Below are 72089 nucleotides of genomic sequence, written 5' to 3'. Positions count from 1 at the left end.
ATTTATACCTGCAGGATGTACATTGTGTCCCTAGCATTGGTCCATTGCCCCCCAGTTTGCAGCCTATGTCCAGATCTCTTGCACTTAGGGGTAGGGAGATATGGTGCTGGGTATAACTGCAGTACATGTTATATTTATATATATATATATATATATATATATATATATATATATCTATATATATATATATATATATATATATATATATATATATATATATGTGTGTGGGTGTGTGTGTGTGGGTGTGTGTGTGTGTGTGTGTGTATTCATATATATGTATTTCTGTATATGTATGTATGTGTGTATGTATATATATATATATATATATATATATATATATATATGTACCTAGATATATATATATATTAATATATATGTATATATTATGTTCATATATATATTTATCCCTGTATAGATATTTTCTATATATTTTTTTATATATGAATACTGATATATCAGTATATTTCTTGTTTAATATCTTCACATTATATTATTTTATGATAAATATGTGCATATTCTATATGTGTAATTTTGTGTACAGCTACATATATCTGATGTATACACTTTTCATATGCATCTATCACCATACACATCAATATTTGTATATTTATATATTATAAACATGCTGGTTCCACAGTGTTTGTTCCATAGAATTCTATACCTGTATTGAATATTTAAAAAAAAAATGTCATAGTGCAGTTCTGATAGAGTAGTGGTGCATTCCTCTGACTATGGTGTACAGGGTCCTGGGCTCAAGACTGGCAGGACTGATTATTTTATTGCTGGTCAGAACAAGGGCTGTTAGATACAGAGTGATTAAGGTACTTTTAAGTAAGTGTAAGCAGGTTTACCCAGGTTTGTGTGGCGGTAAGCAGTGCTAACTTCCAGTTTCATTTGCTTACAGTCAGTTACCCTGAAAAGTATTTAATCTGTGTAGGCATTGCTTAGCACTTCGCAGACTGGCTTAATCCAGCTTACTATTGCTTAAAAGTGCTTACTCCCGGTTAACCCTGCACTAATTTCTTTAAAAGAAAAGAAAAAAGCGGTTATAGGAAAGTGGTGAAAAAGGGAGCACAAAGATTAAAGACAATAAGAAAAGTAGCTAGGAATGTGCAGGATGGGTGTAGGGAAGGTCTATAGCTGTCCATTTCTTCTACAGCAACATCTATGCATATATACTGAATTTGGAGGTATATTTGGACACTCAAATCCCTGAGAGGTGGGTGAGGACAACAATAATGTGTTGTGAAGCCAATTAGACCAGATTACATGTGTCCATTGGACACATGTGCAAAATGGACAGCTATGTATGGGGCAATTTGTTTTGAGAACAGATTGTCCTTTTGTTTTTTTTAAGGTGACAGTGAAATGTTGGGGAAGGATAGTAGATATATTTGGAGAGGTAGGTTGAGTGGGAAGACAGACAAGACAGCATACAGGGGCTGTATATGACACATGTGGGAGGTAAACACCTTGGAGGGGGTGGGGGTGTTTGGAAATCGAAAGCCCATGAGCCCACAAATGGAAACAGTGAGACTGAGGTCCCCACCCATGGGCAGTCACCACTGCACCTTCACGGCCCCAAAGGTAGCTGTGGTGGGAGTTGAGCAGGAGGGGCAGGATGACCTCCTAATTGTGCTATGCAGTCCTCAAGCTGGCATAGCAGATATACAAGCTCCTTTCAGAGCTAGCGATGCACCAAACCTCAGACCTGGCTTCGGGTGACAGGATCCTGTCTGTGCCCACTCCTGGAGGGGACAAGCCCCATCCCCTGAGGCATTTCCACCCAAAGGCGGTGCAGGACCAGTGAACAAGGAGGTCCCGGGGTGGGTCCCAGATGTGCTGGGGCCCGGTGCCACATCCAGATGAGGTGGCACAGGTGGGTCCACTGAGACCGGCCTTCCCAAACGTGCTATGATGTTACAGTTTTAAAACATATGTGGGTTAGTAATAGTCAACACAATCCAGGATTAGTTATAACAGCATGCATAGATACTTTCATTAACACAAAACAACAGATTTGGAACAGTTGCATAGCAAACAGAACACATGCATATATGGAACCACAGTGGCCATTACAATTGCATGCTGGTTACACTGATAGCAACAGGCCACCAATGATAGTATTTCAACATGGAACATTAATAGAAACACATTTCAATATTTGTTGAACAATAGGACATATGTCCCAACAGTAGGTTTGGTGTAAACATACCAATTGATTTGTGTATTTAGGTTATTATTGGAGATATGGTGGGGGGTGTCAATTAACAACTTGTATATCCTTGCAGTACTTGCAACTTTAATGATCATTGCTCTAATCATTACTCTACAGGTATTATTACAATACCCTTATGGCCTTGGTTTGGGCAGTGGTATGTTTGTACAGATTGTATACTTAAACTGTCTTATAGCTAAGTCTAACTCTCTTACCAGGTAGACCTGTGGAGGGAATGTTTGTTAACACTACCTGACTGTTTCTACACATATTCCCAGATTCCTTGTTAAAATTATGCACATACCTCTCAATCTCTTAATGCACAACATGTGGACAAAGCTTGACAATGTGGGGGTACAAATATGGAAATATTTTGAATATTGCTCTATAAAACTTTTAGACAATTGCTAGAGTAACAATATTTGTTTTAATAAACATTTTCTGAAGGATTCGAAGTCTGACACTCAAATGTATGTCACTATTTGGTGACTACAATCCTGAGATCATCCCAGTGATTTGCCAGAAAAAAAGAGGAACAGGGCAAAAATATGGGCCAAATATCTGGACATTCTGGGACAATCTGTACAGTTGTGAGGCATGATTATGCATGCAACTTACTACCACTCCCAGGATTCAAACCATGGCTGTTTCTGTTAAAAATACAACAATTTCTGTTTTATCAAAGTGAGGTATTTAGAAACCTGTTTGCTCCTTTAGTGTTTTCTATCTAAGTCTCTCTTGGTTATACAATCTGACCTTGTAATTACAACAGTCTTATACAAACATTCCTAGATATATTTTTATGTAACACAGTATGAGAAATAGTGGTAGACACAACAGTACTATTCTGATATCAGATATTGGTGAATATTGCATGTCAGGCCATACAATACAAGAGTAAATACAACCAGTCCAGGATTTAAAAATTTATTTCCAGGCAGTTATAGTTTTCTTATCTGAAAGACCTATGGGGGGAATGTTTGTTAACACTACCTGACTGTTTCTACACATACTCCCATATTCCTAGTTAAAATTATGCACATACCGCTCAATCTCTTAATGCACAAACTCTGGACATAGCTTGATAACATGGGGGGTACAAATAGGGGCATATTTTGAATATTGCTCTTATAAACCTAAAGAGTTGCCAGAGTAACAGGATTTGTTTAAATATACATTTTCTGAAGGATTAAAAGTCTGAAACTCAAATGTATGTCATTATTTAGTGACTACAATTCTGAGATCATCCCAGCAGTTTGCCAGGGAGAAAGAGGAACAGGCCAAACATATGAGCCAATTATTTGGACATTCTGTATTGTTGAGAGATATGATTATTCATTCAGCTTGCTACCACTCCCAGGATTCAAACCATGGCTGTGTCTGTTAGAAATACAGCAATTTCTGTTTCATCAGAGTGAGCTATTTAGAAACTGCTGTCTGTTTCTTTAGTGTTTTCTGTCTAAGTCTCTCTTGGTTGTACAGTCTGACCTCGTACTTATAACAGTCTTATACAGTCATTCCTAGACATATTTTTTATGTAGCACAGTGTGGGTAACAGTGGTTAACACAACATTACTATTCAGAGAATGCAATACTAAATGCCATACAATACCAGAGTAAACACAACCAGTCCAGGATTTAGAACTTTATTGCCAAGCAGCTGCAGTTTTATTTAAATATCACCTATATGGGACTATGCCTGGTTTATTCAGTACAACCATACACAGTTTTTATACTGCCAGGTTACTTTCCACTACTTTATATTTATTTGGTATGACTACTGCAAGCAGGATTGTTACTCATCAGCCTCACAACACCGCCTTTGCAACCTACTGGCATGGGCTTTCTGATTCACAGCCCACTCAGCTGCAGCTATAAAGGGAATAAAGAAATATTAAGGCATACCTATCCATCTCATACACAGGCTGGACTTTGGTAAACAGTTATTGATATGAATACTTACACACTACTGGGACATCACCCCTCTGCCTTGCTTCTTGGACCCACTTGTCCAAGAGCTCCCTCTTCTTCTTCAAGTCAGTATAGTGGTGCTGGACTTGCTCACCAGTCAGAGGGATGCCAGTGGCACTGGTGAGATCACAGGTGAGATGGTACCAGGCTTCCACTTTATATTGGGAGCCCTGATACTGGCCCTGCAGCAGTCTCTCATCATGGGTTTTTACCAGGAGTCCTACCATGACCTTGGACTCCTCCATGCCCCAGTGCTGCTCCAGGAAGGGCATGCCCTCACCAACACCTGCCATACTGCTTACAGTGGAAAGCTGCAACAAGTTATGAGCTGTATTCCCACCTGTAGGGTTTAAATATGGCCGATTTCCCACTCTTTGCTATGATTGGACAGTTTTGAATATGCTAAGCCAAGCTAAGGGAAAACCTGCTTAGCTAAGGTTGGCAGCGCTTAAAGGGGCAGGTTCAGCACTGCATATCAATGGGCGAATCCACTTAGCTGGGCTACTCATTGCTTACCAGTCATATTTACACAATGCTTACACGTGGTAAGCAGAGCTGTGCAATGTTTAGCATTGCTTATTTTTTAGTTTATAGGCCCTCTGCTGTATGGGATTGATTCATCATTCATTACATATCATAAATTTGTTTACTGACCATAACATCCCCAAATGTGCTTTCATTACATTTATTCATGTGTGACTATACTGTATGAGGCACTTGTGTTTATATGGAGGTTTCACAACTTTATTAAACTGACATCTCACATCTGGACCTACTACAGTACACTGGTTAACAAATATATGTTATTTAGTAGCTAATTATAAAAAGAAATGTTTATGTACTGCTTTCACATTGTGGGGATATAGTGGGGATCAAACCAGGATTGGCTGATTGCAAAGCAGATGCTCTAACCACTACACTATCGCAATACTGCTCATATTGGATGTCTCTTGCTATTTAACTTCTTGTGCTGTTTAAGCTGGACTAAGCGTAGCTAAGCAACGGGCACACCCGCGCAGCTACGCTTAAACTTTATTGCATGTATAAAAAAATATATTTCTTGTGTTTTTTTATTTGTACCCTTCAGAATATCCATGCTAATGCTGAACCTGTTATTCTATCAACTTTCTGCTTTGTTGGATGATTATCCCTTATGGCTTTGACAAGATTTCTGACCCTGATGGGTTGGGGGTATTACAAGCTTTCTCGCTCATTTTATATTGCCGAACGGCAATTCTGTTGTGCAGGGGGCATGTGTATTGTGAGAGCACTGCTCTCAGACACACCCCCTGCACTTGTACACAAATTTGTGTCTGTTTAATAGCACGGCAGCGCGCCTTCATGAATATGCATGGCACACTGCCGTGCTGTACAGGAATGGACCTTCCGTACAGGAATAAGCTATTCCTGCACGGAAGTTTGCTGAATCCCAGGGCATATTTTATATGGTGTTCTTTTAATTGTTAAATATAGTAATTTACAATGGTTTGCACTTGAGATGCGAGCATTGTATTTAATAGATGTATGTATCAGTTAGTAGTATCGTCTGATGAAGCAGTCTATGTAACTGAAAGCGCTTACGTCTTATTCTTTTTGGATTGCATTAAATACGTTTTAAACTTTATGAACCGGTGGTCATCATTTTATCCTGCTTCATTTTATGCTTGCCATATTGATTGTTTTATGGAGCAGGATATTCATTTGGTATATCTTGTTACTGCTGTTCTGTGGATATATAGATATATGATTCTACTGTACTCCATCTCCAGTTCACTTTATTGACAAGAAAAAAACAGTGCTTCATTTTTATCTAAAATGCATTTCATTGACACTACATTTCATCAAACCACATTTCACTGAAAATATACTAAATATACCTCCAAAAGCCTTTTTTTGCAGGGGACAAGCCCTATGCCAAAGCCCTCAAACACCTTAATATAAATATAAATATACTAACTCCATAGCCACAACTGCGGAGAAAAAAGAATACTCTTCACAAACTGAGTCACTGCTGGCTGATGTACATAAACTTGTAGAGATGGTGGCATCATATTCCAGAGGACATTACCATGGCAAAAGTAGTGATAAATATTAATTTGCATTGTAATCCCTATCCTCCAAAACCACACCAACATTTTCTATACCATCGCACAGTTTTCAATGAAATGTGTTTTGATAAAATATTTCATCAAAATGAGTTTAAGATAAAATTAACCATTTTTCTTTGTTGATAAAGTGAACTGTTGACCAAATGAAGATATATAATTCAACAATAAGCAAGAAAATAAATTCATTATATCCTTGCTGATCCCATACTTTTTTGCAAATGTTATTCAACTAACAACACAATGTAATCAACAAACAATATAACAATGTGATACACACTGCAAATTGAAAACATTATAAAGATAAAAAACAATTTGGTATAGGAAATAATAAGATCTATAACATTATAATCTTGAAACACAGAAAAAAAATCAGAATTGCTACCCATAATACTTGCATTCGATCCCAGAACATCTTCTTTCTCCTTTTCAAGAAAAACAACATATTAAACTGATTCCAGGACTAATGATATCTAAATCATCAAATGGTTTGATGAAAACTGAGAATACAGGCTGTTACATATGAAGCAGAACTTGTGGTTTAATTCTGCTTAATGATTGCATATTTTGCAGGTATCTTAATATTTATGGAAATTAGATTTTTAGTTCTGCGTTTATAAATACTAACCGAACAATCCACTTATGCTGTGCTTGATGAGATCTCTAAAAAGGCCAAAACACGCATGTTCACAGCTATTAGGTGCTGGCTTTATTGGCCTGAATGCACTCAAAAAGACTTTAAAATTAAAAAGTAATATGTCATGAGCATTCAGAAGCCATATAACTGAAACACTGTATGTCCTTAACTATAATTGAAACACTGTATGTCCTTAACAGGTTATTTGATAATATATCCCATGGGCTATCATTGCAGGAGGTTTAAGGTATTATACAATTAAAACTTTAGCTTGTCTGGGGCTTTTGTGTAGTTTTTACTATTTTATTTTTGTATGACCTTTTTATACCATTTGGTTTTGCTCTTATAGGTTCTGTAACAAATATTATCACTTGATGCAAACTCTACTGTACTGCTGAACTCTCTTGTTTATTATATTTTTTGAAATGGTGCATCAATCTAGAACCTACTTATTTGATCATAAGATCATAGGACCATAGGAGGTTATTAGGATAATGACCCTAGTGCCCTTACAAGCCTAGCCAAGTTTTACTCTTATTTCCATGATTAGCACCAATGACCCCTGTCCAAGAGGGACATAGGTGGAACCCCTGGGGTAAACTTATGGTTACCCATCCAATTGTCCAGACTGCATTTGAAGACGGCCAATGAGGTGCTCTGCTTGAAATGAAGCAGAAGTCTGTTCCAAAGGTGTGGTAACCTCTGGGAGACACATCTGTTCCGCCAGCAGGTTCTATTAATGTCACATACCAGGTTAAGGCTATTAAAGTGAGTAACCCATGTACCATTTGACTTAGGAATATGCAGCATTTCCAATAAAGCAGGGTCAAAGATTAGCTTATATGCAAAACATAGATCACCTCTGAGCAGTCTGTATGAAACAGAATAAAGTGACAGTGAATTCAGAAGGTCCTCATATGACAGATGCTGAAGACCTTGAATTTTCCTTGTGAGGAACCTTTGTGGTTTCTCCAATTGCTACAGGTACTTGCAAGGGTACATACCAAAAGGGGCATTGTACTAAATTATTGGCCTGATGAGGCAAGAGTACAGGGAGGTTATAACTTCTGTTTTTTCTGGAAGCAATGCCTTTACTTATGAGATGAGCAATATGGAATGCCCTTCTTACCACTGTGAAGACATGGTGATCAAAGATAAGGTTGCTGTCAACTTATGTGCCCAGGTGGCTCACCACTGAGTGCATACTTAGGGTGTTGTTATTGATGTGGTTGTTAGCAGGAACATCACTCTTACTGAAAGGGATGATCATACATTTTTTGTGCTGAGTTTAAGGCCATGACATGGGCACCAGTCATTTGCTTGTGAAAGACCCTCTTGCAGGATGTTGACATCATTTAGAGATTCTATGACCACTCCCAGTTTGCAGTCATCAGCAAACTTTGTTAGCCACAGCCTTTTAGTTTTAGCTTGCACTTTGGACAAGTAGATTACAAACAGTAGAGGTCCCAGGACTGATCCCTGTGGAACACCACTGATTACAGGGCCACTGTTGGAGGTGGATTCCCCTATTTTGACTATATGGGTTCTATCAGTGAGACAGTTAACAAACCATATAATGATATACAGGTTGATACCTAGATGGGTGAGTTTGTCAATTATGCCTGAGTGGGGAATAGTGTCAAAAGCCTTGGCTAAGTGTAGATAGGCTGTGTGTACAGATTTCTCATCATCAAGGGACATAGTGACTGTCAGTGATAACCCATGCTATTTCTAATTTCCCAAATGTCTTTCACTGTGGAATGGAGGAGGCCACACAACCTCATCAACATCAACATCTCTGTCGTCTGATCTTTCTGCTGATGTCATATACGTTTAAGCTTTTTAAGGATTTAGAATTTTAACATCAGAAATTAAACCAGTAACGTGGACATCACTGCTATCGCTAGAGAAAACGCATGTAAACTAATAGCCTTTGTGGAATCCCTTACTTGACATCAAAGATCAGAGTACATTTCACAGAGAATTACATGGAGGCAGAGTATCACACAATGAAAAATAGCAAAAAAAGTGAAAAGGAGTTCAAGCTATGAAACAGTTATGTGAAATCACAGAAGGAGGGTAGGTAATAGATTTTACTTAACTCCAAATTGACTGCAAGCCAAATGAGATCTTTGTTGTCTGTAACAGTATATTATTAAGCAAATATTAAAGTACACTTAACTAAAATAAAATAGGATATGTTGAGCACAGATTAACCTTATCATTATGCTTTTATAAACACCGTTTTAACTTAAATTGTTGTGGCCATAACAGAACTGTAAGCAAAGTAAAAAAAAGAAAGTACAGGATACTGAACAGTGTAACATTTATATTTTATTACTTATGTAATTATGGTAAATAATGGGCAAAGCTTGTTTACAGCCCCCCCCCCAAAAAAAAAAAAGAAAAAATTATCATTAAAGACAAAATGTGTCAGTGCTAGCAGAGGTAGCATAGAAAATAATAAAATGTTCTTTATTTTTATCAAATCATGTATGAACAAATGATACATTTGAATGAGCAGGGTTCATTTAAATAAAGGTCCCATAGTACAACAGAACACAATACACCCTTTCAAAAAATATAATTAACAAGAGAGTTCAGTGGTACAGTACACTCAGCCCTTTCAAAAACAATTATTTAAGAAAGAAAATAACTGCAGATAGACCAGTGATTTGACTTAATAAATTATTGCTCTGGTGGCATTAGTTCATTCATGTCTTTTGAAACAAATAAAGTAACCCAAAGGGATATTAGAATATTATATCTGCATTTAGTTTAGGGCCAAGAGTTAAAAAGTGCCAAGGGTATTTCAGAGACTTTGGTTACAGAATGCCAATTGTAGATGATGCACATTTTATGAGTCATTTTCTTCCTGGCATTAATTGTCATTAGATAGAATTAACATAGTGCAATATGCTAAAAGATTATTATATTTTTTTTAATAAATTTATTTTCATTTGTATCCAGCACAATTATTTTTATGCACTATGGAGATCAATAGCAAGAATTGTAATTTACTTAACAAAAAGTTTACTTATCCTTGCTAAGAAAAATATTATTTTTCACTCTGTCTATTGTTTCTTACCACTGATTTCATAATAACAGAAACTTTGTCATAGATCCCTGATAATGGAAACAAAATGAGCTGCTTTCAGATTCCGAACTGTATCTGCACCCTTCAGACTCCAGATGTGTTACTGAAATTATGTTAGACTTTGTGTTTCATTATATAGTCCCTGGGTGTACAAAGTAAAGAAGTGGTAGAAGGGAAGGTAAAGAAAAGTAAATCTATTTTACAAGGCACATTTCTTCAGTTCTGCAACTTAGTATTGTAACTCAGTGACTTCATATCTGTGTTGTGGTAGGCTATTGTATTTTCTGCACCATTGTCACTGTTTCACCAAGTATCGGTAGCGGAGAAAACTCCTGGTCAGCAATTATTTTACATATATTCTTCTATTTAGTCATTACAAAATGGCTATATTGACTGTAGTCCACACACACACACACACACACACACACACACACACACACACACACACACACACAAGTGGTTCACTTGCATCACTAATATGCAAATTTATGATGACTCAGTTGACCAAGTTCAGCTGATTTGGAACTCAACCAATGATAAATTCAAAACTAAACATTCTTCATGGGATGATCCCTCTGCACCTTCTTGTAGGTGTTAAGACTCCCATACCCAGTACCCCCAAATTATAATAACTATCTCCTTGTTTTCAAACCAATTAAAGAAAGAGAAATTCAGAAAACAGAGAATCACTGCTGGTGCATGCTTACAAACTGTAACAGCAGTAACTTCGTATGGAACAGAGCAATCAGGGAGTGCATCATCTGAGAGCTAAACTCACTGAACGGTGTCCTCATTGTGTTGGGACTTAAGGAGGATCAGGGAGTGCACCATCTGAAAGTTAAACTCATGGAGTAGAGTCCTCATTATGTTGGACTTAAAGAGGTGTAGAGAAGCCCACACTCACATGTACATGATTATAAACATGGGCACGTGCATTGACACACACACATAAACTCACATACATTGACTGAGCAGGCAAATTAAAAGAACAATATTTGTAGGTGAAATAATAACATTAATAAATAAAATACATTACTACACCTAAGAATTACTTCCCTCGTGATGTATAAATTGACTTTTCTAAACAAATGGCATTTCAGGGACTTCCTGAAAGAGACCTTTGAGTCACTTCCTAAAATTGGGAATGATAGCTGATTCCTAGGGGCACTAGCAAAGCAATTAAAAGGTGATATTAAATAGTTTCTAGTTGGGTCTCATAAATAGCCAGCAACCCCTTAGCATTGCATTATTTATTTTATTTATTTTTATTTTATTTTACATTTGTTGACCAGGATAGTCTGACTGGATACATGTCCATTTTCGGCAGAGGCCCGGGGAGAAAAGCTCCAAACTTACAAACAGATAAAGACAAGCAAGTTATAGTATATGCACAAACATATTGTATTAACATACAAGTTACAGTCTCACATTTCAAGCCAATGAAGAATACAGTTTATATTCAGAAATATATACAAATATGTTACAGTTTCTCTTATCAAACCTATAGGTGCAGCTATATACAGAGTATCTGCAAAGATGTTGTGGTTTCTCTTTTCAAACCTTTTAGTGTAAGAGGTAAATCACTGTGATTAAAAATTGCAGGGATATGGAAGTAGATGAGGCTTTAGTCAGGGTTAGAGCATTACGTATGACTGATGGCAGAAGGTGAGAATAACCTTATCTATTCTGCTCATTTAGGTGAATTTAATGTTATAAGTCCTGCCAGTCCTCACTTTACCTTACCTTTCTATTGTTATACCTTTCCCATACCCATTGAATGCTTCTGTAGGTTCTTTGCTTTTCAGTAGGTCCAGTAGTCCATTTAGGATTCTATTACATTCTCTGTGAAAAACTGTTTTGGATGATCTATTGGAAGGGAAACAGTTTTGTATACAATTGTAAAATGTTTTAAAATCATGCCCCTCCTGACTCTTCTGGACTCAAATGAGAAGAACTCTAGTATCTCTCGTCTCTACCTCCATCTCATAGATCTTTATGGTAACTTTTCCCTGGATTCTTTCCAGCATCCTGATGTCAGTATCCTTATATGGTCCCCAAAGCTGCACACAGCTTTTAAAGTGTGGTCTGACCAGGACTCTGCAGTGAAATAATTATCTATTTGTAGACCTCTCAACTTTTTTTGCTGCAAAGTCAGGAACAAACCCAAAAGTACTGGGGAGACAATGGTATAAAATCAGGGACAGTTATTAAATATTACTCTCTTTCACTTAGCAAACTAAAAGAATAACAGTCTTTATATCACCATGCATGTTCTGAAGAATACAAAGCATGAAGCTATTGACTGCAATCCTCCATGATTATAGGTTCATAGGTGTTTACTATGCTAATGATGACAAAGGCCTTTTTAAGCCTAGCCATGTATCCCAAATCTCTGACAAGTTCTGATACCCTTGATAAGTTTAAGCATGGGCCTGGAAGATGAACCATTTCCAGGTTATCTGAGTCCATTGGAGACATAAGTGCCAAACCATGGATGAAATTTCAGTTTCTCATCCAATTGTCCAAGTTGCACTCGAATTGGGTTAGAGAGGAACTCAGCTTCACATGGATGGGGAGCCTGTTCCATAATTGGGGTAGTCTCTGGAATACATACCAAATGATTTACCAGAAAATTAAAAAATAAAATGAGGGCATTTTGAAGCAAATTTAAGGATGTTCTACAAAATCAAGGACAGTTGAAGGTCTATTCCTCCTTGCTTCTGGAATCATCTCTTCTGAAGATACATCCCAGCATTCTTTCTGCTTCTGCCACTGCTGCTTAACTCTACTCTCAGTCATCCATTCCAGGTGTGATCAACTTCCTCAGATTTGTTTCCTGACCTACTGGTATCACTTCTACTTACATCCTCAGCTGATACTTCACAGCACTGTTGTTGTCCCCTATGTTCAGTTCTTTACATGTGTTTGTATTGTACAAAAAGTGTCACATTTTGGCTTATATGTTTAGCTTTTCCAAATCATTTTCTATAGTCTTCATCATGTTCTTGTGCTGCACCAATCTTTGTGTCCTCAACAACGACTCTGTCCCAACTCTACTCCAATATATGTGTCTGCAACAAATCCACCACTGAATGCAAGACAAACCCATATTGTTATCCACTAGTCTTATTTCCTGAAATTATTCTTAAGAGTACAAATCTCTGTCCTTCAATTCAGCCATACAACTTTTTCATTGTGTCAGTATTGGTCCTAGTTACATCTGCTATAGTTTTCCAATTTGTTCTTCTATGGGATATAGTCAAGGCCTTGATGAAGTTATGGAAGACAATGTCTTTTGCACTCCACTGGCATGCATGGTAATTGGAGACTTGTATAATACATGTTCCTTCTCTCAGTGATCTATATCTGGATTGGCTTATTATACTTTGAATATTTCCATCACTCTCCTGTGTCACTTCTGTACAGCATTATACTTTTTAAATTTCATTCATTTTTCCCATGTCACTTTTCTACAGCATACATTCAATTGGCTTTTCCCCACATCTTTTAAGTATTCATGGCCGCTTGGTACTTGAGAATCTACAGTCTTTGAGTCATTACCTTTACTTAACACTTTCTAAATATTTCTGAATCGGGTGCAGTAAGTTTTAACAAAGTTAGAATAAATAAAGTCATATATGCATAAATAAAATATAATAAAATAAAAATAAAGGAATGGAGGAGTAAACCAGATCACAACTTCCAAAATGGTAGCAAATAAGATAAGTAGAATATATGGGATATTGGGGTTAGATATGACTTTAATTTGAACTATGAGAAGGGATTATTTGCATATTCAACACATACATAGCAAACTTTACAACCCCTTGGAGTACAAATAAATATCAAATATCATATCCAGCATGTAGACTATCATGTAACTGTCTGAATGCCTATCTATCTTTCTATCTATCTATCTATCTATCTATCTATCTATCTATCTATCTATCTATCTATCTATCTATCTAATCTATTTTTTCTGACAAAATCTGACCAGGACACTTCAGGGCATCTTTTGCCAGCAGTATCCACCTCAGAAGATATCATATAACAATGGAAAAATCTATAATGGTCTAATGTTTATACAAGCTGAATTTCAAATTTTCATCTATAATGACTCCTAATAGCTTTATATGCAAGACAATTTCTTTTTTTGTGTGTTATGTACAGAGGTGACAGTGAAGGCTGCCCATTCATGTTGTGTGTTTTGGGAAGGAATAGAAGCAACTTTGTTTTCTTAGTACTTACTAGGAACTTGGAGTCATTAAGCCAGGATTCAGTGGAGGTAAAAGATTGTTGGGTTATATGTTGAAGATAGGCAAAGTTTTAGCAGAACGTATGAGGATCAAGTCATTGGCATATTGGATTAAAGTAGCATGTTTTAATGCAATATGGAAGTTGTTAATGAAAATATTTAAAAGTATAGGACCTAAATTAGATCCTTGGGAGAACCAGACATGGACTGGAAAGAAAACTCAATAGGCACTTTGCCATTTGTCTGACTGCTGTCATTTTGATAGGTAGCTATGGAATCATAATAGGGATGGGAGTAAGAAACCAAGAGAAGATAGCTGTAGTAATAGTTTGGGATGAGAGATGGTATCATACACTTTTGATAAGTCGAGAAATAAGGCAGAAATGGGCTACCCTTGCTTCTTGCTATGTTAATGATATTGACAAAGTTTAGAAGGACAGTGATAGTACTGAGTCCAGGGTTAAAGCCATGCTGAGTAGTGATGAGATGCATTAGAGAAGTTGTCTGTGGTCATATTTTCTATGATTTTTGGACAAAGGATACAGTTTTGCAATTGGCTTAATGTTTGATAAATCAGAGGAGTTTCTACTCTTATGCAGTGGAAGAATGTATGAGTGAGGCAATAGACTCACTCTTGAAACTCTTTATTAATATGGACACAGGGCTGGCTATAGAGTCAGCAGAAAATTTGAGATACTCTGTGGGAAGGTTATCTGGAGCAAGAGTTGCTGGTTTTAGTTTTTGTAGTTTTTTTTTAAGTAGTTTAATCAACTTGTGGTATGAGGATGGCAGGTAGTTGAGTTAGTGGATTAGTTATTTTTACTAAAGTAGTTACAGTATCAATAAAGTATGAATTTAACTTTGAGGCAATCTCTGATGTGAGCTATTAGGTGATGGATTGAGCTGATCTTTCTTTCCTGGTGATACCAAATGCTGAATGGAGTATTTTGTCACACACGCACACACGCACACACGCACACACGCACACACACACACACACACACACACACACACACACACACACACACACACGTATCTCTCTCTCTCTCTGTATACATATATATATATATATATATATATATATATATATATATATATATATATATTTTTTTTTTTTTTGGCTATAATATTGGTTTTGTTAAGGTTATGGAGGTATTTATCAGCTTCAGGTTTTGATGCATTTCTCTTTTCCAAGCTTTGTCCCTAGTGTGTATGAGTTCTTGGCTGACTTGTTTAGCCATAGGGCTGAGTTAGATTTGATTCTTATTTTCTAACAGGGACCTGTTTTTTAAGTATGCTGAGAAGCACAGTCCCCTGGATTCAATAAACTCCAAGTAGGCTCTGTGTAGAGTCTACACAGAGTGTAACTATCTAGATGGCCACAATGTGTTTTTGGTAGCATGTACTGCATATTTATGATGTGCATCAGGCCTAAGTAAGGTTGCGTGGTGCATACCAGTAGCATTGGCCATGAAACTCTGCATAACAGCACAGATAATGAATCTGTGTAAGCCTCGATGGTCTGCCCACATCACAGACCACCAGAAGATTATGCAGTCAATCCAGCCATCCTGAATGACAATCTGAAATGCACAAATCTTATCCCGTCTTGTGTCCTTTTATATATTTTTTTTATTCATCCCACATGTTTGTGCTGTATGCCGCAGCACATTCAGATGCTTATCAGGTTTGTGCACAGTGACCACCCAGTTAACAGACATGACCCAGACATCTAAATATAGAAAGATGATGCTTTCACTAAATATGGCTGTACAGTGTTGTGTGACATGCAAATCCACTAAGTGCAGCTGTGTTATGCTGATACATTGGAAAGAATAACACCTAGTAAAACAATGCTGATATTGTTACTAGTCTGATCGTGACATGGGTTAAATTTTGGACTAAAGTACAGATGGTCCTGGGTTCTAATCCAGGGAATGCATACTTGTTCAATATAGTTTGAAATTGCAGTATATCCAAATAACCTGGTAATGGAAGGGAATGACCATGAATTTCTCTTGGAGATGTTTTTGGCATTTTTTTAAAAAGGTGAGTGGCACTTAATATCGTGGAAGTATGAAGTTGTTTGTATACATATGCATATACTGTGCAGCTTGTGCGATAGTAAGTGGTGTACACCTTTTTCAAATGTATCAAATTGTATATAGTGCACACTCTCAGTAAGCACAAGTGTCAGGGAAAGCATGATATTTAAAGGGGAAATACTGGGACTTGAACTTTATACATTGAGGTTTGACTTGTGCAGCAATGGCTGGAGAGGTGAAGGTGTGCATTTTAGAGCACAGAGATGGGGTGTCCAGGACACCAAGGTTTTTATTGGGCTCCTAATTAAGAATTATGGTCCACACCTGTTGCAGAAAGACTATACCTGCACCCAATACAAAGCAGAAGCTTGGGATAGTTTGGCAAGGGCACTTACCAGTTCAATTGGTATCCCCAGCACCAATGAACAGTCTGTCACTGCTATGACAACCTCTACAGGAGAAAGAGGGATACACTTGATCAGTGGATCATGGATTGCTAGGCGGGGAACACCCCGGTGATGTGTAAGTATGATGTAACTGTATTACCTGAAAATTCTCAAGCTGGCTATGGTAAACCCTTGCATTAGCAGGGATATTCTGTAGGGTACAAATAATTGCTTTTTCTTTTCCCTTTTTCCACAGCTGCAGAAGAGAGGGCTTCAAATTTCAGATCTCACACTAGATGACTAGAGAGGAAGGGACAAGCATGTGGTAAGTAATAGTATTTACATAAAGCACTCTTATTGCAGCCTTAACAGTTATGGATGGATTATTAGCTATATCATACTTTATGATTTTGGAAATGCATATCTGTGCAGTACCTTTCAATACTTCTTATATATGCTGAAAATTCAGATGTAAGAATCATAGTTTTTCTCTGTTAATTATAGGGTTTATGGTTGTCTGGCAAGTACTTTATGAAGATGCCAATAAATGAGTGTTGATAAGTCATGTTAACACAAATTCTACGCAACTATCTATGTATGTAATAGCAACATTTGCAATATGTTCCTAATTAAGGTTCCTTGTAGACTCAAATATGTAATGATATGTCCAGATATCCTGCTCTTAAAGGTGGAGAGGTGTGGTCTAAAACACAAAGCAACAGTTGTACACTGACAGATAGTAGTGCCCATGAGTATAAATGTAAAATGAAAAAGAGTTTGCATTATGTTGTATTCAAAAGTAAAAATACAGTATTACAGTAGACACTGCTTGTGACTTGTAATACCACACTTCCAAATATAACAATCATCAGTTGCATTACTGTGTTAGCTTTACATCAATAGAAATGTAGTATTGTTATGTAATGATCATTATAGCATTTCAAGTGCAGACTACCAGACCTGGCCTGCTGTCACATGTAAGCACTGTACATGTAGTCCAAGTAATACAGGGATTTATTAGCAGTTGTAATTGTTTATAGTATGAGACAGGAAAGTAGGAATGTGGACGGGTGTAGGGAAGAACTATAGCTATTCATTTCTTCAACAGTAACAAATGGGCACATGTACACATTTAAAGATGTATTTGGACTGTCCCCTCCAGAGAGAGGGGTGAAAACAACATACTTGTGTTTTGAAGCCAATTGGACCTCATTAGGTGTGTCAAGAAGACGAATATGTGAAATGGAGACCAATGTATAGGATGATATTTTTTGGGGGGGACAGATGCCCTTTTTTTTCTTTTTAAAGGAGAGAGTGGATTGTTGGGGAGCAATATAGGCAGGTTTTGGGCAGGGAAGTTGGGAAGGTGAAAAAGCATTTGCAGACAAAGTCCTTACATTTGTTGAGTGTGTTATCTGAAATGCAACTAGCACATGGACAGGGTCAACGAAGGACACAAGACGGGTGTGAACACCTTCGTTGGGGTGGGGGAATCATGAGCCTATGGACATCAAGTTTGGTGACAGTGGGAATCAAGTTCCTACTCAATGGACTGTCATCACTGTCACCTCACTGTGACAATGGCTACTGTGTCTGATGTCTGCATCTCCTTGTGTTATTCATTATGACCATAGAGAACAGTGTCTCTACTTGGTGTAGCCATGCACCAAGTGTGTGGTGCACAATTGTACACCAAACCAGGCAGTTCAGCTCAGGTGACAAGATCAACCCCTGTCTCTGCCTCCAAAGGGAACCACAGGCCTATCATCTAGGGCAGAACTACCTGAGGGTGCAGGTAGGGCAGAGGCTGCAGGGGGATTCTGCCAGGCTGCAGCCCAGAAGTGCTGGGCCTCAGTGCTGTAGCCAGTGGAGGTTGTGTAGACATTCCAGGGGTGAACTGTCCTACCCTGCTGTGCTGCAATAATATGAAATGATATAAAAATCAAATAATTAAATACACATAAGAAAGAATAATGTACAAAGTTACATTAAAAATATTATGATGGTAAATATGATAACAAATATAATACAGTACAGATATAATAAAACAAAATGATTAAAAAAGAGAAGGGGTGGGGTGAGGGGAAAAAAGAAGAGAACATTAGTAACTGCACAGATAATATACAAAGCTTTCTACAAGTAATTTACTATATTATATTACATTTCAAATATAACAAGACCAAATGCTAATCAATCCCTTTATTACACTGAATACTACCCTATTGCTAACACAGACACACTATACTACAGATCAGATAGTACCCAGCAATCATTCATTTTACATATCTTGAACATGTGCATGTTGCATGTACAATGTTTACATTTGACAGCAAGCCATCTAGCAGGCAGGTAGGAAGGCCTGCACCACCACTGGTATCATTATGAATATGTAACAGTACTCAGTGTTACTGTAGACAACCTAAAACATTATTGCAAAGAGCTGTCCTTACATTTCTGGAGTGTGTTATCTGAAACACATCCAGTGACAATGTAATAATAGTACTGTAGTTTCTAATTGGAATACACAAAAATGGCAACACTCTTTCCTATTATACTGCTATAAGTACAGGTTCACTGTTATAATGATAATAATTTGCAGCAAGTGCTTGGTGTCCCTAGTTTACATCTAATGATTTACATTGTGAAATGTATGTCAACTGAAACTTGTCCTGTATAGTTTGGAAGTGCAGTTTAATAAATTCAACCCTTATCTACTCTGTACTACAGGTCTGTTTTCATAAATATACTAATGTGTGTCCACTAGGGGATGCTGTGTTGCAGCAGTTCGTGTTGTCACCTCACAGCAAGAGGTTCTTCCATTCATTTCTCGGCTGGAGCACCTTCTGTGTGGAGTTTGCATGTCCTCCCCACGGTCAAGTGACATCTAAAGACATGCAGGTAGGTGTGTGTGTCTGAATGGGTGTGCCTTCTTTGAAGGTTGGGCATTGGGCTGACAACTTGGCATAGTAAAAATTCACTGCAAATCATTTAGCAGACCGGAGTTCTGCTATGGTGACCCCTAACCAGGAAAAGTCAAAAGACTAATGCATGTCCACTATTGCATTACAGTAGAGAAATGCATACTCACAGTGATACAAGTGTTTAGCACAATAAGCTGGAGTTGCTCCTAATGGTAAAATACCAGTAATTTTTGAAGCATACATACCACTTGTATCTCGTATTCTTCTTAGTGTTCGCTCATAGGCTTGCCCATTTTGTATTCTTCCCACACTAGCTGCTCATTAGCTGTGGGGAACATATAAACACATTAAGGTCAGCAATCAGAAACAGATGCAGCTGCTTAATCATTCAAGCAGTGCCTTTGGTACTCACACATCTGTGGAGTGCCATCCATCCTACATTCATCCATCCAACATTTGAAGGTATCTCTCTTCCTCATCTTGAGGTCTTGATAGTAATTTCTACACTGTTCGCCTGTGTGGAGGATGCCAGTAACAGTGAACAAATCTCAGGCCAAACTATTACATGCATCCAATTTGTAATCTGATCCATAATAGTGCTCCTGCAACAGCCGAGTACAATAATCATTTACCAGGGGTCCAACAAACACTTTGGACTCCTGCGTACCCCATCTTTGAGAACGAAATCTCAATCCTTTACCATGAACGCAAGACATCTTTAATGCAGATGAACACCAATGTACAATGTGATTTCCAGCCAATTACAGTTATAACAGATACTGAGAATGCAGAACATTGTGACTTGCAACATTTATAAATAGTGCACATCCATCGTGCAAACACAGGCAATGTGTTTGCTCACAGTTAGTAATGCAGAATATTTGAGATAATACAGATATTATTATGAAAACTGCCTCAGCCATCACGACAATAAGTATTATATAGGAAATGCTAGCACAACTACTAACATTTATCATGAGAAATGGGACACCATTAAAAAGGACAGGATTCTCTAGTATCACAACCCTGCACCTTAGCTATGACACCCTTACAATCATAAATGTTCCCAATACAAGACTGTAGATATACACATGTAGGATTCATTGCATTAGTAGCTATTACAAGGACTCATTACAAAACAACAAGGCTGCATTACTTGTATTCAAACCCAGGACCCTCAGAACTTGTAAGTGACAATTAACTCCTCGCAGCACAGGAGAAGTTACATAGCCTGTGGCTACATTTGTATACAATGTATGGTTCATACAGGCTCAGTATAAGAAAATGAAGTGATAACACGCAGAAAGTTAAATTAATAAATGAAGTGATAACATGCAGAAAATTAAATTAATGTATGATGTATACAGTCCAGTTGGTTAATACACAGGGGATATGCCTACATACGTGTTCAACCCAGATCAACATGCAGTGTAGATTCAGAGGGATGCATGGTTGCTTCAAAGCTGTTGTTCTCACATACACCACTGAAGCAAGCCATAACAGTCATTCAGCACACAAGCACCTTCAGCAGGGAATGTACATTTATTTGAAGTAGTTCATGTTAGATGTACACGTAGTGAAACATTCAACATGCAACGTAATCCATGTACTCCTTACACAAGCTGTTATGAACCCTGCTTTCAAATATACAACACTGTCCTAACATGCTTTGTTCCTCGGTCAATCAGCAGTCATCTGACCAGTACTGTTGTACCAGGTGTGTGCTCAAACAATTCTATACTACTGCCTTTGCAATGTTTAAGGATATTACTTGAGAATATGTTATTCAATCACCAAAAAGTAAAGCCATGTTGGCTAGCATGAACAAGCATTGACTATTATTTTGTGGGTGTGGTTCCAATCCAAGGCATCCACCCTTATGTCATCCTGTGAGATATCCTCAGAGAACAAATCTTGAGCATTTGGGAGGGGGCACATATGGGATTCATCTTAACTGGCAGGTTTGCCCTCACACGTGTGGCAGATGATACACATGCTGTTCAACATGCCTTGGTAGTTACAGTTGTGCACCTCATGGTTATTGTAGACCCTATAATGTTCACCACTTCTTGCTGTCATGTATACATGACTCCAATGTAAGGCACACATTAATTTAGGATACTGCAGTACAAGATACAATTGTAGTATTCCTCTGAATATATACTCAGAAATGATGTTCACATTTGTCACATTGTAGGATACCATGCAGTGATGTTGTAAAGACTGTAGATGGTGATGCCAGTAACTCACCAAGCATGCCTCTGTAAAATGTCCCTGCAACTACAAATAACATTTAAACACATGCCATACTTTCCAATGGGAGGGTTTCCTGCACTTGTCTCTGTCTGTGAGTCAACACTGAGAGAGTTTGCTCAGTTCCCGCAGGGTCTATAGGGTCTATATTATAACATCGAAGTCTTACAACTTCAAATGTTATAATATTGAACCCAGTAGAGTGAACACTGGAAATAGCAAAGCTGCAGAACACCGAATACTTTCCTAGGGAAAGTAGTCGGTGGGCCGTTTCTGCAGCTTTGCTATCTCCTCGACTGTGGAGTGAAGGTGAGTGTGCAATTGGGCATGGGTTAGGTGAGTTAGGATTAGGGCGCGGGTCAGGTAAGTGTGCAATTGTGTGAATGTGAGGGTTAGGGTGGGGTAGGTGAGTTAGGGTTAGGGAGCAGATAAGGTGAGTGTGCGATAATGACGGACCTTAGGGTTAGGATTGGGTTAAGGTAAGTGGACAGTTAGTGGTGTATGTATGGCCTTGTGTAGGGTTTTATGAAGTGTGTGGATTATTTATTTTGGTGTGCTTGTGTTGTGTGTATGTTTGTCGGAACAGCAATTTTTTTCCCTGGGAAAAAAATTGCTATTCTGACTGCTCGGTTTTCTTGTGTTTCGCTCTACTGGGTTCGATATTATAACATTCGAAGTTGTAAGACTTCGATGTTATAATATAGACCCAGTCTATATGCCCTAGAAAAATTTCCATATTCTCTGAGTATGGCTATTGCCAGCAGCAGCAGTGTCTTCAGCCTGTATTACAGACAGATGTATTCAAAAAGCAGCAGGTAATGAAAATCTTTGCCTGCTTTGTGTCTGTACTCCAGTATGATTTCAACCCACAAAAATAAAAAACACAAAAAACATAAAAAAAGGAAAGCATGAATGCTTTTATATCTTGTGGAGTAGATCTGCAGGATTAGCTGATCACCATACAATTCAGCTGTGTATGTCGTAATTAGCATCTCTGAAGCACAGAGTAGGACACATGTAATCAATTAATAATATACTCCATTATAAAAAGGCAAATGAGTATCTGGGTAAACTGATGTTGGTGAGAGTTAGTACATGCTTGCAAATGAGATACACATTTCTTTGGCTTTACTTTATTTCAACAGAGGAGAATTGCACTCCATCAAGTATGTATTCATCTTGTTACCTAAATGATGCCAATGCTGGAATGCAGATAAGAATACATGTGAAGCAACTCTGTATGCATTTGTTAGAAATATACTCATTACATGACCTTCTTTATCAGACATGTGAGAAATACAAAGGCTGTAGGATAGGCATACAGTTTAATTCTGTAAGCTAACTATGTACTATGTAAACATGCTTCTTAGCAGGATGCTTTGATAGTACCTTTAACATTTCCCCATTGTTTGCTTAACTTTGTTCCTGACCCTGATATGTGTTATGTTATGGGGCTGTGGGGAGGGATGAAGTCCTCCTATGGAACAAACTAGAGCAGAATATTATTTTTGTTGGGGGACATAGTCCTGTATCTTTTAGGGCACAATAAATAATAGAATGCTCTTGTCACTCCCTTACCTTTGAAACAACCCTTGCTATTTACTGCACAATGTTAATTCTCTGCAGTGTAATCCCCTTTTGAGTATTGGGAGCCTTCCTTTACTGCATAATCTGTATAACAATTTGTACTTATGTGATCAATATATGTGGTATCATTATTTTGTCTTTCAGTAAACAATATGCCCCGAGATGGAGACCCCCCCCCATTCTCTGAGGCTGCAAATGAGTTGATCATAGATGCACTCAGGCAACACCATGAGGTCCTGCTGTCAAGAGGAAGGGAAAGAATGGCTGAGCATACACAACTGTGGGAAGATCTTGTCATAAATCTCAACAGGATGAGCAGACAGAGTCACACATATGAGCAGGTGCGTAACAGAGCTGCAGACATGGAACATGCAACAAGAAGGCATTCAGCTGACATGGCATGCAATCATGAGGTCAACGGTGTTGTACCCACAGCAGAAGAACCCCTCAGTGTCACCAAAGAATTCTTGGCAAATACTGCCACTCATGGAAGCTCCTAGCAGAGGGCTGCCACGGTGGTGCAGCAGTTAGTGTTGCTGCCTCATTGCAAGAGGTTCTCTGGTTCAATCCTCAGCTTGGGTGCCTTCTGTGTAGAGTCTGCATGTCCTCCCTGTGGTCGCATGGGTTCCCTCTGGGTGCACCGGTTTCCTCCCACAACCCAAAGACATGCTGTAGGAGGAGTGGACACTCTAAATTGGCCCTAGGTGTGAGTGCATGTGTGTGACTTCTGTGGAAGGTTGGGTGCCAGGCTGGCAACTTGACACCATATAACTCTACTGCCAATCATGAGTGGACAGGTAATCTGCTGTGGCAACCCCTAACCGGGAAAAGAAGAAGAAGATGGAAGCTCCCAGCAGTCTGGCAGCCAATATGTCCTTGATGTGGGTGTTACTCATGCTACTCAAGAGGAGTGTCCAGGTAGGCTGTGTTAGACCATCAGTTGAATACATTTGCAGTTGGTCTGTAATACTTTATATACTTTTAATGTGTGGCAGGTTGCTTTACTGGTGAGGTGCAAGTGTGGTAGGTGCAGTGTTCAAGTCTTTTAACTGCCACAGAGGGATTCCTGGCACACATCTACACACAGGACAGCTTCCTGTCATCCTTGTGCCGATATGTTCTGGATATGCGTGGCACTTCTACATCACATGTGGGGCTGCCAGGAATGCTTTGTTACATCAACATTAAAATATTTATGCATTCTGTCATAAATGTATATGGCTGTGTCAAGCTATAGGTGTGTTGTTTTGGGGTATATCAGATAGCTGCAGTGCTATCATGTAAAGTATGTTAGCCACATTCCTGATAAAAAGTATATGAGCACACGTACAGATGAGTAAAAGTATTAACCCCTGTTGTACAGTTAAATGTGTGGTGCTGTTGCCATTATGTCTTCCTCTACTTTTCCTAGGACCATCAGGATTCAACGTGCAAGGGCTGCAGTAATAGGTAAGTGGAACTACGTTTTTTTTCTGTACTATATATACAGCTTTACAAACATATCTGCTATACTGTCCTCTCAGGCCTGCTGTATGTATTTCAGTGCTGTTTGTATACATGTTCACTCCACAGGTGTTTTCTGAATGTCACCGTTTGATGATCATGTCAATGTCACCGTTTGTATTTCAGATCATGGTAATTGAATGTCAGATTAATGTGAAATCGATAATGATAGCAAACATTGAATTATCAGACACAGACTCTGTATTAAAACTGCATACCCTTCAGATATGTCATGGTGAAGCAAAACCAGTTATTCCATTAGTTGTATGTTTGTAGGAGCATATTATGTAACATTTGTCCATATTCTTCAGCCTTTGCACAAGCACTATTTATGACTTTGTCCACACTTCTTACTGTAAGTGGTTGACAGGTTTAAATGTCTGTAATAGCAACAGTTTGTTAAGTGCAGTATACTACAGCAGTTATTAACGTCACCCTTTTTTTTAATCACAGGGGAACATGGCAGTAGTTCTCTGTCCCCTGCATCACCTGATGACAGTGTTTCCTCAGAGTCTGATGATAATTGTGGCCACAGTCGGAGGTTGCAGATTCTGAATCTGACACAGAAGTTGATATCCAGCACCCACACTTAGCATCCCCAGACACAGCTAGTATGCCTATGCATACCCACAGTCCACTGAGGCCACACATATTGGACATTTGGAGGGAGATGACATAGACCAGGGAAGTGTGGCTACCATGGCTTCAGTGCCTATTGACACTGTCTGTATCCAAACTGTTGTCGAGTTGCCACACAGGCGGATTGACTGGAGTGCTCTTTAGAGGCCTGCTGTCCCTCCACCACCTGGTGCAGGTGTGTCTTCACATGTCACTCAACATGTGTTTAGAGCCATAATGGAGGCACAGGCATGTACAGAATATCACTCAAGGAGAATGCTCAGGATTTTAGATGCGGCACAGTCTGACATCCATGACTGCCTCCACCATGTTGTTGTTCCACTGGATTGGTTCAAGGACATGTATCAATGGGATGTGGCTATGAAGGAGTGCAGAGGTTCTGTCATGGAACACACATTGTGCTAGAATGTCTGGTGGGAGGGGAACATTGACCTCATAGGCGTAGGTCAGCAATTACATCTGCTGAGAGCCAACAGGGCTGTGCCCGATAAACCTCCCTTACTGGCAGTACCTCCACTGCTCCATCATAGTGTGTGGTGTCCACATCCAAATGTAGCAGGCTATGGGGTCATGTTCTTGGCCATTCCTGTGAAGGGAGAACATCCAGCAGACATCAGTCACCCTCAGGTAGTAGCACACCATCTGACCTTGGCCATGGAGGTGTCAGTGCAACTCCTAGCAGAGCCAGTTCTTATGGTGGGAGAGGGAACAATGAACTGTCAGCTCTACCATGCATGGCTCACGGCTGTCTGAGATACAGACACATAGGGGTAGCAATGAGCTTGGCTGTGTTCATGCAGACCCTCACACAACAATGTCACATTGAGGGCACCTACTGACACACACACCACATCTACATGTTCCCTGTTGGCTGCTGCCATTACTGACTCACACACACACACATACTCACTAACCTTTTGTATCAGCTTAGGCCTGCTGCACCCACACAAACTACTCTGTCCAAATGATGACTGTGCCACACCCTTGATGTCTGTCTTTTGCCTTCAGGGATAGTAAAGATATGTGTCTGATGAACTGAGTGACTGCCTACATTTATTATGTATTTCATATGTCCATTTGTGCTGTTGTCCTGATTATTGTAACTGTCAGTTATATTGTAGTTATCCAGTTAGACAATTGTTAGCATAATAATTCCTCTACTTTCTAGTTGATGCTTTTTTAAGGCTTGCGAATTCTGTCAGTGACATGTGTCATTAATATATCTAACCCTCTTTTACAGGATTGTTTAGTGCTAACATATGTGCGCACATCCAAAATTAACCCATCAGATTCTGAGCTCTGGATTGTATGTCAGCACTGTAGACAGAGCTCACATCAGTAATACAGTATAATGTTCTGCTTTTTTCATGCACATCACCATATGTTCCGAGGTTAACAGGTTGTGACAGGGGTATTGTCCTGATGGTGTTTATAACTGTACATGGGTGCCGGAACCATAGACCCAGGGGGAGGGGGAGTCCCCCCACTTTTACAGCTGAAAGACCTGTTGGAAGAAATTAATGAAGTGGAGTTTTCACGCTAATGTGGATTCACACCCAGAAGTTAAACTAGCTGTTCTTGTTCTCTTATTGCTCTGTGTTATAGGAGTTAAGCTGCTGCTGTTCTGCTCATGCTGCCAGAGCCATTCTGGGAAGGAGGGATTTGTTCTTTTATTTGCAGGTGTGTGTGTGTGTGTGTGTGTGTGTGTGTGTGTGTGTGTGTGTGTGTGTGTGTGTGTGTGTGTGTGTGTGTAAAATGCTCCAGTTAGGTATACCTGGTGGTTAGTGTTACTCATGCTCGAACAAGAACCTTAATTCTCTACCCATACCACCACTTGTGATTCAGGGAGTTGAGTCCGTAGCTCTCAACTGTCCAGATTTTCACAGAATATTTGGCTCATACTTTTGTTCTGTTCCTCTTAAAATTTGTGGTTTTCTGGCAAATCTGTGAGAAATGAATTCACTAAATAATGATAGCCCTTTAAGTTTCAGTTTTCCTATCTTTCAGAAAACACATGGTAACACAAAGCACTTTATTTTAGCAACTTTCTAAGATTATACAAGCAATATTTAAAATGTGTCCCTGGTTTTGGGCCTTTGCCCCCCCCAATAAACTTTGGCTTTTTCCAGATTTCTTGTGCTATGAAGTTGAGAGATTTAGTTGAGTGTCAAGTGGATTTTCAAGTAGCTGGAAGCTTCAGGGGAAGAGAAGTTTAGTGTCACTTATGCTAAGTCACTTGCATTGTTAGTAACATAACAGGCAGTATACTTGTGTTTTGATGCAGGAAGCTGTGGGTTCTACTCCCACAGTATGCAAATGGATCGCTGATACTGTACTGTGTTGTACTTTAAAGGGAGTGGATGCTGCAGTCCTAAGAATGTCCTCCTTTGGAGGAGTTGCCTAGTAACTATGTTTTTGTTATCAATTTCTCATCCATTCCCCATTGCAAAATTATTAGCTTAGCATTTTTTATTAATGTAGCATAGGCAATGTATTCTTCAAGGGCAACTAGCACTTTATTTGTAGATGAAACAATGAAATATAAAGTTGTTTGCTAGCAGCAACCTCTTCATTAGTTACAGATCCCTTTAATGTGGAATTATTTTGATGACTTCTGCAGAGATTTTGCATATTTACTGATATTGGTGGATTGTAATGACAGAAATTTGAGTGGCCTTTTATGGTTGAAATTTTCTGAAATGGGTAGTTTTGTCATTATTGGTTCATACATTTTTGTTTCATTGCTTACTAGAAGACTGTTTCAAACTACACATTTAAAACACATTCTAACAAGTGGTGCTGTATTATACAAGGAATATTATTTAATACAATCAGGAAGGTGAATCAAAGAATGCAAACATGTATGTTTGCTCACAGGATGCAGGAAATCAAAACAGGGGAAGAGATCAGTCACCAATAGAGTCCCTCAGGCTTTAGTGCTGAGGCTTTTTCTGTTTAGCATATACACCTCAAAAGTAGAAGGAAATACCAAAGGGCTTTGGCCAACTAAATTTGAGATGACTGCAGGCTAGTAGCAGTCATTGAATCCCCAAAGGACTTAGCCATCATGCAGGGAGATTTTTCCTAAACAATAACTGGTTCCAGAGTCAGAAATACAGTATCATATCCTTTGGGAAGTCATCTACTTCAATGAACTGACAAATTGACAATGCCCCCTGAGAACTGAACCAGTTGTTTGGCATTTGGGAACTTGTGTGTACAGTGACCTAACTTTTCACCAACATGTGGTCAGAGTCATAAGAAAGTCTTTCTATATTGCACAGCTTATAAACAAGTTGATTTTGACTAGATCTAGAGATGTTATTGTTCCCCTTTACAAAGCCCTCATTAGGTCAGTCATTTTGTATAATGTCCAATTAGCATGCATCTGTCCAGACCCGTGCAGCAATTGGAATACCCACAGAGATACCTTACTAAAAGGATACAAGTCCTAAACAATAGGGCTTGCATGGACAATCTCAAAGATTTATTACTATACTCAGTATCCTACAGACTGCTTAGAGGTGACATGTCTGGCATTTATTTTATTTATTTATTTTTATTTATTTTATTTTACATTTGTTGACCGGGCTAGTCTAGCTGGATATATGTCCATTTTCAGTAGAGGCCCGGGGAGAAAAGCTCCAAATCAGAGGAATTAAAACAGAGACATAAGAAGGGCACTAATTATTATAACATACAAAGATATAGTCAGAGGAAGTTTAACAGTAACATAAGAAGATTAATTGGTTGTTATTACAAACAAGAATAAAGCAATCAAACAGGTTAAACATGTTGGTTAGAAAAGTTGCAGACTAGGAAAAGGTGATCAAGCTTAGCTTCATTATGGGTAGAGGATTGGGTGGGTATAGGGCGATTGCTATTAGTCTGGATTAGAGCAGGGCATAGCCATTGGGACTTTAGGAAATCTTTGAGGTGTTTTTTAAATTGGTGAGGAGAGGTCATATGCCTTAGGTTGTTTGGGAGGGCATTCCAGGATTTGCCAATGGAATTAGCATAGAGTGCTTCGCCTCCCGAGTTGTTGGATTTAATGGTCTGAACAAGTAGGCTATTTGATGACCGCAGGGATATAAGGTTGGAATAGGGGTGAATATTTTATTCAGTGAGGGGATTCTTTCTGGGTGGTTGATCGTTTTGAAAACCTCAGTAAGTTGGTTTAGTTTGAAAATGTTGGGCAGCTCTAGCCATTCCAATGTCCTTAGATTTTGGCAGTGATGGGTGCGATAGGGCATACCTGTAATGAATCTGGCTATATGGTTGTAGGTTGTAGATAGTTTGTTGAGTTCTCTCTTGTTAAGGAAGGAGAATACTGGGGATGCATAAAGGAGTGTGGAGAGAAGATGGGTCCTGGCAATAGTTAGTTTGGTGTGCGGAGTTAGGAAGTTCTTTATTCTATACATAGACCCAAGTTTCTTGTTGACTGACTTGATGGTCAAACTAACATGGGTATCAAATTTAAGCTTGTTATCAATGGTCACCCTAATAGTTTAGTGTGGGAGACAGGTTCGATTATGGTCCCATTGTAAGAAGATACGTGGAAGGGTGGGCTGTTGGAACTAGGTGGTTCTTTTCCTTGGGAGGGAATTGATGTGGGGAAAATTAGAAGTAATTTGGTTTTGGTTGGGTTAAGTAAAAGCTTTAGTTCTGAGAACCACTGTTCAACTATGGAGAAGCAATTTTGGGTAGCAATTTGTAGTTTCGGGAGGGAAACATCCGAGCAGATTAGGGTGGAATCGTCTGCGTATTGAATACAGGTGGCTTTGGGAATGATCGAGTGTAGACCATTTATAAATAGGGAAAAGAGGAGGGGACCAAGGATAGATCCTTGGGGAACACCAATGTTAGTTGGGAGTAGGTCTGATAGAGTGTTTTGCCACTGGACTGCCTGTTGTCTACAAGAGAGGTAGTCATTAAACCAGTTTATGGTTGGTTTGCTAAGTTGAAAGTTTTCCAGCGTGTGAATCAACTGCTTGTGATTGACCATATCGAAAGCTTTTGATAGATCTAGAAATAGCGCAGAGGTTATAAGTTTATTGTTGCGGTTTTGGTTGACTGAGTCAACAAAGGAGAGAAGGGCAGAGGTTGTACTGTGATGGGGGCGAAAGCCATGCTGGGTGTTGGAGAGAAGGTTGTTACGAGAAAGATGGGAAATAAGTTGTTTGTGAACGCAGCATTCCAAGATCTTGGCTAGCGGAGATAGTATAGCTATTGGTCTGTAGTTAGATGTGTCAGTAGAGGACCCACCTTTATGCAGAGGGATAATATAGGAGATTTTCCAGATTGAAGGAATAGAAGCTTCAGAAATGGACCGGTTGATCAATATTGAAACAGGGTAGGCAATGGCGTCAGATGCCAATTGCAAGTAATTGGCTGGGAGTAAGTCAGCCGCTAAGGTGGTTGGTTTTAGTTTTTCAATAGGGTTCTAATATAGGAGGTAGATGTGGGTTGTAGGTTAAAGGAGGGTTGAGTTGGGTCTTTAGTTAAGGTTGTGGCCGAGGAGAAGTGGTAAGCTGATTGGCGAGGACTGGATGGTCTCAGTGAAAAATAAATTGAAGGTGTTGGCTATTTGTCCTGGATCTTTGCCCAGAAGTTTTTCAGGGATGGGGTGGTGGATTTTCCTGGGTGAAGGAGGCGATTAAACCCAGCCCAGAATTTTTTAGGATTATGTTGGTGGTTGTCTTGGAGGTGGCAGAAATATTGCTTTTTGTCAGTCTTAACGGCTGATTTGGTTGAGTTTCTAAGTTGTAGAAACTTGATGCGGTCAAGGTGGGTTTTGGTAGATCTCCATTTATGCCAGGCATGATCACGGAGTTTGATTTTGTATTTGGTTTCTTTTGTTAACCAAGGTGCAATACGTTCCTTAGTTCTTGTAAGTCTCATTGGAGCGTGAGAGTCAAGTATCTTGAGGAAGATGTCATTAAAGTATGACACACTCTCATCTAAGGGGAGGGTTTTAAGGATGGACCAATTACATGTTTTGAGATCAGCAAGAAAATTGTCTGGGACAAAATTCTTACTATTCCTAACTAGTCTGGTTAGGGGATGGTTTGAGGTTGGGCATTTGTGTTTCATGAGAAAGGTAATTAGGTGGTCACTAAGGTCATTTGGTAGGGTCCCTGTAGTATAGTTGTTCGGTGTCTTATTAGTAAGAATCCAGTCAATCGTGCTCTCCTTTTGTTGAGCATTTCCAATTCTAGTGGGAGATAGAATGTTTTGGGAGAAACCATGTAAGTTAATGGGGAGAGGATTTGAGTTTTTGGAGTAGAGGGACCAGTCAATATTAACGTCTCCTAGTATTATAGTTTCTTGGGGATAGGTGGCAGCTAACCAACTGAGCATTTGTTCAAGGTATTCAACATTTTTGCCTGGGGGTAAGTAAATTACTAAAAGATTAATACTTTTTTGGTTGTTTAGGCATAGCTTTAGTGAAATCAGTTCTAGGGTAGGAATTTTTGGGGGTTGTAGCGGGTGCATGATAATGTTCAAGGAGTTCTTAAACATGACAGCTGTTCCCCCACCCTTTCTAGTAATTCGGTCGGCCCTGAGAATGTTATACCCAGGTGGGATGATTTCTTCATCCTTAGTGGTAGGTTTGAGCCACGTTTCTGATAGACACATGATGTCTGGGGAGTGGGTTGCAAGCAAGGCATGTAAGTTGTGTACCTTATTATTGATACTTCTTAGATTCAGGTGAAGGATTAGGAGGGAGCTCTCTGAGCTTCTAGCAGCTTTCAAGGTGTTGGGGCCTTGGTCAAAGTTAGGGCCTGGGTTGGGGTGGATATCACCGTCTTTCGTGATAGATTTCTTTAAGTAGTCTAATATTTTTTGGAGTTTGATTAGTAATTTGAGAGTGTCCTTAGTTGAAGGTGTTTTAGGGTGACTGAGGGTAGGAAGGTTTTTTTTGGGATTGTGGTTGCTAACGGGGTAGTGGGAGGGAGGGATGAGATTAGAGGGGTTTTGTGAGTGTAAAGAGGTGTGACCCTTGGGGAGGTATACTCCTGTTAGGGCTAGAGTTTCATAACTTGTTAAAAGATAAGAGATAATAAGGAGTAATGATAAGATGGGAAGGGTGGTGAAAGAGTTTCTATCCATGGTGAGAGGAGAAGTAGAATGTGTGAAATATGCTAGCGGGAGTTGCACTGGTAGAGTGGGTGTATAAAAAAAGCTGGTGGGGAATTGTGGATGGAAGAGGGATAGAGGAAGATTGGTGGGAGGGCTGAGGGAGTAGATTTGATAGTATAGACAGAACAAAGAAAGTGGGAGGGAGAGGAGTCAGAGTAAGTGATGGTTGTGATTGGTTGGTGATGAGTGGGATGGGCTTAATGACCTGATAAATTTAGAGGTATTGGGGGCGGGTGGGAATAGGGGGCAGTGTGGGGAGCGGAGCAAGCCCGAGCGTAGCGGGGACTACACCACAAGGGTTTTTCCTGGGTCCTAAAGGTAACAGCTTACAAGTCCAGTTTGTTAGTTATGATGTTCTTTTCAAGACAGTGTAAGTGTCTTATTAGTTTATGCTGAAATTATCAGTAGGACAAACAGTAATGTTTAGTTCTGGTACTGTTTTAATACCTGCAGCAGATGGTAGCCGGATAGCACACTTTAGGGTAGAGTAGTCATGTACCCTGAGTCCCTTTTTGAGTTTGTGGACTAAGAATTGGAGGAAGGATGGTCTGTGCATTCGCACTGGGGTCCAAGTGAGTTGGAGGCTCAGGAACCACGCGGTGAGCCTCTAGTTTGGGGGGAGTCTAAAGAGAGAAATAATGGAGAGAGATAGTAGCAAAGTTGGTTAGAAGCAGGCAGAGGTTAGTAACATTTCAATTGTGAATGCAAAGTGATAACATAATCCAGAGCAATATTACACTGAAACCAAGTGTTTAGAGTAAATTTGTAAATAGTTAGAATGCAGTATTCATATAATTCAAAAGCATACAAGTAATAACATAGTTTGTTAATTATGCACTGTAGAAGTCAGAGGCGATGCTAAATGACGCCACAATGCATCAGGCCCATCAGTGAGAGCATGTGCTACAAATAAAACTTCTTGTATTTGGGAATATTCAGACTTGCAATGCTGGTGTTTCCACTATTTAAATGTGATATAGAATGCAGCACATATACTAGCCTGATCTTCCGATCATTAATATCACCTTTCTAGAGTATAGCAATTATTCACATTTACAGTACAAGAGATATACGTTAACCCAGCGTTACAATTGTTGTCGCACATGAACGCTAATCTAGTTCGTATTAAAGTTCAAGATAAGATTCAGCAAAAGAACGCTAACCTAGTGCCACAGTAGTTCAGCTCACAGTTTAACTTAAGAAATGAAGAACAACGCTAGCTTAATTCTCATACTAGTTAAATGCAGAGTACAAATAATGATACAGCATATGAAACCAAATAACGCTAGCTAAATTCACGTTCTAGTTAAATGCAAAGTGCACCACAAGGGTTTTTCCTGGGTCCTAAAGGTAACAGCTTACAAGTCCAGTTTGTTAGTTATGATGTTCTTTTCAAGACAGTGTAAGTGTCGTATTAGTTTATGCTGGAATTATCAGTAGGACAAACAGTAATGTTTAGTTCTGGTACTGTTTTAATACCTGCAGCAGATGGTAGCCGGATAGCACACTTTAGGGTAGAGTAGTCATGTACCCTGAGTCCCTTTTTGAGTTTGTGGACTAAGAATTGGAGAAAGGATGGTCTGTGCATTCGCACTGGGGTCCAAGTGAGTTGGAGGCTCAGGAACCACGCGGTGAGCTTCTAGTTTGGGGGGAGTCTGCAGCAGATGGTAGCCAGATAGCACACTTTAGGGTAGAGTCGTCATGTACCCTGAGTCCCTTTTTGAGTTTGTGGACTAAGAATTGGAGGAAGGATGGTCTGTGCATTCGCACTGGGGTCCAAGTGAGTTGGAGGCTCAGGAACCACGCGGTGAGCCTCTAGTTTGGGGGGAGTCTGCAGCAGATGGTAGCCGGATAGCACACTTTAGGGTAGAGTAGTCATGTACCCTGAGTCCCTTTTTGAGTTTGTGGACTAAGAATTGGAGGAAGGATGGTCTGTGCATTCGCACTGGGGTCCAAGTGAGTTGGAGGCTCAGGAACCACGCGGTGAGCCTCTAGTTTGGGGGGAGTCCTACAGCAGGCGATGAGTAAGGGCCTGTACTACCTCATTGTGCATCCTCCGATCTAATACAGATGGATCTACTGAACATCAACAAGACTCAGTCCAGATTTCTAAACTGAATGTTGTGGAGAGATGGATATATATCACAGAGGCTACCACTGTTCCAGGACAGACTATCCATTCAAGTAAAATAAAGTTCATCCTTATCCATATTCAAATGCAACTTGGATCTCAGGGTGGGTAATAGAAAAAGTACTCCAGGATTGCCCCTCATGCCACTAATGGATAGAGGCAGTTCCTAAATGCTGCATCCCTTACATGGGTCCCCACAAATTATCTATAGTATGATCACATTTAGGCTAATATACAATTATCAGCCATGGGATAGATAAGACCAATCAGGAAATGTTAATTCAAGCACAAAAAGGGATTTAGCTAAGCTTAAAATGTCCTCCAATTAAACATATATTGTGGTAGTAAATAGTTTTAAAAAAAATTGCCCTTTTTAGATCACTAAGTGACCCTCTCACCCTCTACCCCCCCCCCCCAGTCTTCAGCAGCTTCTAGTACCTCTGTAACTGTAGCCAGTACATCACAATATGATATGCAATGGCATTTATAATGCAAGCCCATAATTCTTACCGAAAGGCTCATCCATGTCCAGCATAGAATCTGCAGTGATCCATGGAGGATAACATGTTCACATCAAGTCTACCAGCCTGTGCTCAAACATATTTATGAATATGCTCTGCATGACATATAACTGGAGTCCTAATGCAAATGAGTGACAACCTGTGAGAGATGTGTATATATCTACCCTGCATGTCCTATGTATGTCATACTGTACACTGAGGTCCCTGGAACAGGTGGCTGTGGTCCTATATGATTTATGGATGTGCAGCATATTCATCTCATTTGGCCAAAAGATGGACATGTAATGCTTCAATATTCTGTCTCAAAGCTATATATCTGATACTGCATACACTGACAGATACTTCAGTCTGCCCACAGAAGAGACATGTTGAAGTCTCTCTGATGTTTTCATACTCAGAGATGTCTGATGTCTGTAAAATTCCTGCAGGTGTCTGGGACAATAATTATCAAAGGGAAAATGATATACATCAACAGGGCTGATGATGAATGAGTATAGGTGAATGATATAATTTTTGTTGATGTAATTCCTTCCCTAATCTGATGTGGGATAGAGGATGCTTTCTTCCCCACTGTACACACATTTATCAGTCGACATGTTTCAATATATATTAATGCATAATTGGGTGTTTTTCTTTAAATAAGTAGGAACATGTATTGACACATGGTATGGTGATGCATGTTTATACAGTTGTTATAACACCCATGGCTTTATCAGTAGTCACTGGTTGTACAAAGATTTTTTGCTACATGTCGTCTGCTTTCTTTTGGACTTTTGATATGTATATGGCAAATAAGAGGGGAGACAGCACTGACACATCTGTTACCACACAGGTGACAGGTCAGCTGCTTGACATGAAGTCTCCCACCTTGACTGAGTATTATTGGTCTGTGTTCCGATTTGCAACCCACCTGTTAACAGAAGATGTGATATTCACCTTGGTCATTTTCTCCGTAGGAACAAATGTTGGATTGTGTTAAGTCTCTGGCCAAGTCAAGATAGGGTGAGTGCACAGCCTTGTAAATGTCTCTGCTCACAGTCTGGATTTCTGACAGTTTTACCAGGCACAAGTTAACCATAAGAACATATAACTGGAGCAGATGTACTGTTTGTAGGTCACTTATGTCCTTTTTGTGTGAGTTACATGCATATTGTTTCCATTGCCTTAAAGAAAACATTGAATACAGTTATGGGAGTATAATCTCATTTTTATGTTGCCTATCCTAGATTGTGTTGGTGAGAAATGGTCACTGTATTCTATTCAGTGTGGACAACAGCAGTACTCAGACCGTGGATGAATTTGGTGCCTAGTGCAGTAGCTCACTGTTGCAGCACACAAAAAACACAAGACAGAATGTTATCTGGTGCCATGGATTTTGTGCTCCAGATATTGGAGTGAGCAGTGATAACTTGCTTTTTAAAGGGATCATGATTTGGAGGTGATTATACAACCATTTAGTAAGCTTGGTATTGTGGGGGGGGGACTTTACAGCCACATGTGTCTGCTAGCAGGTGTGGAATTCACAGTGGATCAGTGTGTGCAATACCATCCAGAATTACTCCAATATACATCTGAGTGATATCTTTTATTTTGAAGATTTGAATGACAGCAATCCTATGGTTATGCCTGGATATGTGTCATTATTTATTAGCATAGTTGTTATATGAAGCTTCTTCAAGATGTCTCATTGTTTAGGGTGTATTGAGGTAAGTGAGCTTCCTGGATCTTTTTGTACATGTTGTATTTGTAAACAGCAGCTTCTGTCACTTACTGTAGAATGTAGCACTGACAAACATCCACCATTATTATCCATCATTAGACAGTCAAGAGAAGGTAAACACTTGCACCACACCACACTCATCACATAGTCCCTCAATACCTACACCACCAAAACAGACACATAGAAACACAAAACACACACCTACATTTGGGGAGGCTCTCAATAACAATCTGCTCAAGCAACAGAGACCTCTAAAGCAAAAATGCAAGTAACCTCCACCCCCCAACACGATGCAAATGACACATAGCCCACAAACTCAGTAACACAGCCCATAAGGCATAACAATGTACCCAACACTCTAGTCATATGTAACTCTATAGTCAGGCAAACTGATGTTCCACTCACCAGGCTAAACAAGGAGAAAGTTACTGTCAGCTGCCTGTCGAGTGCCATGATCTGCCACCTAATGCACACACTCAGGTCATTCCACAACATGTACAAATATGACTCTGTCATTGTCTATGTTGATGTGAATGACCTGAGACATACCTCCCTGGACTACATGAAAAGAGACATGGAGGAGCTCTCTGATCTTGTAGCCCAGACAGGTATGACCCTAGCCCTGAGTAGCATCCTGCCATCACCCAGAATGATACCACAGTACAAGGACAAAATGGTTGACTTCAACAATTGCCTAAGCTTCTGGTGTCATTCTAATGGGATCCAGTATCTATCTGCCTGGGATGACATGATTGACAGACCACAATGCTTTGCCAGAGATGGCCTGCACCTGTCACCCTTGGGATTCCTGATACTGGCTAAGGCTCTTGCCACCCCATAATGCCTTTTTTAGTCAAGTTTCAAATGATAAATTCACCACCATAATAGGTACAAGCAAGCAAAATCTGATGGTAATGCTACTCAATGCTAGAAGTCTAAACCTCAACATGCATTCACTCGAGGCACTCCTTAAAATGGAGAGCATCAACATCTGTGCAGTGAGAGAGACCTGGTTCAAGGCTCCAGAGAGCACCCCTGTATTACCAGGCTATAATTCATACCACACCTTTCAGCCACCTAACTTAAACTGAAACATTAAAGGCTGAGGCATGTCTATATTCATTAAGGATAGTCACACCTCCAGGCTAGCTGCTCAGCATAATGCATCCGAGATTATCTATGTGCAACTAGCTCTGGGCAAGACCGCAATACAAATTGTAACTTGCTATAGATCCCCCACCATGCCCCAGGATTCCCACTCCTCATTTCTTGATAGACTGGAAAATATTAGGGTACAACCCAACACGCTAATAATGGATGATTTCAACTACCCCACCATTAACAGGGAAAACTCCTCATATTCCAACTCTTTTGCTCACCATTTTCTGGAATTCATAAATTCCAATGCCTTGGATCAACTTATCCACATCCCCAACAGGGGCAGCAATATCCTAGACCTGGTCATTACCAACATGGGTGACCGGGGTTCCACACCAGAGGTCAATTCCTTGTTGGTCAGATCCGACCACAAGCTAATCACCCTAGACATCCACATCCTGCCCCTACCCCCCATTAGGGAAAGCACCATAAAAAATTTCTCCAAAGCCAACTTCACTCTTCTTAAGACAGAAGTAGAAAACTTCATGACACCCATACAGATGGATAATAGATGTACGACCACTGAATCCTACACAAATGCACTTTATAAGCACTTACATGAGGGCATGGATCATGCTAGCCCTAACAGAACCAAGATGCTATCCTCAAAAAATAAGGAAGCCAATCTGGTGGTCCCCTGCCATAAACAAACTCTACAATAGAAGAAAGAGACTGTTGCAAAAAAGAGTAAAATCCCATGATTGGAGGAACTCAGTGGTCTGCCTCAGTAAGAAGCTGAGATCCCTCATAAAATTCTCCAAAGCCAGTTACAAAAACAAAATTGCCAATGATTCTAAAGACAACTACAAAGCATTCTATAGCTATGTCAAGAATCTCAGTGGCAACACTCAGATCTGCTCTGAGTTACAGCATAATGGCACTACTTATACAGCACCAACTGATATTGCCAACATCCTGTTAGATAGGTTCAGTGCTAACTTTACCCCCCCCCCATCTCACCCCCTAAAGGGCCCATCTCTAAACAGGAAGAATGCAAAGTTCCTGTAATCATGGCTGCACAGGTAAAAATCACACTTTCCAAAGCCAAGAACACAGCATCCATGGGACCTGACAACATCCCAGGCTGTATTCTACACAAACTACAGAATGAACTGGCACCCCACCTAAGCACCATGTTCAATCATGCAGCGACAGTTATCTCACTCCACAAAGGGGGAGTCACCACAGACCCTGGGAACTACTGCCCCATTAGCCTAAAGAGCCAGGTATACAAGGCCATGGAACATATCATCATGGAACTTACAAACAAAGACAATGGTAATCTCCAGACTCTGGACCCCACCCAGTTCAGGTTTGTAAAAGGAAGATAATGTCTCCTAAACCTGATAGACTTCTTTGAAGCAGTCACCAAAGCCGTAGACAAGGGTAAGGTGGTTCACACCGCCTATCTAGATTTTGCCAAGGCTTTTGACACCATCCCCCATTCTGGAATTATAGATAAACTCACTAAACTAGGTCTAAATCCCTATGTCATGAGATGGGTTGCCAACTGGCTCACTGACAGAACCCACACTGTGAAAGTAGCAGACTCCAAATCCGACTTCAGACCAGTGACAAGTGGAGTAGCACAGGGTTCAGTCCTGGGTCCTCTCCTGTTTGGTATCTACTTTTCTGAAGTACAGGCTAATACAGAAGGTCTTTGGCAAATGAAGTTTGCAGATGACTGCAAACTAGGAGCCATAATCGAAACTCCTAATAATGTGGGCATCCTACAAAAAGGCCTCACTGAGACAGATGCCTGGTGTCAAAGCCATGGCCTCAAGCTCAATGTCAAAAAGTGCATTGTATCCCCTTTGGTTAAAAACTCTGTACCCATGAGCTACCACATAGGTGGTAGTCTACTTAACACCGAAAGTGTGATAATACACCTTGGGACACAGGTGGACAGTAGTCTCTCCCTTGATAATCACATTGTCACAGTAGTCAGGAAATCCTTCTACATGGCACACCTCATCACAAAAGGTTTCTCATCCGGGAAAAAATAAGTCATTGTTCCTCTCTACTTGTCACTCATTAGACCCATTATAGAGTACAATGCCCCTTTTTGTATGTACCTCACAAGACATCTACAACAACTGGAAAGGCTGCAGTAATACCTCACAAAGAGGATTACCGGCCTCAAACAGATGCCCTACAAAGACTGTCTCAAAAAACTCTAGCTTTACTCCATTTCATATTGCCTACTCAGAGGTGATCTCTGCCCAACATACAAAGTTATGTCAAACCCAGAGCTGTTGGACATGCTCCACTTAAAGGAATCCCAATCCCTCTGAGCTACATGCTCTAGGAACCTATACCTTGTCACCACAATAAACAGAACATGCTGGAGGGATAGATTCTTGTCCCAGAGACTTCCCATACTCTGGAACAAACTACCTATCTATATCAAACAAAACTCCTCATTAGCACTCTTCAAGAAAAATCTTGATGATTGGATTGGAAATAGGAAATTCCCCCCAGGGATCACCTCTGTGGCTCTGCTCAACAGGGACACAGAAAAATAATTTTCTTGGGTGGCGAAAGCCAGGGTACCTTTTTGGCTAGGCTCATATAGGCCCTAGGGCCAATAGCCTTGTACCTACCTATAAACCTATTAACTTATTATGGATTGTAATTCCCATTGGATCTGTCTTAGAACATATCAGGCATGGCTGTGTATATACATTTGTGTAGATTTGTAGACAGGGCATCAGGGTGTACCTTACCCCACTGTCAATGTCCTTTGTGTAAACCTGAGCTTAGACATTTGGTTTCCCATACCTTAAGAAGATATAGGTAACTCGGATGATGCTTTTGAACCCAAGTCCTCACTTAGGGGCTTAATTAGGTATTCCAAACTGTACACATACTGTATTATGGTTGGATTAACAGTAGTGGTGCTACACATGTGCCATTACATTGTTTGGTCATATTGTTGATTAACAGGTCTGATATATTACAGATCCATGTGGAGTGGTGCACTATTTCTTCATGTCATTTCAGTCTGCAACATCCACTTATGTTTGTGCAAGTGACTGTGTCCTATAATTATTCACGTGAAGCATTATATGCACTGGTGAATAAAATCATATCAACTAGTCTTGCAGGGGAACAGAGGGAAACTGGTAGGTGAGCATAGGAGGTTTGAATGTGGTATCTGCATAGAGAATGCTAAAAGGAGGGGTATATGTGATCTGAGTGGTATTTTCTGTTGACTAACCTATGCTGTGTACATTCTGAGGTCATTCTTAAAGTACATTTACAGTTCTGTCATTAATCAGTCGGTGTTTTATTTGCTGCTTGTTATGTAACAGAAGGTATGACAGCTACTTAGAGCTGTTGAGAATCTGCTCTGCAACATAGCAGCAGCTGAGGCTATTGGAAAATAATAATGTCATTTCTGTATGTATGAGGGCAAAGTGTTAAGACTTCAGCACATACGCTACAACAGAGCAGGTAATCCAAGGAAACACTGTTAAAGCAAACACTAGGTCCAGAAACAGTAATCTTCAAACAGCGACTACTACTGTACACATTTGTCAGAAGTGTACAGGTGTGAGTCCTGTATAAACAGATGTCACCCTAATGTTCTTATTCTTTTGGCTACTACCATGATGGTTTGCCACAGCACATCATCTGCTTCCATTTTTCCTCTGCATCCTGTTCTGTCACAACAACCACCTGCCTATCCTCAGTCACCACATCCATGAACCTAATATTAGGCCTTACTGTTTTTATCTTACCTGCAAGCTCCATCCTTAGCATCCATCCTCAAATATACCCAGTATCCCTCATAAGCACATGCCCAAAGCAATGCAGTCTCACCTCTATGGAGTTGTGTCCAAACTCTACAACCTTAAGCTGACACAGTCATATACTGATTTTTAATCCTGTCCATCCTCAGCACAACCAATGCAGATCCTAATATCTAAAACTCTTCCAGCTCCTGTTATGACTCCTGTATTTTTGTCAGTGCCACCATCAACAAACAATATCAGATAGCTGTTGTCAGTACACTCTTGTAGATTTTCCCTTTCATTGTTATTAGTACCCATCTGTCACAAATCAATCCTGACATTCTTATACACCCACTCCACCATGCATGCATTGTCTTCTTCACCTCCCTTCCACATTTATCATTACTGTGTACTTTAGCTCCCAAGTATTTAATGTCATACACCTTCACCAACTGCACTTCCTACAGTCTCACCATTCATCTATCCTCCAACTCATTCACTGACATATATTCTGTCTTAGTCCTTATGCCATTCATTACTCTACTCTGTATAGCATACCTTTGCCTCTTCAGGGTCTCTTACACATGTTTCCTGATGACAATAACATACACAGAAGTCATACTCCATAAGGGCCCCTATGTGATCTCCTGTGTCAACCTGACCATCACCATTGCAAAGAGATATCATGATGTTAGTGAATATTATGAAAGGACTGTCACTGTTGTCTCTCTTATATTACATAAGGTAACATATAACTATCTGCTATGCCATTGTGTGTCCATGGCCTGTTGTGGGCAATACATATCCAATTATCTGATTTAGCTGATGACATTAGCTGTGTCTGTTGAAGACATGAGGATAGTATACCACAGGCTGCAGCAAAATAATCTGTATAACATTCACCAGAAGCTCACATACATACACACACCAAGCTGATTACAGTTAGATTAGAACCTGTACCTGTCTAGGTTTACATACTAGAGAACACAGTACCTAAGGCATGCACCACAGCACAACTCTAGCTTTACCATGATTGTAGGTGATCTTATAGTAGATGATATCAGCAGGTCTTGTGAGGGGCAGGATGTTAGAGGACTGCCAGACATGGATTGATGCTTGCTGCAAGCACAAAAGCACTGCAGAACCAGGCCTGTTTCCAAGGCAGAGTTGAACACACACATAAGTTGGCTACAGTGAGATTAGAACCCCTACCTGTCTAGATTTCCAGACTAGAGAATACAGTATTTAAGGCACATGCAAGACACAAGTCTGACTTTAGTAAGACTGCTGGTCATCTTATACTAGAGGACATCAGCAGGCCCTGTGGGGGACAGGAGTTTGGAGCACTGCTAGATCATGGATGCTTGCTGCAAGCACAAAAGCACTGCAAAAGCATGCCCATTTCCATGGCACTGCTGAATACAGACATGGTGTTGTTAACAGAGACAGACACACGCACCAAGTTGGGTGTCGTGAGATTGGAACCCCTACTGTCTAGGTTTACAGACTAGAGAACACAATACTTAAGGAAAGCACCATGGCACAAGTCTGACTGTAACAGGACTGCAGGTGATCTTATAGTAGATGACATTAGCAGGGTCTATGGGGGACAGGAGGTTGGAGGACTGCCAGCCATGGATGTTTGCTGCAAGCACAAAGGAAAGAAAACAACATGTCAGTTTCCAAGGCAGTGTTGACTACACACAGTCTTCTTTAACAAGACTGACAAACAAATACCAAGATGGCTGCAGTGAGATTAGAACCCCCTACCTCTCTATGTTTACAGAGTAGAGAACACAGCACTTAAGGAATGTGCCACAGCACAAGTCTGCTAGAACATGACTGCAGGTGATCTTATAGTAGGCCATGTAGAGTACAGGAGATTGGAGGAGTCCCAGATATAAGCATATTTTTTGCAAGCACAAAAGCAATGCAAAACCATGCTAGTTTTCATAGCAGTGTTGGAATCCCACTCCCACTAATCTTAGTAGAGACAGAGACACACACACATTGTACTACAGTTAGAACCAAGCCCCTATCTAAGTGCACAGACTAATGAACACTGTTTTGAATGCAAGCACCACTACACAAGGCTGATTGTAACACAACTTAACGTGACCTTATAGTAGATTACATCATCAAGGGATGTAGAGAACACCAGCTTAGGAGGCCTGCATAGGCACATCGCTTCTTTGTGTCATCTGAGGCTAGTACACTAACAGTAGTACATGGTTGAGAAGCCATATCTGTGTAACAGCATAAGTCCCTTATTGTACATATTTGGGTGTTTCCCTTTGGCAGTCCAGGCCTGCGAACACAACATTATCCATGTGTACATGAGGAGGCACAAACCATTATTACACCTTTGTTTTGTGTTAGATGTTTGTGTTGTAGAATTAAGAAGATCCCATGGTTGTACTGATTGTTGTGAGGAAACACATCAGGATGTTTATTAATTGCCTGTACAGATAAGTACACTCTGCTTTCAGTTTGCAGTGTTTCCACATATTGGAAATATACAGTAAGGACATAGATCTATGTATGTGATATAATAGTTACCATATCTGTCAACCTCATAGATCACAAAATCTGCACAAAGCCATAAATAATATTGTTGATGGAATAACAGGTTTTGCATTAGTGTGCATTTTCTGAAGGATATGCTATCCATAAATGAAATGTATGTCATTATTTTCTGATGTAATTCTCAATGATTTAGCAATAATGTTGTATAAACCAACATTTTATGGGGAACAGACTACAAAAATTATGTTAAAATATGGACATTCCTCATTAATCTGGACTGTTTAGAACTAGGCATAGTGAAAATGCATGTGCGTGTTAGTCCTCTACCTGTTTGCACGACGTTAAGCAATGTGCAAACAAGAGGTGCTTCTTATTATGTAATGTATATGTTTTACTGCAGCGCACTCATCTCTGTACTCCAGGCTGTGATTTTATCATTACTATGGGCAAAGTATAACTATTAACTGCATATTTCCTTGTTCTGCAGTTCTGAGCTTCTTTCAGCATTATTAGAACTGTTTCCAGCATGTGACTTATCGCACAAATGTGTACTAAAATTATTACGATTAAAACGTTATAGGACATAGAGTCACAGTCTGTACAAAACACAAACTATAGCAAAATCACCTCCTAAACTTCAACTTACATCAGGATTAGACCCCAAAATGCCATTAAAGCTTCATCAAACAGGATGACTGCCTTAGTCCTTTTGGCCACAGAAACTGCCTTCTAAACCGGAGTCATTCCTCACACAGCCACCTTCATAAAAACTGTACACTAATATCAAACCATGCACACTATGTTGTACAAGTACTTCTCTGACTTACATTTGGACACAGACCAGTTAGTAGGTACAGCTCCTGTCAAACAAATGAGAATAACAAAGTATCCCTCTGTCATATGATCCTATGTTTGTGGGGGGGGGGGCAAACACATTTACTGTCAGGATACAAAGTAGCCTGAAGTCAGACACAGCAATGATGTGGAGACAATTCCTAACTTCTCTTTTGCATGATGTAACAGTATTCCACTGTGTTTGGACTGTTTCATGCCTGATGCATAACAATTTCATATGGTAACATTTTAGTAAAATAGGTGTGTGTATTCGCATGTTAACTTAAGTTATCTACAAAAGCACCACTATATTTTTATATACTGTAACAAGGTAAGACATCTATGAGAATATGTACTAAAAGTGTTCAACACTACAGTCTAGGTTCAGGCCTTACCTTATGTATGCATCTGCTGACATACATTATTTCAGGGCTGACTGTCTGATGCAAGCAGTGCACAGCCAACACATGTATAGATAAAGGCTGTGTGAGTTGGCTGACATCAATTTTAATAAATGCATGTGAGTAGGAGCAAGGTGTTAGACCCTAAGTATTCAGTGAATGTGCTATGTGTTGTCTATGAGCCAAAGAAAGGGCATACTGAGCATGTCTGCATCTACCTACAGGGACAGCTGCTGTGGGTTTCTCCTATGAGTCCTCCTGTGAATGTAGTTATGGTGACCTCGGCATTGGTGGGGGGATGTGTGTCTGTCCTCCTTGCTGATCATGCTGCTGCTGCTGTCTCTGCAGGAGCACATTGTGCAGCATAGCACAAACTGTGAACATTTCTGTACATGTGATTGTAGTATATTGCAAGGCTCCACCAGATATATCTAGGTACTGGAACCGTGACTTCAGAAGCCCAAACACATGCTCTGTGATGTTCCTGGTTAGTATGTGTGCCTCATTATGGCATTCTTCCATGGATGTGTGTGCATTTCTGGTGGGTGTCATTATACACGGTTCTAGGATGTAGCCAGCATCCCTCAGTAAATAGCCCTATGGGATGTCCCCTCTAGCAAACATCTGGTACAGCTGTGATGTGTTCTAGATATGGGAGTCGTGATAACTGTCTGGGTTGCCAGCACACACATTCAAGATAATCCCATGGGCATTGCACACGGCTTGGCAGTTGATGGAGTGGTATCCTCTGTGGCTAATGTAGATTCTACCCAGCTCACCAGTGTGTACACAAGTGCAATCTATGGTACCCAGTACTTCAGAAGTGAGCTACATGATAGAAGTATTGCATATTGCTGGTCCTCTCCTCAGCAGTGAGGGAAAAACATATGTGTTCATTGACATGTATAAGCATAGCATCCAGGAACTGCTGGAGTATCCTGGATGCTGATGCCTATGACACCCCCATTATGTTCCCAGTTGGTCTTTGAAAAGTACCTGTAGCTACTATTATAAGGGCTATACATACCTTAGTTTCCACTGTGATGGGTTCCTCTCGGATGGCTCTGACTGTGACTTAAGGCCGGCACAGCTCATTGAGTTCTTGTAATGTATCCTTGTCCACCCTGTAGTACACTACAATTTCCAGATCATGTAGCACCTGGTAGGTCACCCTAGACCTAAATACTGTCCTTCTTGGTCTAGGCCTGTTGTCATCAGCACCAGCAGCAATGGCTTCAGCCTTGAGCATGTGCAGATGTAGAATACCTGCAGCAGCCTCTAGCATTATGTCAATTAAAAGTTCCAAGTCTCTATTCCAATGTTGTTGAAGTATCAAGAGAAAATCAGAATGTAGGCTGTATGCACACTATATACAGTTGTTGATTAAGACCACCATAAGGTGTTGGCTGTTTTAAATGACATTCACCTGCTTAGGATGTAATTGGCAGGATTTATAACTCCTGTTGCAGTGCACATCATGGCACTCTGCACAGCAATGTGCAGCAGAGCACAGCTATGAATAATGACACCAAATCATGCAAAACATTTAATAATAGTATCCCTTTTATCATGATACATACAGAATATGAAAATTATGGATAATTGCACCATTTCTATGAATTACAATGCCAGAGCAGTTTGATTAAAAGTTGACATAGCCTCTACTTGAACCCAAGGCTATCTCCACAATAGTCAAACACCTAACAATCATTGTCACAGGAGTATAGAGGTTTAGTGGAGCTCAACCCCACTTATCAGGTTTGTGTGATGCTCACATGTTCACATCCAAGGAAAACACACACTGTGTAGGAGCTTACATGGAGTGTACAGCTATATGTGGTCCCTATTTTTTTGATTCAACAAATCCACTCATTTTTTTCATCATTTACATAATGACCATGCTGACAGCCTGGGAACTGCATGGAAGGTAGCCATGTGAGCTGGGCAACAGCATGGGTGCAAAAATGTAAAGATAAAATGCAGGGTGTTACTGTAATTGTTATGACAATATAATATACCAAACGTTTTAATTACATCTGTTTTACTGTTTTTAAAACATTTTGTGCATAGCGATGCATTGCGCACATTTGTGCTAAAATAAAAATATTAGTATTTATAGTCATTTGAATCATATTCCAGATCCTGTTGGATATACCTGGCCGGTAAATGCCTGTTTTTACATTTTATGGGTATTCTGTCCATATTTCAGGACTTCTGTATGTCCTTGCTTCCATGTAGGCTCCTTTATGTGGAAAATTTTCATGTACACTTCCAACACGGACACAGAGCCTACACAGCTGTGTGTAGGGTTGTTGGATCACTCCACTATATTGGTTTGCTTAATTAGCATAAAATTCAGCTACTTATGCCAAAATTTGCATGCCATGAAACTTTTCGTTGGAGCTTGTGAATGAGCGTGCTTGCACACCACTACAGAGAGTTTACTGAATCTAAAGCCCACTACGTCCATGTTTACATCACACCGTAACTCAAACATGGAAGAAATGACCATGTAAGCTTTATTGGATTTGCACCAGTATTGTCCTCTGCACTGGTATCAGCAAGTAGGAGTGTTTCCAGAATAGATCAATTATGACTCTGTAATGTGAATGCAAAGGTTTTTGGATTAAAACTTGACAAGTTACATACAAGTCATAGCTTGCTAATCCAACTTCATACATATAAATATATAGATACTATAGGATTTGTCGCTGCACGCATTTATCATGTGTTGAAATTCTGGTTATATTGATGGTGGCACAATTGGTTGAGTAAGGTAACGGTGGAACTTCAACAGACTGATCATCACATAATTCAAGGCTTATTCCCTTTTCTATGTGGATGTGAGATCCTGGTGTTACCATATTTAATTTCCAGTGGTGTGGGATCAGATTCCCCAAGTTGTCGAGTATGAGGGGTGAAGCACTCCCATGTAAAACGTTGTGTTTTTGTTTTAGTAATCATAAATGTAACCTGTTGATTTAAATTGCAATTATTTTACCAAGATAATTTAAGTAAAACAATAAGTGAGAAGGTCACTGAAAAACAATCAGTAAAAACAAAATGATAACTCCAGCAAAGCTAGACATTCCACTGAGTGACCTCCCAAACCTCATGAATCAGAGGCACATGGGATATATGTGAATGACCCTTATGAACATCAGGTGTTTCCGATAATTGGTGATTCTGAATGCCCATGACTTGTTTTGTCATTTTAATGGACAATTTCAGGCCAATAAAGCCAAACCCCACTAGCTGTGGATATGAATATTTCAGCCTTGTTACAAACTCATCAGCACAGCACAAGCAGAGTGTTTGACTAAGCATATGAAACACAGGGCTGTTATACCTAGCTGATGTCCATTATCATTAGGGTAACTGCAAAAATATCCCAAACAACAAACTAAAATGATAAGTGAGAAAGTCACTGCAAAACCAATCAGTAAAAGCAAAATGAAAACTCCAGCAAAGCTAGAACTTCCATTGAGTGACCTCCCAAACCTCTTGTATCAGATGCACATGAGATATATACAAATAACCTTTATGAACATCAGGTGCTTCAGCAAACTGGTGATTCTGAATACCCATGACTTGTTTTGCTATTTTATTTGACAAGTGCAGGCCAATAAAACCAAACCCCACTAGCTGTGAATATACATATTTCAGCTTTGTTATGACCTCACAAGCAGAGTGTTTAACTAAGCATAAAACACAGGGCTGTTATACCCTGCTGATGCCCATTATCACTAGGCTCACTGCAAAAATATTCCAAACTAAAACAATAAGTGAAAAGGTCACTGAGAAAACAATCAGTAAAAACAAAATGAAAACTCCAGCAAAGCTAGAATTTCCACTGAGTGACCTCCCAAACCTATTGTATCAGAGGCACATGGGATATATGCAAATGACCCTTATGAACATCAGGTGTTTCAGCTAATTGGCGATTCTGAATGCCCATGACTTCTTTTGTCATTTTAATGGCCAATTTCAGGCCAATAAAGCAAACTCCATTAGCTGTGGATATGCATATTTCGGCCTTGTTATGACCTCATCAGCAGAGCACAAGCAGAGCAAATGACAAAACAAGTCATGGGCATTCAGAATCGCCACTTAGCTGAAACACCTGATGTTCATAATATTCATTTGCATATGTCCCATGTGCCTCTGATACAAGAGGTTTTGGGAGGTCACTCAGTCGAAGTTCTAGCTTTGTTGGAGTTTTCATTTTGATTCTACTGATTGTTTTTTTAGTGACCTTCTCACTTATTGTTTTAGTTTATTGTTTGGGATATTTTTGCAGTGACCCTAATGATAATGGATATCAGCTGGGTATAACAGCCATGTGTTTCTTATGTTTAGTTAAACACATGACTGAAATATGTATGTTTACAGCTAGTGAGGTTTGGCTTTATTGACTTGTTGTCCATTAAAATGACAAGTTATGGGCATTCAGAGTTATCAATTAGCTGAAACACCTAATGCTCATAAGGGGCATTTGTATATATCCCATGTGCCTCTGATAAATGAGGTTTTGGAAGTCACTCATTAGAAGATCATTTATGTATGAAGAAAATAATCTCTAATCAGTTTGTTCAATATTTTATGTTTCACGCGATTACATTTTTAATTACTCAGTACAGACTAGTATATATATATATATATATATATATATATATATATATATAAATGTATATATGGATCCCTATTAGATCAGCGAATTTACATTTCACCGAAATATAAATTCGTCAGCTGATTTACGTGAAAGTGTGTTTAATCGAAAATGCACTTTCGCGTAAATCCAGCAATAAAAATAAAAACACTTTAAACACGTTTATGAAGGGGGAAGCCCCCCTGCACCCCCCCATGTGGGGGACTGTGCCCCCACACCCCCTACTTTAATATTCTCACTCTGAGATTGCACTGCAGTGGGGAAAAGGGAATATTCCCTCATCCCCACTGCACCATGATCTCAACAATAATTTCCTTACTTTTACCTCAACAGTAAACATTGATGTACAAGCAAGGATACATGAAAACACCTCTTTTCTTTCTTTTTTTTCTTTCTTGACAGCTGTATTTACGCAAAAGTGCATTTTCGGCAAAATGCACTTTCGCATAAATAAGCTTGCGGACTTACATTTCTGTAAAATGTAAGTTCGCAAAATTCAGCCACTATTAACATACATAAACCTAGGAATGGTAGTCTAACCATTACTAAGCAGGTCTGCAGTCAGCTGAGAATTTTACAAAACGGCCAATCACAAAAAAGTGCGGGAAATGCGGCATATTTAAGCCCCAAAGGCGGAAATACATGCCATAACTGATTGTAGCTAACATCTGCAGTCAGAATGTCTGGTGTTGGAGAGGGAGTGCACTTCCGAGCGCAGAGATGGGGCACCGAGGATTCCAAATACATGGTTTGGCTCCTAGTCCACCGTCACGAGGCAAGACTCCTGCAGGGCCAGTTCCAAGGGAAGGACTACAAGGCAGAGGCTTGGAACCGGTTAGCTCATGACCTCACCAGTGCCACAGGCATTCCCCGGACTGGTGAGCAGGTCCATCACCACCATGCGGACCTGAAGAGACGAAAGGAGGACCGCCTGAACCAGTGGATACAGAAGGCCCATGGGATGTAGGATGCCCCACAAATGAGTATGTAGCCATGGAATGTAGTATGTAAGGATTTAAAATGGAGTATGTATAATGGATAGGAATATCTCAATATCCCTTAATTTACTTTACAGCTGCAGGTGACCGTGTTATGAATCAGCAAGCCTATGAAGATAGGCTGATAAGGCTGCGCCACCAGGCAGGTTAGTGATTATTCTGCATGTATTGTAATATAAAATATGGGAGAGAGCATGAAAGAAAGTGTTGTAGTCCAATAATACAGCCATAAAATGGACTGAATAAGTCCTCTGCATGTACTGTCAGATAAAAATGTTAGAGAGGCAGAAAAAGAGTGTAGTAACCCATTAAGAAAGGTAACAAATGTCTGGAATAATATCTCTGCAGGCACTGTCATATAAAAGAATATGTGAGTGAGCCTGAAAAAAGAGTGTGCTAACCTATTAATAAAGGTATAATATGTCGTGAACATGTCTGCCATATATACCGTTAAAATAAATAAAGGAGTGATCCTGTGTAAAAGTGTGTAATGTCATTAATAAAGGTCTAAAACCCAGAGTGTGTCTGTTTCACTTAGTATGAAATGTTGTTGTACCCTTGCATTATACAAATAGTAATGTGTTGGAAAGTGCTGGCAACCCAGAGTTCTGCAGTCCCATCTAAAGTGGGTGATGGAAGTGCTAGTAGCTGTGAAGTAAATATACAGTCCTCAACAGTCAGTTACTGGCTGGCATGCATAAGTAAATATGGTACACGAGTAGCATGCTAATATGTTCCCCAGAAATGTAAGTGTGCTTCAATAAATGTAGGGTTCTGTACAATTTAAAGTGCAAATGTCATGTGAAAACATCCAGATATGTAGATAAAGAAATATAAATGCAACCATGAAATATGTAGCAGTAACATCTGCATCCTGGACAGTTAGTATGCGAGATATAGGTCAAGTATAGATTGCACTAGCCAAACCCACTACCCAACCTAATGCATGTTGGCAAGTGTAATAATACATGTAGGGAATATACACCTGCAGTCACTAGGAATGTAGTGTAGAGTAAAACTGTTTATAAGATGTTAACGGAGGTTTTTTCTACACCCTACTGTTTGTGCATAAACCATGAAATTCCACACCTCAATGGGTATGTGTAATCTTAAATATTTGTTGTGATACACGTGCAATTGTTCTATAAATATTTGCACTTATGTTGATGCATGTGCCCTGTTCAAACACCATGTTCATGGTGGCCTGTTGCTACCAATCATCCCTGCATGCGTTTGGAATAACCACTGTTGTTCAATATATGCATATGTTATGTTTGCTGTTCAACTGTTGGAACTGTGGTGTGTTGGGTTAATGGGAATATTACTGCATGCTGTTACAACTAATCTGGAATGCTGTTGTTTATGTTGTAATGAAACACACCTAATCACAAAATGTATGGGAAGGCCGGTCCCAGCGGACCCACCTGTTCCTCCTCAGTTGGCGAGTGCACATGGCACCAGTAGCTCTGGTGCCCAGCCCGGACTCTCCTCCTCCATTGGTCCTGTGCCACCTTCGGGTGGAAGCGCTGCAGGGGATGGGGCTCATCCCCCCCCATGCAAGCGTGGACGGAGAAGGGTCACCTGTCACCCTTCAAAGGGTCCGGGTTGTGGTGTGTAGGGATATCCAGCGTTCAGTCGCTGATCCCCTACGCCAGCTTGAGGCGAGAGTGGCGCTTCTCATGGGTGAGCCTGCCCATCCTACTCAGCCCCCAGCACAGCTACCCCCGGGGCTGTGAAGGTGCAGTGGTGGCTGCCCATGGGTGAGGATCTCAGTTCCACTGTTACCATCTGTGGGCTCATGGGCTTGCGATTTCCAAACAACCTTCCCCGTCAATTGTGTTCACCCACCCCATGTGTCAGATTCTGCCCCTGTATGCTTCTTGTTTGTCTTGTCTGTTTACCTCCCCAACCTACCTCCCCAAATATACCTACTTCCCCTACCTCACTTACCACTCTCACCTGACAAAAAAAAAAAAAAAATGGGCAATATGTACCCGAAAAAAAATTACGCCCCATACATAGCTTCCCATTTTGCACACATGTTCATAGGGCATATACACTGATAATTCTAATTGGCAGTGCAACAACTATGTTGTCCTCACCCCTCTCTCAGGGGTGGAAGGTCTCAAAACTCACTCCAAATTTTCAACATATGCACAGCTGTTGCTGTTAAAGAAATGGGCAGCTATGGGCCTTCCCTACACCCTTCCTGCACATCCCGAGCTTGTTTTCCTACTGTCTTTCCCTCTCTGTGCCCTCTTTTTCACCACTTTCCTATTTCTCCATTTTCTTTTCTTTAAAAGAAATTAGCGCTGGGGTTAGTGAGGGTAAGCACTGTTAAGCAGTAGTAAGCGAGGGTGCACTTAGCTAAGCATCGCTAAGCATCACGCAAACCTGCGCAAAACCCGCTTACCACTGCTTAAAAGTGCCTTAGTCACTCTGTATGACAGGACCCTTGTATTGCTCAGCAGAAAAATAAAAATACCCTTGTCAGTCTCGAACCTGGGACCTTGGACTCACCAGTCTGCATGAAATACCACTAAACCACAGCAGATATATAATAACTTAGTGCTGAAAGCAATTTAACATGCATTACCATGAGTGAATGTAAAGGGAAAATAGGAATGGCATAACACAAATCTTGTTTTGTGGGCCTTAACCAGCAGGTGTTGTTGAATTGCATGACATGACTGTGAAAAGAGAATCTGCCATGCTAGTAGGGAATAAGGTTACAGTAGCAGCTTACAAACCCCACACAGTATCAGAGCAGGATACACACTGGCATATTAACATAGGTCACAGGCTAGACCTCCCAACAGTGACTGCTCTACAGTGATGACCCTGATTAGTAAACAAATGTTAGCTGTGCCCCTCTGACTCCCTGTGAAATGTACTAACAGTAGGAAGAAAGGTGTTGAATCTCACTTCATAACAAATGTCAATAAGTGAGAGTAGACACTGCTTGCACGTCAGAAAAGGTGTAGTAATAGAAATGCTCTGAATCACCCAAAGTCTGAACTGAAAAATGTCAGAACTATATCACAGGTGTATCCCAGTTATATGTACCTTTCCCTGAGGCTGTTCAAATATATACGTGAGAGTTTCTGAGGCCTGGAAGAGTCAGAAACACACAGGCATATCAGCTTGTCTGCTCTTACACACTCTGCAAATAGCTGTAGAATGAATTCCACAAGCATGCCCTTATGTAGAAGTACAACACAGAAATAGCAAAAGATGTAGCCATGTACTGCTAACAACCACCTGTGACAATGCCATTGTTCAGGTGCTGAAAAGACTGCTGTGGTGCACAGTCAAAGAATACTAGGCTGACCTCTGTCTACCATCTGGATATGTCCACAGCTGGGAGCTACTCAGACAGACTACAAGCCTTCATAGACTTACAGGTACACAGCAACTCTGCATGTTCAGCAAGATAAACATCACATGATAATAAATAATGCACACTGCAGTTCTGCACCCCTACCCAAAGGTACTATATACCCCTGTAGTCAAGTACAACCAAGGGTGTAGGTAGGCATACACAGTACAGAAATATGTCCAGTCGTCCTGAGCAGACTGTGCTGATGCCAACACAAACCACAAACTGTTCAGATGTGACTAACGTACTAATGACAGTATAGCTGTTGACAAACAGTGCATGTGCCTGATATTCATAATTGGTAGTACAACATACTTAAATATCCACACCACTCTCTCAGGGGTGGAAGGTTTCAAATATCCCACCTAATATATTGCATATGCACAGCTGTTGCTGGTAAAGAAATGGGCAGCTATGGACCTTCTCCACACCCATCGTGTACATCCCTAGCTAGTTTCCCTACTGTCTTCTCCTCTTTGAGCACCCTTTATCACCACATTCCTATCTCCCCATTTACTTTTCTGTCAAAGACATGAGCGCGGGGGTTAGCGGGAGTGAGCACTTGTAAACAGTAGTAAGCAGGTTTGCACCAGTATGCGCATGTGTGCACCTAGCTTAGCATTGCTAAGATATGATAAGCTCCACCAAGCTTAGCTTACTATTGCTAACATAAAATGAGCTAAGCTAAGCTTAGCTTAGTATTGCTAAAATACAATAAGCTAAGCTAAGTGTTGCTTAGCATCGCTAAGCGTCACGCAAACCCACGCCAACTCGCTTACAACTGCTTAAAAGTGCCTTTGTCACTCTGTATGACAAGGCCCTTGTAATTGCTCAGCAGCAAAATAAAATACCATTGTCAGTCTCAAACCCCACACCTTGGACTTATCAGTCTGCATGATGTACCACTAAGCCACAGCATATAGACAATAACTTGGTGCTGAAAGAAATATAACATGCATTACAAGGAGTACATGTAAAGGGAAAATAGGAAAGCCATAGGAATACATTGCAATAAAGAAATATGACATGCATTACAGGGACTGAATGTAAAGGGAAAATAGGAAAGCCATAGGAATACATTGCAATAAAGAAAGATAACATGCATTACAAGGATTGAATGTAAAGAGAAAATAGGAAAGCCATAGGAATACATTGCAATAACTACTGTTGTATGCCAGTTAATTCCCTAATTCCAAAAGAAAGTACATACTCCCATGTATCCAGTGTTAGCATTAGGAGGTGTGAGTAAACTTACACACTGAGAAGAGTGTACTTGAAGAAGCAACAGTCAAGTTTTAGTACAACATGCATTTCACTGGCTACAACCCAGCTTCAGATATGAGACATATACCAACCTTCTGACTGACACAACAGTGTCCACAGCAAACAAGCATGGTCCCCACCTTGCAAAAATAAAAGGCCTACGCCTACCTAACCTATCATTTTATAGCAGTGTCCTGAAATCACAGTGAGAACTGCAATTACCACACAGCAGGCTGCATGCAATTACTAAATGGTGGGCACCAATTGGTGCAGAGGCCATCACATGCACATGTGTAGATACCTAAAAAAGCAGCCTGTACTTCCTGTCCACACATGCAATAATATCATTGCAGCAACTGGAGAGAGAGAGAGAGAGCGAGCGAGAGAGACAGACAGACAGACAGACAAACAGTTGGAGAGACCAAACCAAAAAAAAAAACAGAGTTGGTTGGAGACACCGACCAACCAAAACAAAAAATAAAACAAACAGAGGCAGTGGAGGACACCGACCTAAACAAACAAAAATAAAAAAAAACATCAACAGGTACAACAGACTGAGGTGAGAAATACAAAGGTAAGGTATGTAACACAGATGTATTTGCTGGCATCCGAATGATGTGTCTGAAGGGTACTCTACATTCTGTGAACACTCCTTATGTGGTAGCAGTTCGTATCTATATGTATATGCAGATGTGCATAGGGCAAGGGACATACTGCAACTGTTAGTGAAGGCTGGGCATATATATGTATTTGAAGGTTGCTATGTGCACATATCTATGTAGGTTGTAGTGTGTGGCATTGAAAACAGCAAGCAGTGCAGGTATATGTCATGTGGTGGTTAAATGCTGTGGGACTGAGTTACAGCCAGTGAGGTCTGCTATGGCTATACGGCCTGAGGACAGCGAAATGCATTCTGCACAACACTGTACAATATTATTACATAATCATATGTCTCACAACTGTTCCATAATTGATATTCCCACCATGAAAGGTGGCCAGTATATCTGCATATATGTGCATCTATATGTACAGCAGTGGCTGTTTACAAGTATGTGTGTGTATATATATATATATATATATATATATATATATATATACATACATATATATATCTATATATATATATATATATATATATGTGTGTGTGTGTATATATATATATATATATATATATATATATATATATATATATATATATATATATATATATATATATATATATATATATATATATATATATATATATATATATATATATATATATATATATATATATATATATATATATAGATATATATATATATATATATATATATATATATATATATATATATATATATATATATATATATTTATATATATATATATATATATATATATATATATATATATATATATATATATATATATATATAAATATAGTGAGAGAGGGAGACACAGGGTCAGATGTATTGCAACAGGTGCCTGGTGACCAAGGCATGGACTGAACACCAGTGTTGATACTGCAGTGCCATACCCCATTCTGAAACACTTTACCCACTAACTACCAGATAGGTGGTTGCCTGACTAACACTGAAGGTGTCAGAAGGGAACATGGGACACAGGTGGACAGTAGCCTCCCCTTTGATATTCACAGTGCCACACTAGACTTGTAATCTGTCTATGTGGTACGTGTAATCACAAACAATGTGTCATCTGTGTTACTGTTAGACAGAGGCACAGTATACTAACCTCGAAAAAGGGCATAGCAAAATTAATTTAAAATGGGTGGTGAAAGCCAAACACACTCTGGCTAGGCTTGTAAATGCCCTAGGGCAGCCCTATGAACCTATGAACCTATGTACAGAATTATAGGTCAGTGTTCCCCTGTACTCATCACAATGCCCCATGTGGTATGTACCTCATATGACAACTGCAGCATGTGGAAAGTCCACAGACATACCTCACAAAGGGTAATAAAGCCCTGAAACACATACCCTATGCAGACTGACTCACATAACCACAGCTACAGTGCATTGTATACCGGCCACCCAGAGGTTACCTCTGCCAAACATACAGAGGCATGCCACACCCATAGCCATCAGACAACCACCATGTCAACACCTCACAATCCCACCAGGCTACACGGCCTAGGTCCCTTGTCCCCGCAACATCACTAAACAGCACATGCTGGAGGGATAGGCTCCTATTGGCAAATATGCCATACTCTGGAGTAAACCACCCAGCATGAACAAACAAGGCTCCTCAGTAGCAGATGTCAGACATACCCCTGATGATTGTCTGGGGGATAGGTAACACGCCCTGGGAATCACCTCTGTGTATCCAGTTGACAGGAGGAAGTGAAATCTAATTACATGTGTGTCACAGGCCAGGGTAGCATATAGCTAGGCTGCTGTAGGCCCCAGGGACAATAGCATATTACCTACTTATGACACAATGCACACAGACATGTACACAGTGCAATACCAGCTATGTGAGGTGGAATGAGTGTGACAGTGAATGTGTGCAAGGTCTGTGACAGTGTGATAGCTAGGAGTGAGGTTGTTTCCATCAAGGTCGTTTGTGTCCTATGTGTGAGGCCAGAGAAAGATGTGTCAGTTATTAGGATGCAGACATAGTAGGATGGTATATGTTGTGACGTAGGTCCTTGTGTACGACTGTGGTGTCCCATCATAGGCTGATGCAATACATGTATGCTCAGTAAGTGGTACTGCTGGTGAATCCATCCGACATTAGAACTGTTGTACCACTTGAATCTGTAGGCGTAAACAGCACAGTATGGTGAATGCTCACATTTCCTGGTAACACTGTCTTGTGAGTTTCCTGCAGTCTGCACAGATTACATTCCTCAGACATAGGTATCTTTAAGTAGGGGCACACAGTACTGTAAGGTACATAGCAAATGCTCATCTGTGTTAGCATACATTTGTGTATGGTATGAATGTCTGATGTGTGTGTAATGATGCCTGTACCATGTCTGCAATCACATGTGTGATGCAGGGTTTGCGTGTGTACCTAGCAACATGTATACTCTGTTACAGCAGTATGCCAGCTATATTAACAACTGTGCACATATGTTAGGTAGGGGTATGGCATCAATGACTAGGGTGGGTTACTGGTTATACTGTAACTGTACTTCACATTCATTGCAATGGATGACATATATCTGCATGCATTAGCTTGATATGTACCCCCGTGGCAAGGCTGTGTATTGGATCCCAAACAGTGAGCCGAGTACTGGTGTATACCGGTGCGTCATATGGAGTGTGGCAGGCACTCTCAGCCAGTTGTGGGCTGAGCACTGATATATTGTATTGAATGTGTGTATCCTCTGACAGCCGAACAGATGCTATATATGGAAGTTAACTAATATCTGTACTACATAATAAGTGTGCCACATGACTTGCTCACACATATTGTTTACTTGTCTTCCAGGCTTATGGCTCATCACAGGAACCCCTGCTACACAGCTGCAGAGGAACAGGAAATCCACCACAGCCTGGTACAGCACTATAACCTGCTGTTTTCAAGGGCCAGCCAGCACCAGTAAGAGCGTACTGCACTGTGGCAAGAACTTGTTTGTCGGGTAAATGACATAGGCATGCATAACCAGACATATGAGCAGGTACGCCATCACTGCAGTGATTTAATTAGACATATCCGGTGTCGTGCATCTTATATCCACAGACAACAGCTTGCCACAGGTGGTGGGGTGGCCATACATCCCCCCCTCACCAGAGTGGAGGAACTGCTGTTAAGTGTGTTGGCTCCTGGCCTACAGCAACAACAACATCACACGTGTCATCATGGAGGCCGGAGCCACCCAGCATAGTGACAACTGTAGATTATGCATGTGTGAGATATGTACTGTGTTTAGCAGTTGTGCTGCCTATTGTGTGCAATACTGATAATTTGAATAGTATCTGTACACCTATGCCTGTTGTTCTACTGTAGTTTAGCACACTCACAGTAGCAATGCACAGGTGTGGCCACTGACCAACTGTGTCATATTCTTGCAGGTCCCCCTGGTGTGATAGCAGGGCATACGTTATATGCTGGTTAGTGTGTTAACACTTTAAACTTAGTATTGAACTGTGCATGTCATAGGTGAGGTGTAGGCGATGTACACATAACACACCTACGCATAATGCATGCTGTGCATGTTTGCTGTGTGACGTGAAACATCTCAGTAATGTCAGTAGCTGCCTCATTCACATGCAATGCACAGACCATCAGACACAAATGTGGCAACACTGTACTGCACATTGGATAGGTATAGCTGACACACATGTACACAACGTAACACGTTTGTCATACGCAGTGCACCTCAACATGCTACACATAGTGTAACCGGACACCCGCTGCCAGGTCGCACTTCAGTATCCCACATGTCATCCACACACCACACATACCATACCTGAGGGGTAGGGGCCTAGCATGGGGCTGTGCAACACTCCTCAACACATAACACAGTCATGTTAAGCAATGCTCCCTATTGGACACCTCACACACCCTTTTACAACATGGCTGTGTAATTGTGAACTTAGCCACTGCACTGCGGTTCAGGTACAGCTTGCTAGGCTGTGGTCTAGCACACTTTAGTGGCCTTGAGTGACCACATGATGCAGGATGATGATGGCTAATGGTACTACACCCCATACTGTTACAATGGCCATGTCCAGGATTGGTATCCCATCACGTATACATGCACCACCCATCCCGTGTGTGTACATAGCATGCATGTGCTGCACCTGTGTCCACAATTATCTGCTACAGACACAGACACTGCAATCAGACATGGAAATCCATGCGACACACAGATAACACATGCAGCCATGGTATGTATACCTATGTGTGATGGTGCACAGGACATTGCAGAGCTTATAATACTTGCACAGAAATGTCGTGTCCTTGTACACATTGTGTTCCAGGGTGTAGGCAATCACTGAACATGTACACACATGCACCACAGCCATGTACACTGTCATCAACTATGACTGTCTACACTCACACTGCATGGACTTGAGCAACACTTATTCTGCATGCTGACACGTGTACGTGACTGTTTGCCTTGTGATACTGTCACCCACCTTCAACCAGTATTGAGTACGATTTGAAGTCTGTTGTGTGTGTGTATCTGCTGCAGTGAGGAGTGTGCATGTGTTCCTGTGTTCCTGTGTGCATGTGTTCCTGTGTGCCTGTGTTCATGTGTGCCTGTGTGCATGTGTGCATGTGCAGACCATAAAGTGTGTTTCCTGTCTTCCTCTCACAGGTGCTGAGGTAGGGCTTGGCGAAAGCAGCAGGTGACCTGAAGCCACTGCCACGGATAGTGGTGATGATGAAACATGTATTTTGGCAGAGGGAGATTTGACAGGGTCTGTCGTTGGTCCACCAATCGACAGTACACAGTGTTCAACCCCATCTATGCGCACACTCAAACTGCCATTACATCCCTCACCACCAATGGCCATAGGGGAGGGACAGCATACAGTTGGCATTGGCCAGGAGAGTGTGGTACCCATGGCACGTGCATCCCCTCACAGCCGCCATAGCCGTAGACCCACAATGGTACCACATAGGCAGAGGTCCAGGGGATCTCGGGGGAGCACCACTGGATGTACTGCCCCTGGCAGGCATGCCCTCACAGGTCTTATGATGACCACTATGTTCTGGGCCGTAATGCAGGCTCAGGCACGTATGGAATGGTACACCAGGCAGGGACTTAGGGTGCAGAGGGCACATAACACTGCTATCAATGACAGCATCCATGATCTTGCCAGTGCCATCTGGACATACACCGAAGTCATTGATAGACGTTGGGGGGAAACACTAGATGCCCTCCACAACATGTCTTCCTCAAGCCAGGACCGTGCGGGACGGTTGCAACGTTGACACGGACGCATGCCAGCAACAGCTGGCAGTGGTCACGGACTGCCCACAGCTCACAGCCACTCCCGTAGTGGCAGTACCAGCCCCAGCAATGCTGGGGCTGGCCTGTCCATTGTCCATCCCAGTAGACTATGTGCACGTGGCTCTGGCCAGTCCCAGCAGGGACATGGGTCCATGGGTCCAGTCGTCATACCTCTGCCTCTAATGACAGTACACAGTCAGGGTTGGTACCCGATACCATCCATAGCACCCCTGCCAGGCACAGGTACTGTGTCCATGGCCAGAGACAGTGATCTGTACAGCCAAGCAGGTACGTCTGTTGCTGTCCCACAAACCACTGTATATGGCAGCCACATGGTGGAGCTGTGTGCATGCAGACACACACACATTAAGCAAACAACTAGGACTCACACATACACACACACATTACATCAACATTGGCCCATGCTGTACTGTTGTCCCACACACACACACACACACACACACACACACACACGCACACACACACACAGACATGTCGATTGGATGGGTCAATGTCATGCTCTGGCAAACAACAAAACGCCCAGTGCATATGATGATACCTGTGCCACCTCCTGTCATCTGCATTATCGATGGAGGGGCAGGCTAACATAGTACTGATGCACAGGGTGACACTATAGCAGTGTAACAATAATAGCGAGTTGTCAACAAGGAAGTCTAACTACATCCTTGTAGGTATATCTGAGCAGACATTATGCATCAAAGCTCTGTTTGTCAATGTAGCATTGTTTACACCACTGTTAGGTCTGAGTATGTATTATCCACCCATGTGCCACTTGGCTGATGTGTGATGTGTTGCCAGCATGTGTTAGTGAGTGGACAGTACGTGTGTGATGTGTGCAGTACAGACTAGCAAGTGTTCATCTGTGAACATGGTGGGTGCACACTGTCTGGATGTACGTGCATAGTGGACACATGGGACGTGTGGCATACCCTGTCGTACACATTATTAACATCCCATTGCATCTTTCAGTGGCCAGTATGCATTCTACTATAGTTATGTACTAACATGGGTAGACATGTGTATGACATGGGTTGACAATATGCTGCGGGTGATACCGTTAATATCAGTCAATGATTTGCAGTCTGGTAGTATACACAACCTCAACAGCATGACTATAAGCAATCATTGGATGATGTCCTGACAAATGACACACAGTAGTAGGGAACCCAGTATCAATTGGATCCTTCCAGTGCTACACTATAACACTAACCAGTGGTGATGACCGCCACCCATTACTGTGACCACATCTGTGTGTCATATAGCCCCCTTAGGTACATGCAGACACACTAGGGATGTGTCCATCCAAATCTGGGAATGCATGGAATGGCCTACAATGCATTCCCTGGATGGGACGCATATCCTACACAAGGGTATCATACAGACAGATACCTGTTGTGTGATACATGCTGTATAGCAGTAAGCTGACTATGGCATAGTCATCCTCATGTATTATACATACTATCCCATCAGTACCACACCGGTGGTAGCCCTCAACATGTATGTCAGGTACCATTGTGTACATACAGACCCATGTTATGTCATGTGTCCCTTCGTATCCACATATCCATAGGTATTGTAGAGTCCCAAGGTGTATCACAGACATTAGAGGCCTGAATGCATATCCACAAGGCAGTTGTACACCTATAAAGACTGTCCATTCTTGGCAGACATTGTTGTGTATGACCATGTCTGACATATACCCCAGCCATATACCCTCACTCACACTACTCTTAAGTGACTGTCATAGGTGTGTGTGCCACAGATGACCTTGGTCACAGAACACGACAGTGGATGGCCATGTCACATACATACATATGTGACCTACGATCTGAGTAGCAGCGGCACAACCTGTCAATGGAAACAAATGTATTCATGTAGTATGCAGGCTTCACACCTATGTACTGATTGAGGGGACATGTACACATATATATTTGCCACGCAGATACCTGATGTCTGCAATGCACTTACTGTTGTCATCATACTATGTCATACCATATTAAAAGCAAAACCTACACCGTGTTGACCAACAGTGACACACACACACAGTCAGCATTTGCAGGATTCAAACCCCTACCTAACAATGTTATAATATTAGAGAGTGATGCATTAACACAGTGCGCCATTTGCTTTACTGACTGGCTTATTTTCTCCTGCTGTATTTGTAGGATTCTGACATCATCAGACTTTCCAAAGAGGAATGTACCTCTTTTACTGAGTTTTTTGTGTCTCCAAAAAGGAACACCTCTTAAAGGAAACTGCACACATTCACACACACTTTGCAGGATTCAAACCTCTACTTAACGATGTTATGATACTCAAAAGAGATGCATTAACACGGTGCACTATTTGCTTTATTGGCTTGTTTCCCTTCTCCTGCAGTATTTGTAGGATGGTGACATCATCAGACATTCCAAAGAGGAATGTATCTCTTTTACTGAGTTTTCACAGTCTTCCAAAAGGAACACCTCTCAAAGGAAACTGCATACATACACACACCCCTCACACTTTGCAGGATTCAAACCCTTACCTAACTATGGTTATGATACTGGAAAGAGACACATTAACACGGCATGCTATTTGCTTTATTTGCTGGTTTCCCTTCTCCTGCAGTATTTGTAGAATGGTGACATCATCAGACTTTCCAAAGAGGAATGTACCTCTTTTACTGAGTTTTCCCAGTCTCCCAAAAGGAGAACCTCTCAAAGGAAACTGCACACATACATACACACACTTTGCAGGATTCAAACCCCTACCTAACTATGGTATGATACTGGAAAGAGATGTATTAACATGGCGTTTTATTTGCTTTATGGGCCTGTTGCCCTTCTCCTGCAGTATTTGTAGGATGGTGACATCATCAGACTTTCCAAAGAGGAATGTACCTCCTTTACTGGGCTTTCCCAGTCTCCAAAAAGGAACACCTCTCAAAGGGAACTGCACACATACACTTTAGAGGATTCAACCCCCTACCTAACTATGGTATGATACTGGAAAGAGACGCATTAACACGGCATGCTATTTGTATTATTGGCTGGTTTCCCTTCTCCTGCAGTATTTGTAGGATGGTGACATCATCAGACTTTCCAAAGAGGAATGTACCTCTTTTACTGAGTTTTCACAGTCTCCCAAAAGGAACACCTCTTAAAGGAAACTGCACACATACACACACCCCTCACACTTTGCAGGATTCAAACCCCTACCTAACTATGGTTATAATACTGGAAAGAGACACATTAACACGGCGTGCTATTTGCTTTACTGGCTGGTTTCCCTTCTCCTGCAGTATTTGTAGGATGGTGACATCATCAGACTTTCCAAAGTGGAATGTACCTCTTTTACTAAGTTTTCCCAGTCTCTCAAAAGGAGAACCTCTCAAAGGAAACTACACACATACATACACACACTTTGCAGGATTCAAAACCCTACCTAACTATAGTATGATACTAGAAAGAGATGCATTAACACTGTGCGTTATTTGCTTTATGGGCCGGTTGCCCTTCTCCTACAGTATTTGTAGGATAGTGACATCATCAGACTTTCGAAAGAGGAATGTGCCTCCTATACTGGGCTTTCCCAGTCTCCAAAAAGGAACACCTCTCAAAGGAAACTGCACACATACACTTTAGAGGATTCAACCCCCTACCTAACTATGGTATGATACTGGAAAGAGACGCATTAACACGGCATGCTATTTGCATTATTGGCTGGTTTCTCTTCTCCTGCAGTATTTGTAGGATGGTGACATCATCAGACTTTCCAAAGAGGAATGTACCTCTTTTAGTGTGTTTTCACAGTCTTCAAAAAGGACACTCCTTTCAAAGACAATTGCACACACACACTCATTATTTGCAGGATTCAAACCCCTACCTACCTATGTTATGATACTAGAGAAAGACACATTAACACAGCATGCTATTTGCTTTACTGGCTGGTTTTTCTTCTCCTGCTGTATTTATAGGATGGTGACATCATCAAACTGGACATGGTGATGTGTGTATACTTTGCTTTATGCCATTCCAGGAATGGTCCATGTGGGTCAGCAGGTGTCAACAGCTTGAACATGACCTCAGTATCCTTACCTTGTGTGATCTATCTGTGGACACATTGACATTCCGTCATATGTCAACACATATTTATGGACAGCTTCTTGGTTTTGTGGATACGACATGTGTCTGCAATGTTGATAAAGGGCTATTCAAAGTCTAGGTGACACATGTGTAGATGTGTTCATTGATGTATGTCCTGGGTGGCTGCCTTGCAAACAGTCTAGCATGTTTGGGAACCATGATCTGCACATGAATATATCACAGTTGGTAGGGTTGTGTGTGTGTCAGCTTCCAATAGCTCTGTTTATGACTGCAACCATGATGGACTCCATGACCTTGCAGATCAGATCTCATAGGCGTACTGGACTTGACTTCCCATGGTGTGTTGTGCACCAACACTTGTGGGGAGTGCCATATGTAGCTGTGACACATTCAATGGTTCCACATCCTGTGTAGGGGGTGCGGCTCAGCTAACTGTTCAGGTGCATGATCTCTTTGCTCTGTAGTTTGTGCATGACACATATTGGGAATCAATGTATTCCACCTGCTGCCATGCTTTTGGCAGTGGGGGTAGCTGCTCATCCATTCTACATGTGATATCTCCTGGTATGATGATGTGGACTATTGTCAGTGGGGGATGGGTATGTACATATGGGCCTGTCTGTTATGATGTCGGCATTGACACTCAGGTACAGTTGGCCCTGACTCAGGACATATATGTGTGTACATTGATATTTATGACATAGCTGAAGGAGGTGCCATGATTCAGTCTGGACTCCTTCTCAGCATCTCTTTACACACACTAACGAACATGAGCACTAATCCCTGTTGTACTCTTTTACATGCTTAACACCCTACTGATCCTTTGTTATCAGGCTACAGAGTATGTCATGATAATATCCTGCCATGTCCAGGGGTCGATTTTGTGTGTACTCTTCAGTCCAGCTGGTGGATATTGTGATATTGACACAATGCCACATCTGCCTCATGTAGACAGACAACCCTCTCCTCCTCCCGACAAACTCAGATATATGTGTGAGATGCACCTACATAGACATACAGGGAGCTGAAGTCTCTTGACCCATGACTGGCACAGTGTATTAGGTGATGAAGGTAACCACACACACCACATATCAGTCTCACATATCCTCTAGCAACAGCACTCAAACCACATTAGCACACATTGACATACTCGGATGCTGTAAATGTACTCTACCTAAGCAGCAGAGGCCTCCAAAGCAGGCACACACACACCTGCTACCCCACTGCAATACCCACATATCACTAAGTTCACAATGTCAGTTTGCCACAGAGTCCCTGCCCTTCGGGACAAATAACACACCTAATACACTTGTAATAGGTGACAGGTATGTTCAGACACACTGACATACCACTCACCAGCCTTGACAAGGGAATAGTCACTTTGGGCTGTCTGTTGGGTGCCAGGATCTGCCACATAACACAGGCAGTCAGGTCACTCCAAAGCAAGTACAAGACTGGCACCATCATTGTCCATGCTGGTGTGTGTCACCTCAGACGTTACTCCCTGGACCACATGACATGATACATGGAGGTACACTCTGATCATGTAGCCCAGGCCAGTATGACCCTGACCTTGTCTAGCATCTGACGCCCACCAATTATGATGTCACAGTATACGGACACACATATCACACTTAACAGTTGGCTAACAAATTTGTTTCATTCATAGGGGATACAGTGTCTGTCAGCATATGGTGACATGCTCAACATGCCACATAGCTTCACTATGTACAGCTTGCACCTGTCACCCTTGGACTTTGGTATGCTGGCTAAGGCTCTTGCTACCACCATTGTGCCTTTTTTTACGCAGGGCTCAGAAGACAAACCCACCTCCATAGTCATTACAGGTTAAATGAAACTAAGGGTAATGCTGCTCAACAACAGTTGTGTTAACCTCATATTGTGGCCACTCAGGACTCTCCTCAGTATGGAAGAGAGCAATATCTGTGCACTGACAGACACCTGGTTCAGGCTCGCTTATGCACACCAGCACTACCAGGTTATTTTTCATACCATGCTGTCTGACAACATGACTTGGAACAGACAACACAGCTAGGGGGAGTACCATATACATCACATATACACACACCTCCAGGTTAGTAGCACTGCACAAAGCATCACAGACCATACATAGATAACTACCATTGTGCAATACTGCCTTTCAGTTTGTTGCCTGCTACAGAACACACTCCCAAACTCAGGAACCACACTCGGCTTTTGTGGGAACTATGAAAAATATGCAGGTCTCCATAGACACCATTATATTGTGTGACTTCATATACACACATATTGACTGGGGATACTACTCAAGCCCTGACAACCTCACCCAACAGTCACTACAATTTGTGGACTCATATGCTTTGGCACAACCAGTCAGCACAGCCACAAGGGGGAATACATATTGGACCTGCTCATCACCAACATGGGGAATCTATGTTCCACACCAGCGATACACCCCTCATTGGTAAGGTCAGAACATACATGTATCTCACAGGACATACATATACCCTCCACACACCCATCCTGGGTAATCTTGGTGAATTTCTCATGAGCCAACATCTCACTTCATTGAAGCAAGGTGGTATCCTTCAGAGATCCTGAGACAGTGGCATATATGGCTCACACTACTGCATCCTTTACATACACATTCCATGGACACCTAGTGGACTGCATGGATTGTGCTATCCTAAATAACAACAAGACCCACTACTACAATGGCAGGGGATCTGTCTGGTAGACCCCAGCCATTAATAAGCTGTACAATGTCAAGAGGACGCTACTACATGATAGAGCACAATCCCAGACAGGGAAGGCATCTGTGATCTGTACTAGCAGACAGCTACAATCACTCAAGGACTTTTCTAAGGGCCGCTTCTACCAGACAATTGCACCTGACACGTAGGACCATCACACTGCCTTCTTCAGTTATGTCAGGAACCTGGGTGGACACTCACTGATAAGCTGTGAGTTACTGCATACTGACTAAACCTACCCTGAACCCACTGGCATTGCCTACATCCTGGCAAACAGGTTCAGTGCAGATGTCTCCCACCCATCCCCCCTATGGAGCAACAATCCATAAAAACAGAGTATAACCTCCCTGACATCACATAGTAACAGGTGAGTGCTGCCCTCCCCACAGCGTACATCACAGTATCAATGTGACCAGATGGTGTCCCAGCCTGCATCATACACGAGCATCATGACAAACACAACCCTCACATTACATCACTGTTCAATATCAGAGTTACCACAGGATATGTATCCAAGGAATGGCGTACTGCGACAGTGGTCCTGCTCCACAGAGTTGGTGCCACAACGGACCGCAGACAATATTGCCCTATAAGCCTATGTGGCCTGTTCTGCAAAGCTATGGAGCATATTGTCATATGACTCCTACACATAGAGATTGGGAACCTACAGACACTGTGTCCTACTCATTTCAGCATTGTTGTGGGCAGATCTTGCCTCTTGAACCTGTAGGTATTCTTTAAATGCCTAACAGGTCCATCGACATAGGGACGGCTATCCACACAGCCTACCTGAACCTTGCAAAACCATTCAACACAATAACCCACTGGGCCATTATGCATAGGCTCACCAGCGTCAATTTGGACACATATCTCACACAATGGATTGATACCTAGATCAGGGATAGCACCCACATGGTCCGGATTGCAGGTGCCATGTCTGACTATACACCAGTTACACATGGCATCACACACAGCTTGGTCCTGGGATCTCTCTTGTTCAGTATATATTTGTCTTATGTACAGGCTATCACAGGGGGAATATGGCTGAACATGTTTGCACTTGACTGCAAACTGGGTGCCATGATCAACTCTCCAGCATACTCAATCAGGGTCTCACAGAGATGGATTACTGATGCCTGAGCCATGGCCTACAGCTAAATGCCATTAGTTGCATAGTCATCCCCTTTGGGAGTAACAACATGCCCACACATTACCACATAGGTAGTACTCCATTACATACGGTAGGAGTTGTTAGAGGTTTGGGGACATCACTTGTTCATACTGTCGCCTTTAACATTCACATTGCCAAAGTGCTTGGACACACCTGCTATGTGTGCCACCTTATCCCATTTGGTTTCACATCTAGATCGAGTGAGGTCATTGTGCCCCTATACTCATCACATCCATGTTTGGTTACAATGCCACATTTGGGGTGTACCTTACCTGACACCTGCAGCAACTGTACTGGCCATGGACGGTCCTCACCAAGCAGATCTAGGGGCTCACACAGATGCCCTGCATAGTTCAGATGGAGTAACTCCAGCTCTACTCAGTCGCTTACCACCTACTCAGGTATGATGTGTGCCTGTTGTTTACAGCTATACCCACACCAGTATTACTGGACATGCTCCACCTCAGGATATCCAACTCCCTTGGAGCTACACACTGCAGGGACGTATACCTCAGCACAGATGTTAATAGGACATTGTAGAGGGACAGATTCTTATCCCAGAGGCTCCACTCACTACAGAATGTAATCCCAGTTTCACATAGGCAGAGCCACCCACTGACCACCTACTGGAGACATCTTGACAACTGTATGGGTGATTGTATATTTACCCCTGAGATATCCTCTGTGTCCCTGCTAGACAGAGGCACACTAGCATAAACTTACATGGGCTATCTTGTGTGACCTACTATTCACACACACAGTGTAGTAATGTGACAGGGTTGTGAATGCCATACACACTCTGGCTAGGTTTGTACATGCCCTAGGGCAGACAGCCTAGTATCGACCTCTGAACCTATGCTTATGTTCATGATGCACAATGTTTATTGCTGATACTGTTTGCAGGTCTTTATCATCTTTGCTTTACCAGTTTCCATGAAGAACGTCAGTATCTGCAGAACATATTTGATTATGTCAAGGTTCCACTATATTATAGATGTGTCTGTTGTCATATAACTGTGTGCACAGGGCGGATTGCTGTATGGTGACAGGTTCCTGGGTTAACACATGCAACTGCCAGATATGCATGGCCCACTGCTGTACTCAGACATAGCCTAAGTGTGTGAGCATGCCCAGTTCTGACATTACATGTTTTGCTGCCTGACATTTGTCTCATTTATTCATGTGTGTGAGCATGCCCAGTGTGAACCTTCAGTATGCTGCTATCTGAGGTCCACTACATTTGCTGATGTGTGCGAACATGACCAATATTAACATTTATACTGTGTGTGTTGGAAGTCAGGTTCTGTTCTCACTGCAGGACTCACCTTTGTGTCATAACTCAACAAGGATTATGCTGTGCCTGCAGTGTTTCCATGGAATACTTTGCATAGACTTATCAACATTCCATCATACAGGTGGACCACTGCAATACTGTCATGGTTTAGTGGTCCAGTACTTTGGATGTAGTGCACAGTATCCTGGGTTCGAGGCCCATCACTGCTTTATATTTTCATACTGAGCAGACCAGACTGCTTAAGGGCCTGTTAAGCAAATATGAGCATGTTGGCTTTTGTTCAGCTATGCCCTACTTAGAGCAGGCTTGTCCGATATTGCTCAATATTCACCAACATTGCTGGACATTGCCCAGTATTACTGAACATTGACCACAGTTGTGCTAGTTGGTGTGTGCAATTTTGTTTGCATATACTACATGGTGGTAATTGCTGTTTAGCCCTGCTTTATATTGCTTAACACATTGCATTCATGCCTTAGGTGGTGCTGCAGGGCTGCCTATGTCGGATGCACATACTACACTCCCTGCACATGTTTGGAAGCAGGTAGTGTCAACTTAGGCATCCCTTTTACTTTATGTGCAAGTCGGAGAGGGGTATAATTTCCAGAGTTACTACTGAGCCAGTGTATGTGCTATGTGTTGCCTCTTTGCCAAGGCCAAAGCATACTGGGCATGCCTCCTTCTGCCTACTGGGGCAGGCTCAGGTTGTTCCTCCGAGTCACGCTCTGCCTGTGATGGCCTTGGCAATGGTGGG

Source organism: Protopterus annectens, chromosome 6.part0, assembly GCF_019279795.1.
Source record: "Protopterus annectens isolate FY-2018-M chromosome 6.part0, PAN1.0, whole genome shotgun sequence".
Lineage (NCBI taxonomy): Eukaryota > Metazoa > Chordata > Ceratodontiformes > Protopteridae > Protopterus > Protopterus annectens.
The sequence above is the reverse complement of the archived record's forward strand: the minus strand, read 5'-3'. Positions refer to the sequence as shown.